The sequence below is a fragment of the Lygodium microphyllum genome, chromosome 11 (assembly GCF_053477565.2).
Source record: "Lygodium microphyllum isolate KBCC chromosome 11, Lygodium_microphyllum_v1.1.10, whole genome shotgun sequence".
Taxonomy (NCBI): domain Eukaryota; kingdom Viridiplantae; phylum Streptophyta; class Polypodiopsida; order Schizaeales; family Lygodiaceae; genus Lygodium; species Lygodium microphyllum.
In genome coordinates, this window is record NC_141145.1 from 83,900,814 (window position 1) to 83,972,902 (window position 72,089).

Consider the following 72,089-nt stretch of genomic DNA (forward strand, 5'->3'; position numbering starts at 1 on the left):
CCTACAGCTTCTTGGGTGGCTTCTCTTGCTATAATCAAGTGCAAGTGCACCCTAACGATAGGCACAAGACTGCCTTTGCCACGGAGTGGGGTTTATTTGCCCACATCGTTATGCCCTTTGGGCTAATAAATGTGCCTATGACCTTTCAACAATTAATGTGCACCATCTTCAAGGATATGCTTAGGCGCGAGCTAGAGGTGTTCATAGACGACTTATGCGTACACTCTAGTTGGGCCAAACACTTGGAAAAGTTTAGAGCTGTCTTTGAACGGTGTCGGTTATACAACCTCTCATTGAACCCCTTAAAGTGCCAGTTCTGGGTGAAGCACGGATGTATCCTAGGGCACGTAGTGTCAAGGAACGGCATTGCCACTGACTTCTCAAAAGTCAAGGTCATTGTCGACCTACCACCACCCCTTAACTACAAGGGTTTTCAGTGTTTCTTAGGCCATACAGGATACTATCGACGCTTTGTACTGAATTACACACTGATTGCTAGACCATTGTACAAGCTGTTGATTGTATTCGAGTGGACTGAGGAATGCCAGTATGCATATGAAGAGTTGAAAAATGCTCTCACCACTGCACCAATCTTACGAGCTCTAGATTGGAGCATAGCGTTTCATGTACACATAGATGCCTCTAAGTTTGCTATTGGAGCTGTTCTATGCCAGCCTGGTGAGCATAACCTAGATTACCCCATGAGTGTTGTCAATGGGCAGCTCACTGAAACAGAGATGAACTATTCCACTACAGAAAGGGAAGGGTTAGTCATGGTGTTTGTTGTAAAAAAATTTAGGCATTATCTATTGGCCACCCCCTTTGTCTTTTTTGTTGACCATCAAGCCTTGTTTTATCTCGTGAAAAAGCCATGCGCTACAAGTCACATAACTAGATGGTTACTTCTCTTGTTGGAATTCGATTTCTTTGTGGTTGTACGTAAGGGAAAGTAGCACTACATGGCTGATCACATGTCCCGCATACCCACAGGAGAAGCTGTTGGACAAGGCATACCTGACGATCTGCCGGACGCTCATCTCTTTGGCCTGTCTAGCGAAAGAAACTTGATCTGACACCATATTAGGCCGATGATGTAGTTCAAGTGCTAGAGAACGGTCTACCTGAGAGACCTATTGAGGAAGCTAGGCTAAGGAGACTTATCTTAAAGATCTAGCCATACCAATTGATCGCCGACCAACTCTATAGGCTAGGACAAGACAATTTGTTACGTAGATGTGTGTGTGAGCACGAGATGCACGATGTATTGAGAGAAGCGCCTGGTCGAATAGCTGGAGGACTTTTTAGTGGGGATACAATAGCCCGTAAGGTGCTACAATCCCAACTATGGTGGCCCACTCTATTCCGGATGCTGCTAAATTTGTAAAACACTGCGATGAGTGCCAAAGGACTAAGGTGCCTATGCACAAGGATAAGATGGAGTTGACCCCCCTAATAGCACGACAGCCCTTCGAAAACTGGGGCATTGACTTCATTGGACATGTCAGTCCTGCGGCACAGTACTCCCAGGCATACTACATCATTGTGGCAACTGACAAAGTGGGTAGAGGCAAGAGCCACTAGGAAGAACTACGCTAGAACCACTGCAAAGTTCTTGTGGGAGCAAGTCCTTTCACCTTTTGGTTATCCAATTGAACTAGTAAGTGATCGGGGCACGCACTTCATTAATGAAGTGATATCCCACCTACTCTTGACCTTCCTAATCATTCATAGAAGGTCCTCGCCCTACTACCCTCAAGCAAATGGCCAAGTAAAATCCATGAATAAAATCCTAGTCAACTTGCTTACGAAGGTGGTATCCACATCACGAAGTGACTAGGATAACAAATTAATGGCAGCCTTGTGGGCTTATCGTACAGCTTATAAGATAGCTGTAGGACAGACGCCCTTTAGGCTAGCCCTTTAGGCTAACTTATGGAACAGAGGCCATTCTACCCTTAGAGTTATTTGTCCCTAGCTTAATGATAGTAGCCTAGGAGCATTGGGAGGGAAGAGAGGCTTGGACCAACCGCTTAGTGGAGTTAGAGCGTCTCACGGAGACTCGACTCTTAGCCACCCATGCTCTGATTTGTGAGAAGGCATGAAGAAAGATGTGGTTTGACAAGCATGTCAAACAATGCAACTTTGATCAGGGGCACCTCGTTCTGCTATACTCTGTGAAGGGTCACAAACAGAAAATGAAATTTCGAGGACTAGGACCTTTCGGAGTACGTACAATTAGTAGAACAAGCAATGTTGAATTAGAGACACTCAAAGGTGAAGGAATAGGCTTTTTCAATGGCAGTCGTATGAAAAAGTACTATTCTCCTTCCCATCTGTTGCATGAGCCACCTATGCTTGAAGCCCCTGTCAATGTCTATGTGGCCACTATTACCGAACTGATAGATCAAGATGAAGAAGCAATGGCACCCGCCTACCTATGAATCACAGTCACTGCAGAACGGACGTATTATTTTGATGCCTTGATTGACGAAGGTGCCGACTATAATATCTTGGCGCATGACCATTGGACACACATTGGTCAACCTAAATTACAGCCCACAAATGCTAAACTCAGCCCATTTGGGGGCAACACTTACTCACTCTTAGGAAAATGCAAAGTGGCTGTCTCTATCGAGTCTGGAAGTATACCAATCTTCTTTTATGTGTTGCCAAACACTAAAGGGGCCGGTAATAAGTCACTACCAGGTCGCACTTTTAAAAAGCAGACGAACTGCAATGTGGACTATAACCTAGATCGCATCCATCTTGCTATAGGCAATGTGCGCATAGTGACTACTTTCAATTAGCAAGGCTTATCTTGATCCTCCTACAATTGCAAGGCCACCGATAGAGACCCCTACGACCATGCCTATGACCAAGCCTAGGGAGAAGGGCTATGATATCTCACCCCACTCTCAAATTGCTAGAACCAAGCCCACCAAGCCCATTCACAAGGCCAAGGAGTCCACACTCATATGGGTGCCAAAACGACAAGGGCCACCTCCTTGTAAACCACAGGAACGTGCTTCTAAACGCAAAAACTATCAGTCACATCCTAAGAGGCAGCTCAGACACTATCGACGTAGGCGCACGACCATGCCGTGATGGATCCCCAAAGATCTCTTGTGAGCACAAGGATACTATGAGGGCAACCCCTGGATATGGGTGCCTAATAGTGGACATTCAAGAGGCTCAACTCTAAGCAATCTCACTCAAGCTAGAGAGGCTTGCACATACGGAGCTGAGGCTGCAAAGCAAGTTGGACTAGCACCGGTTGTGATTAATGAATCCCACACATTTATTGTCCAAAGCTAGATGCCCCAAAATTATCCAAGTCAGAGGATTTGAGCACCCCCATGCTGGCTCAGATAGAATGCAACACACCTCCTATGCCACTAGAGCTCCCTGCAGCATCTCAAAGTGCTTATGAGTGCAAAGTCCCATCTGTGACGCCATTAATGGAGTCACCACTGTCCAGCCCAATTGCACCATCACCACCAGTAGGTCTTAGGCCTTCGTATGAAAGAAGATCTTTCCTTTCGGTGGCCAAGGATTTTGTTAAGACCTCGGGAGATGATGTAGTGACATACATCAAGGGGTTAGATAACACCTTCACCACATTCACTAGGAGCTATGAGAGGCTTGACCTAGGACTTCTCGATGAACCCCTTGCTTCTAATGTTCGTGCATTGCCATGCACTTGGAAAGAATACAAATTTATGACTCTTCATAATCCTCTCTTGGTCATGGATACACCTCCCAAAAGGCATGGCAGGTATGAAAATGCACTAGAGCCACTACAGTGTCTCTTCATAGCTCACTACTGTCACTTCACTTCAGTCTTCAGTAGCTACTTCTTCCATTTGTTTTAGCTCTTTTGAACTTAGATTCATCCTTTCCAAAAGATAGAAAACTTTTCCAAAGTCACACATACATTCCATAGAACACTTATAGAAGATCTACAAAGGATTTATATAACAGAAACAGAGCAGAAACAGAGTAAGAACAGAGGCTCTACATAAGGTCTACATAGGGTTAACAAAAAACATCAGAACCTCATAACTCACACTAAATTCATTCGAAACTATTCAATAAGCTTTCAAAAGAACTCAACCTTCATCAATCATCAATCCATGCTTTATACAGAAGAAAATCTGAACAAAACATAAGCTAAACATAAGGTATCAGAATCAATCACCTCAACAAAATCTATCAGAACATCACAGAGCCTCATATTTCTACTGAGAATCATCATGAGCTTCCAAGACATAATCAATATCATCAAAAACACTCTCAAACACTTTCAAAACAACCAAACATCACTCAAAATCCATAAAAAATCAACCATTCAAACCTCAAAAAACAACAAAAATCCAACAAAAAATCTAGTCATTTCAGCATTCAACATGGAGCCCCAATAGAGACACCAAGGAAAAAGGGTTTCTACTGCAATAAAATCTATCTTTTAACATCAACAAGCTTTTGTTTCTTTGTTTAGAGAACCACAACAAGGAAAAGAGCAAATCTTCACGCAGCATCATAGTAGATATCTTCCATGGATTTGATAGAATCAACTATAATATTCAACATCTTCATAAAATCCATAAATAGAATAAGAAACACAAAAGAATACACCATTTTTGAATGGAAATAATCACATAGCATTCATCTTCATTGTATTCATAGTTTCCTCTCTCAATCTCTCATAGATAAATACATTGTTTTGCATAGAATTGGCTATCTCTGACTCTCTATTTCTCTCTCAATTAATAGTACATCATCTCCTCACTAAAATACTCAATAATGACTCTCCATAATCCTTCCTTGGTCCTGGATACACCTTCCAAAAGGCATGGGGGATATTAAAGGGCACCGGCGCCACTACAATGTCTCTTCATAGCTCACTACTGTCACTTCACTTTAGTCTTTAGCAGCTACTTCTTCCATTTGTTTTAGCTCTTTTGAACTTAGATTCATCCTTTCCAAAAGTTAGAAAACTTTTCCAAAGTCACACATACATTCCATAGAACACTTAGAGAAGATCTACATAGGATTTATAGAACAGAAACAGAGCAAGAATAGAGGCTCTACAGAATGTCTATTGAGGGTTAACAGAAAACATCAGAACCTCATAACTCATACTAAAACCATTCGAAACTATTCAATAAGCATTCAAAATATCTCAACCTTCATCAATCATCAATCCATGCTTCTTATAGAAGGAAATCAGAACAAAACAGAAGCAAAACATAAGGTATCAGAACCATTCACCTCAACAAAACCTATCAAAACATCATAGAGCCTCATATTTCTACTGACAATCATCATGAGCTTCCAAAACATAATCAATATCATCAAAAACACTCTCAAACACTTCCAAAACAACCAAACATATTCAATATCCATAAAAGATCAACCATTCAGACCTCAAAAAACAACAAAAATCAACCAAAAATTTTAGTTATTTCAGCATTCAACATGGAGACCCAATAGAGACACCAAGAAAAAAGGGTTTCTACTGCAAGAAAATCTATCTTGTAACATCAACAAGCTTTTGTTTCATTCTTTAGAGAACTAGAATAAGGAAAAATCAACCATAATATTCAACATCTTCATAAAATCCATAAATAGAAAAAGAAACACAAAATAATACACAATTTTTGAATGAAAATAATCACATAGTATTCATCTTCATTGTATTCGTAGTTTGCTCTCTCAATCTCTCATCTATAAATACATTGTTTTGCATAGAATTTGCTATCTTTGACTCTCTCTTTCTCTCTCAATCAATAGTACATCATCTCCTCACTACAATACTCAATAATGACTCTCCATAATCCTCTCTTGGTCGTGGATACACCTCCCAAAAGGCATAGGAGGTATGAAAGGGTACCTGAGCCACTACAGTGTCTCTTTATAGCTCACTACTATCACTTCACTTCAGTCTTCTCTTCAGTCTTCAGCACCTACTTCTTCCATTTCTTTTAGCTGTTTTGAAATTATATTCATTGTTTCCAAAAGTTAGAATACTTTTCCAAAGTCACACATACATTCCATAGAACACTTACAGAAGATGTACAGAGGATTTATAGAATAGAAACAAAGTAGGTAGAAAGTAGGAATAGAGGCTCTACAGAATGTCTACTGGCCGTTAACAAAAAACATCAGAACCTCATAACTCATACTAAAAACATTCCAAACTATTAAAAACTATTCAATAATCTTTCAAAATATCTCAACCTTCATCAATCATCAATCCATGCTTCATACAGAAGAAAATTAGAACAAAACAGAAGCTCAACATAAGGTATCAGAACCAATCACCTCAACGAAACCTATCAGAACATCAAAGAGCCTCATATTTCTACTTAGAATCATCATGATCTTCCAAAAAATAATCAATATCATCCAAAACACTCTCAAGCACTTCCAAAACAACCAAACATCACTCAAAGTCCATAAAAAATCAACCATTCAAACCTCAAAAAACAATAAAAATCAACCAAAAAATCTAGTCATTTTAGCATTCAACCTTGAGCCTCAATAGAGACACCAAGGAAAAAGTGATTTTACTGCAAGAAAAAATATATTGTAACAACAACAAGGTTTTGTTTCATTCTTTAGAGAACCACAACAAGAAAAAGAACAAATCTTAATGCAGCATCATAGTAGATATCTCCCACGAATTTGATAGAATCAACCATAATTTTCAACATCTTTATAAGATCCGTCAATAGAACAAGGAAGACAAAAGAATACACCATTTTTGAATGGAAATAATCACATAGTATTTATCTTTATTGTCTTCATAGTTTCCTCTCTCAATCTCTCATAGGTAAATACATTGTTTTGCATAGAATTGGCTATCTCTGACTCTCTCTTTCTCTCTCAATCAATAGTACATCAACTCCTCACTATAATACTCAATAATGACTCTCCATAATCCTCTCTTGGTTGTGGATACACCTCCTGAAAGGCATGGGAGGTATGAAAGGGCACCAGAGTCACTACAATGCCTCTTTATAGCTCACAAAAGGCATGGGAAGTATGAAAGGGCACCAGAGTCACTACAATGCCTCTTCATAGCTCACTACTGTCACTTCACTTCAGCCTTCTCTTCCATCTTCAGCAAGCTACTTCTTCCATTTTTTTAAGCTCTTTTGAACTTAGATTCATCCTTTCCAAAAGTTAGAAAAATTTTCCAAAGTTACACGTACATTCCACAGAATACTTACAAAAGATCTACAGAGGATTTAGAGAACACAGACAAAACAAGAACAGAGCAGGAACAGAGTCTCTATAGAAGGTCTACAAAGGGTTAACAGAAAACATTGGAACCTCATAACTCATAATAAAACCATTAGAAACTATAAAAAACTATTCAATAAGCTTTCAAAAGATCTCAACGTTCATCAATTATCAATCCATGCTTCATACAAAAGAAAATCAGAACAAAACAGAAGCTAAACAGAATGCATCAGAACTAATCACCTCAAAAAAACCTATCAAAACATCACAGAGCCTCATATATCTATTGAGAATCGTCATGCGCTTCCAAAACATAATCAATATCATCAAAAATACTCTCAAACAGTTCCAAAACAATCAAACATCACTCAAAATCCATAAAAAATCAACCATCCAGACCTCAAAAAACAACAAGAATCAACCAAAAAATCCTACTGCAAGAAAATCTATCTTGTAATATCAACAAGCTTTTGTTTCATTCTTCAGAGAACCACAACAAGGAAAAGAACAAATCTTCATGCAGCATGATAGTAGATATCTCCCATGGATTTGATAGAATCAACCATAATCTTCAACATCTTTATAAAATCAACAAGAAATACAAAAGAATAAACCATTTTTGAATGGAAATAATCACATAGTATTCATCTTCATTGTCTTTATAGTTTTCTGTCTCAATCTCATATAGATAAATACATTGTTTTGCAGAGAATTGGCTATCTCTGACTCTCTCTTTCTCTCACAATCAATAGTATATCATCTCATAACTACAATACTCAATAATGACTCTTCATAATCCTTCCTTGGTCATGGATACACCTCCCAAAAGGCATGGGAGGTATAAAAGGACACAAGAGCCACTACAATGTCTTTTCATAGCTTACTACTGTTACTTCACTTCTCTCTTCAGCAGCTACTTCTTCCATTTGTTTTAGCTCTTTTAAAATTATATTTATCCTTTCCAAAAGTTAGAAAATTTTTCCAAAGTCAAACATACATTCCACAGAACACTTGCAGAAGATCTACAGAGGATTTACATAATAGAAACAGAGTAGGTACAGAGCAGGAATAGAGACTCCACAGAAGTTGAACCTCATAACTCATACTAAAACTATAGATCTCAACCTCATCAATCATCAATCCATGCTTCATACATAAGCAAATCAGAACAAAATAGAAGCTAAACATAAGGTATATGAAACAATCACCTCAACAAACCTATCAGAACATCACACAACCTCATATTTCTACTGAGAATCATCATGAGCTTCTCAAACATAATGAATATCATCTAAAATACTCTCAAACACTTCCAAAACAACCAAACATCACTCAAAATTCATTAATAATCAACCATTCAAGATTTAAAAAACAACAAAAATCAACCAAAAAATCTAGTCATTTCAGCATTTAACATGGAGCCCCAATAGAGACACCAAGGAAAAAGGGTTTCTACTGCAATAAAATCTATCTTTAACATTAAAAAGCTTTTGTTTCATTCTTTAGACAAGCACAACAAGGAAAAGAACAAATCTTCACGCATCATCATAGTAGTTATCTCCCACGGATTTGATAGAATCAACCATAGTCTTCAACATTTTCATAAAATCCATAAATAGATCAAGAAACACAAAAAGATACAACATGTTTGAATGGAAATAATCACATAGTATTCCTCTTCATTGTCTTCATAGTTTCCTCTCTCAATCTCTCATAAATAAATGCATTGTCTTGCATAGAATTGGCTATCTTTGACTCTCTCTTTCTCTCTCAATCAATTGTACGTCATCTTCTCACTACAATACTACATAATGACTCTCCATAATTCTATCTTTGTCGTGAATACACCTTCCAAAAGGCATGGGAGATATGAAAGGGCACCAGAGCCACTACAATGTCTCTCCATAATGACACTCCATAATCCTATCTTTGTCGTGGATACACCTTCCAAAAGGCATAGGAGGTATGAAAGGACACCAGAGCCACTACAGTGTCTCTCCATAGCTCACTATTGTCACTTCATTTCAGTCTTCTCTTTAGTCTTTAGAAGCCACTTCTTCCATTTGTTTTAGCTCTTTTGAAATTATATTTATCCTTTTCAAAAGTTAGAAAACTTTTCCAAAGTCACATATACATTCCACAGAACACTTACAGAAGATCTTCAGAGGATTTACAGAATAAAAACAAAGCAAGAATAAAGGCTCTACAGAAGGTCTACAAAGAGTTAACAAAAAACATCAGAACCTCATAACTCATGCTAAAACCATTCCAAACTATTCAATAAGCTTTCAAATTTCTCAACCTTCATCAATCATCAATCCATGCTTCATATAGAAGAAAATCAGAACAAAACAGGAGCTAAACATAAGGTATCAGAACGACTCAACTCAACAAAACCTATTTGAATATCACAGAGCTTCATATTTCTACTTAGAATCATCATGAGCTTCCAAAACATAATCAATATCATCCAAAATACTCTCAAATAGTTCCAAAATAACCAAACATCACTCAAAATCCATCAAAAATCAACCATTCAAACCTCAAAAAACAACAAAAATCAACCAAAAAATCTAGTCATTTTAGTATTCAACATGGAGTCCCAATAGAGACACCAAGGAAAAAGGGTTTCTACTACAAGAAAATCTATCTTGTAACATCAACAAGATTTTGTTTCATTCTTTAGAGAAGCACAACAAGGAAAAGAACGAATCTTCATGCAGCATCATAGTAGATATCTCCTACGGATTTGATAGAATCAACCATAATCTTCAACATCTTCATAAAATCCATAAATAGAACAAGAAACACAAAAGAATACACCATTTTTGAATGAAAATAATCATATAGTATTCATATTCATTGTATTCATAGTTTCCTCTCTCAATCTCTCATAAATAAATACATTGTTTTGCATAGAATTGGCTATATCTGACTTTCTCTTTCTCTCTCAATCAATAGTACATCATCTCCTCACTACAATACTCAATAATGACTCTCCATAATCCTCTCTTGGTCATGGATACACCTCCCAAAAGGCATGGGAGGTATTAAAGGGCACCAGAGCCACTACAGCGTCTCTTCATAGCTCACTACTATCACTTCACTTCAGTCTTCAGAACTACTTCTTCCATTTGTTTTAGCTCTTTTGAACTTAGATTCATCCTTTTTAAAAGTTATAAAACTTTTCCAAAGTCACACATAAATTCCACAGAACACTTAGAGAAGATCTTTCAGAGGATTTACAGAACAGAAACAGAGCAGAAACATAGGCTCTACAAAAGGTCTACAGAGGGTTAACAAAAAACATCAGAACCTCATAACTCATACTAAAAGTATTTCAAACTATAAAAAACTATTCAATAAGCTTTCAAAAGATCTCAACCTTCATCAATCATCAATCCACGCTTCATAAAAACAAAATTAGAACAAAACAGAAGCTAAACAGAAGGTATTAGAACCCAATCACCTCCACAAAACCTATCAGAACATCACAAAGCCTCATATTTCTATTGAGAATAATCATGAGCTCAATGTGATCTTTTTTAGTATCCTCAATAATCACCCAACCAGGACCCCAACAAGTAACCTATATATTCGATAATACTAAAACGAAAGGAAAACATCCTTTTGGATATATGTTCATTTTTTAATTAAAAGCGTTGATAGCAACACAAACTCATAAAGGATTTAAGAGGTTTCTTTAAACCAGCATCATCTTCTGCTAGCTTTGAATCCAATATCGTCTTCATCACTCCATCTTCAACTTCAGCTCCATTTAACAAAGATAAACAATATACACATACCACAACTCATACCACTTACACAAACAATATCTGAATGACACCTCGTGGAAATGAAAAAGATAGATAGATGTATTTTAATCAAGCATCAAAGTTACAAAGGATAATGGATCAATGAAGATGATCCCTTTTAAAGGATTGATGATTTGTAAACCTTTCTAAGGATAAAGATTCATCCAAAAAGGTTTTTGGAGGATTTTGCAATAATTGTAAACAACACATTCTCTCCAGTAGGATACCAAATCTTCTTGGCAAGCACAAAGCATGAAAATAAAGCACATCCAGCTGATGGGTATCCACATCTATATTGACATCAAAACATAACTTTGGCACTTGCTTTTGATCACCATGAGAGTGATGGTGCATAAAGGCTAGATACCATGACAAATGAGCAGTCAGTCTCACTTATGGATCCAAAGATTGAGAATGAAGCTGAGAAAGACATAAATAGTTGTGAAAGACTTGATTTGTAGTCCTCCATTCTCTTGGAATCATAGGCCAATTAATTTGGGGTCCCGTCAAAGAATCTCCATCACTTCAGCTTTGTCTTCTCACAATTGTCTGATCAAAACCTTCATATTTTGTAATCAACTGAGGGGGAGTATGAATAAAAGATGAAGGGGACATGAATGGAATAAGGGATAAAGGATGAAGAGAGAGATAAGAAAAATCATAAAAAGAAGAATAATATATGGTAGGAGAATCCGGCAATTTAGCACGATTAGAATGAAAAGGAGTAAGAAAATGTGGTGGGAACGTGGACAGGAAATGAAAAGATGGGGAAGGACAAGAAAAAAGGGGAGCAAATACCCGATCAATGATAAACGGACATTGCGTAAAAATAGGAATATGGGGTGCATTTTCAGGTTGAAATAGAAGGGGTAAAATGACATGTGGGATTTTCTAGAAAAGAGATAGATAAGCGTCATACCTATGAGCCATTTGTTGATAGTATGTCAAGGTTGGAACTGATGGTCCTAAGGCAGAATGTCTAGCATAGGCCTTAAAAAATAAAGGATCAAAAAGAGGTTGCTTGGAAATATAGGATAATAGATTCACCCTCAATTGGTGGACATTTTGCACATGAGACAAAGCCTTTAACTATCTTTGATTTAAAATCACAGAATCGAGCATAGGATGCCAAGAATCCTTTGGACACTTAGCTACTCTAGAAGAATAGTTTTGAAACATTTCATCAATCTTAAGCTCCAACTGGTGTACATAGAGTACTGCTTGCAAAACTACATCTCCAACATACCAAGAGAGGTCTTCATTATCTGGAATTAACAAGTCACCTTTGAGGTACATATAGGACATTAACATTGAATCTAGAACTATTGAATCCTCAAATACCATTGTGACCACTTCAGACAAGAGATCCGCAGACCAGGTTCCACTCCAGCCATCCTCTGGAGGAGATAAATCCATGGTTAAAAGTTTAAAATAAAAGGCCAACTTTTGCTATTGATAATGAACAAAGAAAGAGTGGACAGGAGGAACAAACTCCATAAATTGCTCAAAAGTAGTCCATAAGATATCCATTCTAGACTGCAATCTCTTAACCTTGGCCTGAAATAAAGGACATAAAATGGCATTCCATTGAAGAGTAGCCAAGTCCTGCTGAGACATAGAAGGAATCATAGGAACATTGGGACTTGGGGGAATGGATCATGATTGCACCAATTGGTCCTTCAACTGTTTAATCTGGGAGGCTTGGGATTCCACTATATTGTGAGAAATCTACAAGTTTGACATTTTCATATCCAGAAAATTCTTGAACTCTTGAGCTTCTTTGGACATTTTCTCTTTCTCTTCAAAAACCCTGGTGACCTCTGACTGAGCTTCTGCTAACTAATTTTTCAAAGAAGATATTTATTCTCTTTGGGTCTCAATCATTTTGGTTTGCTGATACATATGCTTAAACAAATCAGAAAGAGTGTCTTTGGTAAAGGTTAGCTCTATGGTTGTCTTATTCATCTGGTCTTTGGATTGCATCAATTCTTCATAGAAAGAAGAATACAATTGTTGAGCACAAGCTGTAACTAAGAGTTCAATAGAGCTTTGGATGTCTTTGCAAAGGAAAGAAATGGCATCCCCTATCACTGGTTTAATGAAGGAACTGATATATCCAAAGAACCCTCTCGATGTGCCTTGAATAAGTTGTTACATGTGAGGTAGGCAGGGAGTTCACTTCTAGAGGTAGCAGAAACTGGCACTGAAGGAATGACTAGTGGAATTGTCTCTGCTATATGCTTCAAGTGATTCCGCTGAATGACTCCAGTGGAGGGGGGAAGTCAGTATCCTCTATGTCAATGGGTTCTGAATCTTCTGAAGCTGGAGGGGGAGGGACTGGATCAAATGGAGGAGGAGGTAAAACACCCTTCTTAAGGCCTGAATATGTCCGAAAAGCATATAAATATGAACAAAAGGTTACATTGGTAACATTCCCTCTCGTCACCTTCACAAAATGTTGGTCTATCTTCGTAAGAAGGTAAGTGCTCCAGTCAATGGCAACCCCTCTCAAAACCATTCTGGAAGCTATGAAGAGCTCCTTGGACAAGTAGTGAGATGATGTCTTGGTAGGCATGAACCTATCCTAAAGGAATTAGTAGACTAGCTTCCAGAGAGGATTAGTAATCATTGAGAAAGACACTCTTGAAGTGTTAATCACCTTCTTGACATCGAGGACTTCTTTAGTCTGCTTTTGTAGCAGCTTGAGGATGTCTTAATTTGAGAATAACTGGCTGGCTGTGACAAAGGGTTCCCCTTTGTAGGAAAGAAACAAAGCCTTTCCTAACCCTCGAGGTATGAGGACTATGGAAGTACCACGAACCAAGCCCAGTTTCTTACTGTATGACTCCAGAAACGCATCACAAAGGGTTGGATCATCTGGAATCAGAGGGAGAGGAGCAGCCACAAAAGATGCAAGACTAGCTTTTGCAATAGGCTCAAAAGTAAGTAGGGAATAATAGTCCCTATTGATCAATGGGATGTACTGAACAAGAGGAGGTGTACGAGGTGCCATTCAGATAGTAAACACACAACACAACTCACAAACAAAAGAGATGCCTATCAAACCAGCAGAAAGATCAAAGATAAGATATCAACCAAGGGTTTGAAATGAGACATGACCAACTATCCCCAAGCAAGGCACATCCTAGAAAAAATTCGACATGACCTCTAGACATATGCGACTAAAAGCTTAATGCTATGCAACAGACATGCACCCGAGACCTCGTATCAGGCAGATAAAATGAATTTAAACCATATCCTTAACGTATAAATCAAGAAAATCAAGAATCACACACATCATAACCAGAACACCATTGACCATCAATGACAAAAAAGACCATTCTGAAGACTACACATGTCCATCTCACGAAGCGTGGTTATTGAAAAAGGTAAAAAGAAAGTGTAGTGAGGGAAATGATTTTAGTGAAGGGTTTGTTTTAATAAATGATTAAAAATAGCTGAATTTTTATTAGGTTGTAAACCTTAATAATAAAATAGGAGTTTGTTTTTAATTTTTTATTTACAATTTATTAAGGTGGAACGGTGCTTTTAACGAATCACGGACTTCGATACCTAGACTGGGTCTCTAAATGCAAATTCATTAATTAAGAAGTTAATGTATCTAAAGTGCTTTTCTTTTTCAGTGTGTGCATTTTTATGATGGTTGGTTCATTTTATTTAAAATTATGGTGCCTCTGAAACGCACATAGCACGTGCCAAGTAAACGACTAGTTGATTTTATTTAATTAAAAAGAAGGTGTATTTAGCACGAGTGTACGTGCCATGGTGGTGATTAAGGTTCATTTTAGAAATTAATATGTGAATTGTGGGGTAGTGAAAAAAAACGAGAAGGGGAAAAGAATTACCTTTGTGTGTGTGTGTGTGTGTGTGTGTGTGTGCGCGCGCGCAACGATACTGAATGCGCACATATCAGTCTCACAATGCAAATGAATCTTAAAAGAGAAAAGTCAACAACTGAAAAACAGCCAAACATGGTAAGCTCTGAAAAATAAAAACCAACACCTCATTTTTTCTTTTAAAAAATAAGCAAGAAACAGGTTTTTTTAAAAAGAATTTTTCAAAAAATAAAACTTTGACCATGTTGTAAAGCATGTTCAATTTTTTTCTTAAATTCAAAATAAAAGTAAAAGATGGATGAAAATTTTTGAATTTTTGAAATTTTCATTTATTTTTAACCATTTTTGTCTAATTTTTAATGGAGTTTAAATTAATTTGAAAGTGTTTGAATTTTTTGCCATTTATTTGTAGAATTTTAGCTTTGAAAAATAATTCAAAAAGTTTTTATTTGATCGAATGAGTTTTTAGCGATTTTTTGGAATTTATATTAATTTTTAACTATATTTTTAAGGGTTTTTTACAAAATTTTAACAAAAAATGGATACCTAACTGTGTGCGAAAAATGAAGGTTGAGATATTTTGAAAGCTTATTGAATAGTTTTTTATAGTTTGGAATGGTTTTAGTATGAGTTATGAGGTTTTGATGTTTTCTGTTAACCCTCTGTAGAGCTTTTGTAGAGCCTTTGTTCCTGCTTTGTTTTTGTTCTGTAAATCCTTTGTAGATCTTCTGTAAGTGTTTTGTGGAATGTATATGTGACTTTGGGAAAGTTTTCTAACTTTTGGAAAGGATGAATCTAAGTTTAAAAGAGCTACAACAAATGGAAGAAGTAGCTGTTGAAGATTGAAGAGAAGACTGAAGTGAAGTGACAGTAGTGAGCTATGAAGAGACACTGTAGTGGCTCTGGTGCCCTTTCATACCTCCCATGCCTTTTGGAAGGTGTATCCACGACCAAGAGAGGATTATAGTTTCTTGTTCTATTGATAAAATCCATCAATAAAATCCATCAATAGAATCAACCATAAAAAATGAAGATGTTGAAGATTATGGTTAAGTGGGAGATATCTACTATGATGTTACATGAAGATTTGTTTTTTTCCTTGTTGTGGTTCTCTAAAGAATGAAACAAAAGCTTGTTGATGTTACAAGATAGATTTTCTTGCAATAGAAACCCTTTTTCCTTGGTGTCTCTCTTGGGGCTCCATGTTCTTAGTGCGCAGCCAGGGAAACTTGCCATTAACAAGCATTAGAAGAGGCTGAAAATGAAGGAAATGGCATTGCCAAGAAGAGGAGAATCCAATGGATGCTTGGAAAGTTCCTTCTTCCACTAAAGATTTGGAGATTCTTATTTTCAAAGCCACTTTCTACAAGAAGTTCATCCCACAATGGTGAAAACATATTACCATCATGATGTAAGTTCTGTGTGGTGGACTATTTCCTCTTCCTGTTGAAGCAATGGAGACGTGCATCTTGGTGGCAAATTGGTTGGGAACAAACTGAAGAGCACAACAGAGAGAATGACCATCCATGGAAGGTTTAGCATTCATTGAGAAGTTTTCAGACATCATCAAGTGGGAGATCATCGAGAAGAAGCTTCAGGAGTCGTGGTTAGTGGAGATTCATGAAAACAAGAAGGAAAAGAGTTGGTACCTGTTTATAGATGATCAACAACAAGATATGTGGGATGCTTGGTGTTCTGACAATCTTGTCCAATTAACAACCCACTGGAAGTTGGTAGACAGAGTGTTCTTTACAATATACACTATTGAAACCATCAGAAGTTGGCATTATTATGATGATGGCACAACAACGATCCTAAGAAGAATGAGTTTTGACACCTTTAGAATCGAATATCTTCCTCTGTGCAGTGGTATGAAAGCATAATTCAGAGACATTGAAAAGAAGGAAGTAGAAGAGATGCTGGCCAAAGTATCCTCTAGAGGCTGAAGCCCCCTCTGATTCTGTTTTGTTGAGCACAGACCAAGTGGTTGGAGCCAACCTCCTGATGAATGACACAATCAAGAGGCAAGCGCTAGAATGAGTCCAAGGATATGTGAAAAGAGAGAAGGCAAGAATCAAGGCTGAGAATGAGCTTGCAACAGAAGCCTCCTTTGACGCCTTAAAAGCACTCTTTACAAAAGTCCCCATGGCGATTCAAGGTCCCCTTCCTAGTCAGATTTGTCCTAGAAATATTGATGATAGGCCAACAAATGTAGACCCATTGCCAACGTTTAAGGGAGAGTACAATGAAGACCCCGATCTTCATGTAACAAAGTTTATGGTAGCATGTGTGGCTAACAATGCCAGAACCCCCGAGCATTGGTTAGCAATCTTCCCCGCCACTTTCAAGGGCGCGGCGTTTCGATGGTATAAGAGATAAGCAGCCGGAACTTTTAGCACATGGGATGACCTAAAGTTGGCCTTCCTCACTAAATTTAGGCGTAAAGGTTTTGAAGAGCAGATGCGAGAGGAGTTCATGAACCTAAGTCAGTCCTCTGGAGAAAGAGTAAAAGTTTATGTCTCACGAATGGAATCCATCTTGAAGAGATAGACCAATCATCATTTGGATGAAGGCATCTAGAAGGGAGTATTCCTCAGAGGCCTACAACCAGAAGTTTGCAAGTTTGTGGAATTGAAAAGACCAGTCAATCTGCAAGTTGCAGTGGAAGGTGCAAGACTGTATGATGAATTTGAAGTAAGGTTGTCAATGATTCTAGGAAGAGGAGTCTTACCTCCTCCCATGCCAGGAATGGTATACCCATCAAATGCAGTTCCAAGGACAGTTCCCTATCCCTACCTCTATCCCTAGATGCAAACAATGCCGCAGTACAATGCACCTAATCCACAGTGGCTGCAGACAACAATGCCTCAAATTATGGTTCAACCGCAACCGCAGTGGTCTCAAACAGTTCCTCCAATAGCGACTCAACAATAGTGGAATCATACGCACTGGAGTCAACAACCCCAAGTCTCAACGGGAGCTCTAAATTAGAACCAGAATAGAGGACCTCCTGGATCAACCCAACCCGTATATGCACTAATTAGAGAAGCTTTCCAAAACCCTACTACAAGTACTCCAAGAGGTGAAAATCTAAAGGACTACCTATCCAATGTAGTCGCAAATATTAAGAAAGAGCTTATGGATGTGATTACAAAAAAGCTATAGATGCTGAAGGTGAATACTGCTAATATATCCACTCCTGCGAGAGGTGGGAGAGATGTGATGTGTTCTAATACATGGTGCAGAAAGTGCCATCAAGAGTGACATTTAGCCATTAAATGTACCTGAAAACCAACCATTCTTGGAGCCTTCTATTCATATTATTTGAAGAAGAACCATACAGAGTATATCTGCTCTCTGAAAGAGATGCACAAATGAAGAAAGAAAGATGAAGACACAAGATTCAACTTGCTAGAATCCAAAATGACAACACAGGACACTGGACCAAAGCCTAGGGAGTTTGGTCCTAATTTCAGTCCAACGAGGTTTCCCTCTCAAATTTAGAGAGGACAATAGTATATTGGCGGTGGTTAGAGATAGCCGAAAGGTCACTGATAGAGAACGGAACTATATAGTGACAATGCTTGAGTGCTTTGCAATGGTGTTTGCATTGGAGAAGTTTCGACACTATTTGCTGTGGACGCATTTCAAATTCTATGTGGACCATGAAGCCCTGTCCTTCCTAATGAACAAAGCATATGTGAAAGGACAAATGATGCGATGGTTGCTCCTATTCGAGGAGTTCGATTTTGAAGTGCTCATTAAGCCTAGTCGTTCCCATGTCCTAGCTGATCATCCCTCACGGATCCCTCAAACTACAGAAGAGGAATAGGATGATCCGAACCTCCCTGATGCTTTCTTATTTTTGGTTAAAATTGTAACTCCCTGGTATGCAGACATAGCCAATCTCCTTGCAACTCAACTATACCTGACTCCAATGTCGTAACATCCCTCAATCCTCACCTCTCAATGATTGTATTAAGAAACACCAGTTGCACTCTACCCCTCCTCTATCGCACACTCTGTGTGAGAATACAGGAGGGCAACCCGTTCCTTATACCCAATGATGTAAGCCTCACAATCACTTGTGCAGAGGTTGTATGCTTTGTGTGCATTTGATGGTGCAACTATGCATCCTACCCTGTGCCAACATACAGTGTAAGAAGAAAGGCCATGGAGCCTTATAGTGCAGTGCACAGGAACAGGTCGTGCAACACTCCATTCACACATTGCACCTCTCAGTTGAATTGAAGGGAAAGGACTGGTCACTCGGCCCACCCCCTCTCGTGCACTCATTTGATAGATACAAAGGGCAGACCATACTCACATCCCCATCCGATTAGGATGAAAGCTCGCATCGCACAAGGGGTTGTCGATGAAGATCGCTTTGTCTATTATTTTCATCATGGTATTGAATATAAGGCGTACCCAAGGAGGCATCCAACACGTCTGGTACTTAGATTGGGTTGTATGAAATATCATTTGTTAAAGAGGATCGGACGGACTGATGAAGTTGCAAGGACAACCCACCAAGGGAGGTGGCTTGAAATGGTATCTAAAGAAGTTTTGCTGGTGAGTTAACTATCCTGAGCTGTGGGGTGTTACTACCTGTTCCATAGCCAGCTTTCCGCCCAAGGGTGGTTACCACCTTTTCTTGGAACAAGGCTTGCTATGACAGGGAATTTCTTCATTTTCTCCCATAGCAGTTTATTTGTTTGTTTGTTGTTGTTGTTTTTTCTTTTCTTCTTTCCTACTCTCGAGAGTGTTTCCACCTTTTCCCGAAGAATAGGTCAGCGTGACATGGACCTAAGTCCTTTGCTACCATCACCAATATAACTTTTTGTTTGTGTTTTTTCTTTTTTTTTTCGTGAATAAAGAGAATGGTAGAAATACCATATGTTAGGACCATCTACATCACCATTGCTGAATCAGACGAGAGGAAAATAGAGTAAGGATGGGAGGTGTCTGGGAGGAGCTAGCAGAATGGGACTACCGCATGAGGAAGATCATAAGGGCTATCAGAATCATGAAGAGAAGGAAAGTGTGATGCCCAAAAGAAAAAGGGTGGGTTGACTATGATTGTCAAGATCCCCAAGAAGGGAAGTACTTCTTCGGGTGATAGCCATTGATGAGAAAGGGATCCTTACAAGTGTCGATGGCTTGCACTTGGACAGAACCATTACGATTGACAGTAAGTACCTTATAGGGACCCATCTAGCATTGTTGAAGCTTGCCTAGAAACTTGCCCAATTGGGAATCATAGACCAGGACAAGATCACCTTCTCTAAACTCCTTGTGCTTGATGAAACTGTCATGATAGACCTTGTGTCGTGCTTGAGTGGTTTCCATGAACTGTAGGGTCATCAACCGAATCTCATCCAAACATTTCAAATGCAATAGGTGGCGTTGGAGAGGCTCATCATCTCCGAGGCATTCTTTGAGTGCCACTCGCAAAGAGGGCAAATCCATCTCAATAGGGAAGATGGCTTCTGTGCCATATACCAATTGGAAAGGGGTTTGTCGTGTAGCAGCCTTGTAAGAGGTTTTGTATGCCCAGAGGGCCTCTCTAAGTCAATCATCCCAATCATGATGATGTGCAGCAATCGTCCTTGTCAGGATCGAGTAGAGGATGCCATTAGTAACTTCAACTTGGCCATTAGCTCTGGGTAATAGGGGGTGGACTTGCAATGGAGGATCTTATATAGTTATGTTAATTCTTCCATGATTTTGTGAGGAAATGAGTACCTTTGTCACTTACCAGCTCCAAGGGACTGCCAAAACGGGTGATGATATTCTCATACAAAAACAATACCACGCTATTTCCATCATCCTGCTTCAAAGCTTTAGCTTCACACCACTTGGTGACATAATCCGTACATACCATGATGTATATGTTCTGCTTCCGTCTGGTGGGCAGATCAATGGGACGCACGAAATCAATCCCCCACTTCTCGAATGGCTTTAGGGGAAGAATGGGTTGCAAGGGCATGGCACTAGATTTGGTAGGCTTTCCCATTCGCTGACAAGCATTACATCACTTGTAGTAGTCATAGGTATCCTTGTGGAGGGTCGGCCACCAGTATCCTACCAATAGAGCCTTTCTGGTTGTCTTTTCTCCTACAAAGTGTCCACCACATGGCTCGTCATGGCATGCTTTCAATACTATGCCGATTTTGTCTCCTGTAACACATCTTCGCAAAGGTATAGGGGGACTAATTCCAACAAACGCTTCTTCTTCTCACGGCTTGAGATGCAAAGGGGATACTCTTGAGTTGCCAAGAGGTTGGCTATGGCTGCATACCAAGGAGTTACAGTTTCAACCAAAAATAAGGAAGCATCAAGGCGGTCCAGATTATCTTGTTCCTCTTCTGTAGTTTGAGGGATCCATGACAGATGATCGGCTAGGATATGGAAACGGACATTCTTAGTAACCACTTCAAAATCAAACTCCTAGAACAGGAGCAACCATCACATCATTTGTCCTTTCACATATTCTTTCTTCATCAAGAAGAACAAGGCTTCATGGTCCACATAGAATTTGAAATGCGTCCACAGTAGATAATGCCGAAACTTCTCCAATGCAAACAACATTGCTAAGCACTCAAGCTCTATCACTATATAGTTCCGTTCTCTATCAGTGACCTTTTTAGCTTGCATAATATATTGGTTGATCCAACTTGGAAGAACCCTTCTAGCGCAAGACAATGCCTAGTCCTTCTGGCACAAGACAATGCCTAGCCCTTCGATTGATGCATCTGTGTGCACATGGAACTCCTTTGTCTAGTCAGGAGGCTGTAGGATGGGTGCTCTGATGAGGAACTATTTTAGGGTATTGAAGCTTCTTTGCAATCATCAATCCGAAGGAAATCCACATCTTTCCTTAGGAGCTTGTGCAAAGGGGCTGCCTTGGTTGCAAAATGTGCAATAAATATTGTGTAGTAGCCCACATGGCTAAGAAATCCTCTCAATTGCTTGAGGTTTGTTGGTGTTGTCAAGCTGGTAATCTTCACTGGGTCTGTGGCTATCCCTTATGCAAAGACAATGTGGCCTAGAAGAACTCTTGATGAGACACCAAAGACACATTTGTCGGGGTTAAGAGAAATCCCATACTCTTGTCATCTGTCAAAACATTTCTCTAGGTGTCCCCAATGCTCAAGGATTAGGCTACAGACACAAATCGAGATACACTTCAATGAAATCATGTAGATGGTTCTTGAAGCCAGCCATCATTACCTGTTGGAAGGTAGCAAGAGCATTACAGAGCCCAAACATCATCACTCTGTAAGCATAGGTTCCCCATTCTGTTGTGAAGGTTGTTTGGATTGGTCCTCTTCCACAATTTGGACTTGGTTCTATCTGTTGAATCCATCCAAGAGGGAATAGAGCTCATGGCCTGCCATTGTGTCTAATAATTGGTCTCTGAAAGGGACATGGAAATGATCCTTCTTCATCTTGGAGTTCAGCTTTAGAAAGTCCACACATATTCAAAGTTTTTCCTTCTTCTTGGGTACAACCACAATGCTGTTAGCCATGGGATACAAGAATTCTACTTCAAGGAGCTTCAATAATTCAGCCTTCACCAAATCTGAATAATTGGGATTCATACGCCTCTGTCTCTGCCTCACAGGTTTGGCATCAGGCTCTAGATCGATGTGGTTTTGGCATATTGTGGGACCAATCCCCTTTGCATCTTTATACGACCAAGTAAACACGTCTAAGTTCTCCTTTAGTAGGTCTCGCAAGACCACTAGTTCTTCTTCTGGAGGATTTAGACCTGCTTTCTGGTGGTGACGTTCAGTACCGTCAAAATGACAATTTCCTTTCAACAAATAAGCATGAAATCCCATAACTCACACGCGGTTTAGAATTGAACAAGGGAAATTTTCTTTGGAGGGAGTATGCTAGTGGCACAATTGATGGTGCGTTCATGCGTTTCACCTGGTGTCCGCATATACAGTGCGAGAAGGAAGGCCAGGGAGCCTTATCGTGTAGTGTATAGAACAAGGTGACGTGGCCTATGATGGTGGTAGAGACCCATCCCATGGGTGCATTGGGAAACGAGAACTTACCTGACTCCAATTGCCATAACGTCCCTCAATCCGCACCTCTCAATGATTGTTTTGAGGACACACCAGTCACACTCAACCCCCCTCACTGACACTTTCTTGGAGAATAAAAGAGGGCAGCCCATTCCTTACACCCATTGAGGTAAGCCTCACAGTCACTTGTGCAGGGGTTGTATGCCTTGTGCACATTTGATGGTGTAGCTGTGCATCCCGCCCTGTGCCGGCATACAGTGCAAGAAGGAAGGCCATGGAGCCTTATAGTGCAGTGCACAAGAACACATCGTGCTTTATGCATTGAGAGGCCCAACTTGTGCATGCAACACTCCTTCATACATCGCACCTCTCAGTTGAATTGAAGGGAAAGGACTGGTCACTCCACCCACCCCCTATCGCGCACTCATTTGATAGATACAAAGAGGGCAGACCATACTCACATCCCCATCCGGTTAGGATGAAATCTCACATTGCTCAAGGGGTTGTTGATGAAGATCGCTTTGTGTGTTATTGTCATCAGGGTATTGAAGATAAGGTGTACCCAAGGAGGCAACCAACACGTCTAGTACTTCGATTGGGTTGTATGAAATATCATATGTTAAAGAGGATCAGACGGACTGATGAAGTTGCACAGATAGCGCACCAAGGGAGGTGGCTTGAAATGGTATCTAAAGAAATTGTTCTAGTGAGTTAGCTACCTTGAACTATGGGGTGTTACCACGTTTTCCACAAGCCAACTTCCTGCCCAAGGGTGGTTACCACCTTTTCTTAGAACAATGCCTACTATGATAGGGAATTACTTAATTTTCTCCCATAGAAATTTTTTTGTTTGTTTGTTTTTTCTTTTATTTTCTTTTCTTATTTCCTACTCTTGAGGGTGTTTCCACCTTTTCTCGAAGAGTAGGTTGACATGATAGAGACCTAAGTCCTTTCCTCCCAAAACCAATATATCCTTTTGTTTGTGTTTTTTTTTTCCTTTTCGTGATAAAGAGAATGGTAGAAATACCACATGTCAGGACCATCCACATCACCATTGGTAAATCAGACGAGAGGAGAACAAAGTAAGGATGGGAGGTGTCTGGGAGGAGCTAGCAGAATGGGACTACCGCATGAGGAAAATCATAAGGGCTATCAGAATCATGAAGAGAAGGACAGTGCGATGCCCAAAAGGAAAAGGGTGGGTCGACTGTGATTGTCAAGATCCCCAGGGAGGGAAGCATTTCGTCAGGTGATAGCCATTGATGAGAAAGGGATCCTTAGAAGCATCGACGACTTGCACTTGGACAGAACCATTACGATTGACAGTAAGTACCTTATAGGGACCCATCCAGCATTGTTGAAGCTTGCGAAGAAACTTGCCAAATCGGGAATCATAGACCAGGACAAGATCACCTTCTCTGAACTTCTTGTGCTTGATGAAACTGTCATGATAGACCTTGTGTCATGCTTGAGTGGTTTCCATGAACTGCAGGGCCATTCACCGAATCTCATCCAAACATTTCAAATGCAATAGGTGGCGTTGGAGAGGCTCATCATCTTTGAGTGCCACTCGCAAAGAGGGCAAATCCATCTCAATAGGGAAGACGGCTTTTGTGACATTCCTTGTGAGTGTTAGGTGGCGCTTTCTAGACTCTCTTCCCAATGGGCTGCTAAGACGTGTCCCACAAGTGGACAAGTGGACACATTATAGCACAAGCCCTACATTCATCACTTAAAAGTATTTGGTTGCATTGCCTACATACGTGTGCCTGATGAAAAGAGGAAGAAGTTAGACCCAAAGGCTATCAAAAGTGTTTTTCTTGGCTATGCACAGGAGAGAAAGGCTTACAAATTCTATGATCCATCCACTTGGGAAACTCTGATCAGCAGCTATGCACAGGAGAGAAAGGCTTACAAATTCTATGATCCATCCACTTGGGAAACTCTGATCAGCAGGGATGTAGTTTTTGATGATCTGGCCTCATGGTATGGTAATCCAAATGAAATGGTCTTTGGTGGACTAGCCAGCCTTATGCTAAAAATTATCCTTCAACTAGTACATCTATGAGTGGCCCAACAAGTGGTTCATCTACTATTAGTCCTTGGACAGGACGACTCCATATTCATACTACTACATCCACTAATACAGATATGTCAACGAGCACGAGATTGGATAAAGGCAAAGAAAAGATGTTTGATGATGTGACTGGACCACTTACATCTAGATATGAGTCACCTAGCAGTGACAGTCTTGACAGTGAATTGGGCATAACATCAGTTACGATCCCTGGTGCAAGGCAAAGCATGTATGTGCCGCCTCACAAGAGGCAAGCCCAAAGTGCTATGTGAGGCTATAGAGAACCTACAAAGTTCAGTGACGCAGTTATAGATGAGAATTTGTGTGCTACCATGGATGAGGAATATGCAGCATCGGCTGAAAATGAGACATGAGAATTGGTATGTTTGCTTGAAGGCAAAGTACCCATTGGTTACAAATGTGTTTATAAAGTGAAATGCAAGTCAGATGGTTCATTGGAAAGGTATAAATCCTGGATGGTTGCAAAGGGATATGCACATCAGTACGGCCTAGATTATGAGGAGACTTTCAACCCAGTTGCCAAGATGGCAACGGTGAGAACAGTCATTGCATTAGCAGCTTCTAAGGGATGGAAATTATGGCAGATGGATGTCAAAAATGCATTCTTGAATGGTTACTTGCTTGAAGAGGTGTATATGGAGCAGCCTAAGGGTTATATACACCCTGACAATCTGACATATGTGTGTAAGTTGAAAAAGGCCTTGTATACTGAAACATGCACCAAAAGCATGGGGTGCTTACATAAGTACTTATTTGCACCAACTTGGTTTTTAGATAGGTCATGCAGATCATAGCCTCTTTACAAAGAAGACAAAGCTTGGTTATGTTTTTTTGGTGGTTTATGTTGACGATTTGACCATCATTGAAGATGATGATCATGGGATTGCTGAAATGAAAGCAATGTTACATGTTGAATTCAAAGTCAAGGATCTTGGTGAAGTGAAGTACTTTCTCGGGATTGAGGTTGTGTCTACACCTCAAGGTATATGGCTATTGCAAAAACAGTATGCTCATGATATGTTGCTGAAATATGGCATGATTGAGTGTAAAGGCATGGAAACACCATTGGTCCATCAGAATGTCAAACTTGCAGTTGATGTTGGACTGAGATCCAGAATGTCACTATGTACAGACAGATGGTGGGTACCCTAATTTACCTTACTATTACCCATCCTGACTTCAGTTATGCAGTGGGGTTGATTAGCATGTTTATGCAGAGACCTCATAAGCCACACTTAGATGCAGTTAGGAGGATTATGCGGTATGTGAAGGGTACTGTTGATTATGGACTATTTTATGAGCATGGAAAACCATTCGACTTGACAGGTTATACGGATGCTGATTGGGATGGTTGTCTCTATGACAAGAGGTCAACTAGTGGTTATGCTTTCACTTTGGGCAACAGTATGATCAATTGGAGTAGTAAGAAGCGGCTGACCATTGATTTATCTAGTATAGAGGTAGAATACAGGGGTGCAACCTTAACAGCATGCGAAGTAGTTTGGCTTGTGAAACTACTACATGACTTGGGTATACATTTAGACAAGAAAGTCACATTTCATTGTGACAATCTCAGTAGTGTGAGGCTAGCTAGCAACCTTGTTTATCATGTTAGATCCAAACACATAGAAGTTCATTACCATTTTATCAGGGAGATGGTACTTGCTGGAAAGATTGATCTACTCCATGTGAAGACAGAAGACTAGGTAGCAGATATCTTTACGAAATCACTTGGTAAAGAGAAGTTTTTGCATTTTAGGGAGTTACTTGGAGTACAATAGTTAGCTTGAGCTTGAGGGGGAGTGTTGAGAATCAAGCTCGTGATTAGTATCACATACATGACTGACCTTATCTAGACAGCTCTCATCTTAGTTGTCACTCTACATGTGTGTTGTAATAACTGAGTCAGTCAGACACAACTATAGTTAGTGGTACGGTCAATTAGTGACTTAGTGTGTTTATCAATTATGTACAATTAGACTTTAGTAAGCATTATGGAATAATGAGAAGAAGAGAACAATGAGAGTTCATTACTCTCTATTACAACTCCATGTCTTTGTCTCTCTCTCCCTCTGAATCTTGAACACTTCCATTGCTTGGCATACCCCCATCCCTTGGTAGAGGGCCCCCCATCGCTTGGTGATGACTCTCATAAGAACTTTTTCAAAGGATCCCCCCCATCAATTGGGGGTGGACCTCCCATTGCTTGGTACTTTTATAGCATTTTTGGTGTTGTTTGATACTTTTCATTCTTGAATATAAAATGTTGTTTGGTACTCTCCATTGCTTGGCATGCCCCAATCCCTTGCCATGGGGCTCCCATCGGTTGTTGGTGGTGGCCCTCATGTAAATTCTATCAGAGGAGGGCTCCCATCGCTTGGTAGTTTTGATACTATTTGGTCCTTTTTATTTTTCAATATCAAATCTTATTTGATACTCCATGGTACTATTTAGTACTTTTGCACACCTTTATTGCACACATTATAATGCATTTTACATCCAAGTCTTTGTGTATTTTTTATACCTCGTGAAACATTTTGGTATTTTTTTGGTGTATTTTGGTACATTGTGATTTACCTTTTGGTGCTTTTTAATAACATTGGTACTATTTGGTACTCTACTGACAAAATTTTCATGTTTGTCTTGTAGAAGGAATGCGATTCGCTCATGGTCGCTCATGGTCAAGAGTCAAGACGCTCACACCTAGAGTGATTTTCTTAAAATGCTGATATTGCAGATTTGGAGGAAGACAAAAGGTTTGCATTGTTTCCCAAACCCCAAGTTGTGAATGGAGGCAATACAATCTGTGTTTTGGGGACTTGCGCTTGTGGGGAGTCTTTAGACTCCAACTATGTGGTGGGTTATTTCATGCTAACCTATAAGCACTAGTACCACCTACTATGTTTCACTGCCATTGTCATAACAAACGACACTTGTGTGAAAGTTGGATGCAATCATCGAATCCGGAAAGTGGTCAAGAGTTAGGCACACGAAGGATATACTCAAGAGAGTAAGTAACTATTTGCTTCTTTCTCATATTGTCTGCCTTTTTCTTTTCCTCTTTTTCTATGGGTCATCTTGTTGAACTTTGAAGATTGTGAGGCTAATATGGTGTACACAAACAAAACATGCTACAAAGAAAGACCTAAAGGGCTTGGACACGACTTTGGTGATATCAAGAAAGAGGTGATTGGGGACCCTAAAGCAAGCAATGATTAGAGTGACGCTAAAATGCATGCAAAAATACCCATTGAGCCTACTCTCTCTGTGAAAAGGAGAAGGGGAAGTTGGAAGGAGAGGAGGAGCCCAATATGGTTCTTGCCTCTACAGAGGTGAAGGGGGAGCTAGAAGGAGAGGAGGATCTTGCTACAGTTCCTATCTTTGGAGAGCAAATGGGAGAAATGGAGGGAGAAGGCAAGTTCATTATGGTTTCTAAAAATGAGCAAAGACTAGGTGAAGATATTATGTAACTTAGCCACTTTTGAGTTTGGCTATTTCTTTAGTCTCCTGCACATATCTAATTTGTAAGCTTATTTTGTAGCCCTAAGAGCCTAGTGGCTCAAAGAGGAGTTTGCCATGGAAAGTAAACTTCTAGGTGATGTTCTTGCAACCAATGGCAGATTGATAACCATTGATTTTAATGTGATGCTCTTGAAGGAATCAAAATGAGCTTTTGAGTAGGACTAGTTGTTGGATAGGTCCAAACTAGTCCAGGTCAGTGAGGATTATTACTATATGGTGAGGCCTAGAGCCCAACAATTCTTGCTATCATTGCGGACCAAAGCAAATATCATGGTTTTGGTCCCCAATGATATTTGATTAAGTCTTATGTTGGATGCAAAATCCAAATATTTGCTATGGTCCCCAATGATATTTGTAGACTTCCTATTGATTAAGTCTTATGTTCCTATTTTCGTATGAGTAGATATATTCTCTCAGGAAGATTAAGTGTGACAAAAGAGTTTTTGCTAGATCCCTCATGTTGATGTGAGCAACATTGGGAGAAGCCTCTGTTATCAAGAGCTTGCAGAAAGTGTGGGAAAAACACTCTTGATTTGATGCCAACAATACCATACTAAACTATTTAGATGTCCATTCCTACCTACTAGAGGTTGAGCCCCATAGCATTCCATTATATTTGATGGGTACTATTGAGCCCTGGCTTCAAGAATGGATCAAATATGCCTTCCCACTAGCCTATAATAGGAAACGTCCCGTGTATGGCATCGAAGATAACTTGTCTCTAGCAATGACAAATTACTTCATTCAGAAAAAGAGCTATTCATATCAGCCCCTAAAAGGCCAAATATATGAGTTGCTCTAGTTGGTTTTAAGATCATTAGTGTGAGATCTCTTCCTTGGTTGAAATCAGCCAAGGTGCTAATTGCAAATCCCAACTAGGTCTTTAGTTCCTATACACATATGATTATTCTCTCTCTTCATAGTGCAAAAAATACTCCTCAAAGGATAACTATAGCATGAGCTTTTCAGAAACATGTCTTCTTAGCTTTTCAAAAATTCGAGTTGAAACTTCTTCGCAATTCGTAATAGAGTTCCATGTTATTAAAAGTGATTGCATCTCAGGGTCATATTTAGTTGTGGAAATGTTTATAATGAAAAACTCTAGACAATGTGCTTGAGGCCATGATGGAAAGATGCAACATATCTCCATCATTAAAAGGGATGGACTATATATTCTTGTTGAATTTCCATGGGGCTATTGACAACTTGTCTTAGTATAGGCTTTTATATCTATTCAAGTTTCCATGCACTTTAGTGAGCATATCATGAATCTCATTTTCACAGACATGCCATCTTAATAGACCACCCTACCCTAATTGATAAAGTTGTCTCGCAGTCATCTAGTAAGGTTAAACCTTCAATATAAGATACGTTAGTCTATCTTTTTTGATCGGGTAATCGAGGATCCCATTTTCTAAGATCTGCACCATATCGTCATCCCAGTAAGATGTAAGGTCTGCTTTGTAAAGTTCATTTTCACTGGATATTGTGAAAAGGTGAGCATTAGACAAATCATCCATGATGCCTTTCCTAGAAGGTTCTCCGGTCGTTACGTAGGACATTTGATCTACCATATAATGTTGCTTTCCCTTTTGCATCACCAATGAAAAATCAAATCCAAACAAGAGTAGCAACCATTTGGCAATGCATCTTGTTGCGCAAGGTTTGTTAACTAGATAAAGCAATGCCTAATGATCAATACAGAAGATGAACAGTGTGGCCAAAAGATAACATCTTGACTTTTTAACTGCAAACATCATTGCCAACCCTTCTTACTCTATTGTGGAGTAGTTCATCTTTGCATTAGTGAGTTGCTTGCTACAAAGCTCACTAGGAAATCCATGTTATGTTCACTAGGTTGGCACAACATTGCCTCCATCGCAAATTTTGAAGCCTCAATGTGCACATGGAAAGTGATGGACCACTCTAGGGCTGTTAAGATAGGAGTTGATGTTAGAGCCTCTTTCAGCTATTCATAGGCTTGTTGGCACTCCTCTTTCCATTTGAACATAATCGGCAACTTGTATAGGGATCTAGCAATCAATGCATTGTTCAACACAAATTTTCAATAGTATCTAGTATGAACTATGAAGCACCGAACTCCCTTGTAGTTTATCGGAGGTGGAAGATCAATAATCACCTTCACTTTTGAGATGTCCATAGCAATTCCATTCCTCCACACCATGTGCCCTAGCATACAGTCATGTCTTACCCAGAATTGGCACTTCAAGGGGCTCAATGAGAGAACGTATTGTCTACACTGTTCTTCAAAGACTATAATGATTTAGGTAGGTTCTGTGGTTTCCTTTTCTTTTTAGCATCCAAATCCTTAGTTTGCTTTCTCGCTTCCTCCTTTAGCCATCTACACCTTAGGTGGATTGGGAGTTCTCCCTTGGTGCATCGGGTCCTAGGGGGTTTTAGAATCTTAGGATCACTCTATCAGAGCTTATTTCAGAATCATAGTTGAATTCATAGACTTCACTGAAAGTAGGAGTCTCACCAAGTGGTCAAAGCTCAAATGTTGATCCTATTTCATATATGGTTGCAATCGAGTTAACCCTACTTGCTCATAATCACCACATCTAGATGCTCTAGCCAATTCCAATCACAATCCACTTTCATAACCCCCTTTTCTATCTTGAAAGCATTAGTGCCTTTGGGCTTGGAGTCCTTCATTATTTGCTTGATTGTCTACCCATCAGTGTCATAGTCTATGGTTTCCACTTTTCCTCACACTATCCTCATTCTTAGAGTCACAATCCATGTATTCATCATCATAATTCTCTCATTTAGAAGACTCATCTTCTACTAGTTCATCGTCCTGCAAGTTCCCATTTTCTCTTAGTAGAGCCCAATTGTATAATAGGTTCAGATCGTACACTCTAGTCCATTTCCACCTCGTCTCTTCCATGAGATCTTTGAGAGGTTTTAGGTTGGTTGCATGGTTGTAGGCTAGTTTTCTCATTAGATACTAAAGGAGTACCCTTTGTAGCTCTAATTTATTTATTGGAATAGTTTTGTGTTTGAGCTTTGTGTCATCATGCATAAAGGTACTATAGGCAAGGCATCCCTGTTGTGTGAGAATAGCAAATGATGCTTGCCCATAAGTGGCTTTGTATGAGAGATATGACAAATATGTATGCTCTAGAAGCTCTAGGAAGAGATGTCCAAAATCCCATAAGCACAGAGAAGAAGATTGGAACTATCCAAAAGCTGCATATACACGTACTTGACACTCATTTCAAAGATATAGTACTATCATTCTCTGTCACTCAAGATTGTGTTTATGAGTCCAAGTTAATCTATCTTGAAACCTAATTCATTTGAGTTACAATTATTAATATCAATCAAGTTTTATATTTATAGCCTCTATCTACCATAGCTAGCATAGCTCTAGATCCATGTTTCTCAACATTGTATTAGAGCCATGGCTGAGCTAGGTAGCTAGTGGTGGGATTTCTTCATCTTTGCAAGCTCTACAATTTGTCCCTTTTTCATTTTCTCCTTGTATAAGTCCACTTCCATTCCAAAGCTCATTTCCAATTTGAACAAAGCATTTGAAGATCAATAGAACAACAGCTTTGTTTCAGGATCAAGTCCTTAAAAGCATTGCCAATTGGGCTTCCGAAGAAAGGGATATCCAAGATCTCATGGAAAACGCTAGTGAGCATTCACAAGTCGAATTTTTGGAGCTATTGTGCACATATGCAACCACAATCAACATCACTAATTTGACTTGTGCAACATTGAACCCCATTGCAATTATGGGGTTGTGGCTCACTTTAATCTTTTTATCCTCTCGTGTAGGTCATAATGGGGTATGTCATCATCCTGCAAATTATGAAACCTGCGAAAGGCCCAATGGTGATTCGTAGTTTCAGAGTGTTCTATTGCATTGAACAAATCCTCAAGGCTAGTGGGCCAGTTTCTCATCATAGTGGCTATGGATATGGTTTGGGAGAATGGATTTGCAAGTAGCGCAAGTAACAACATCGTCACAAAGCCAAACCAGAATGCCATTGAAGGTAGCTTGTCAAACGAGCAAAGTTGTACAGTCCACCAGCAGGTGCAAGGCCATAAGAGAAAATTAGAGAAAGAAGCAAAAAAGGACGACAAGCCCCTGGCCAAATGAGAACTGTCTATTGAAGGCTACATCAAATTCCTTGTCAATAGTAAGGTTGTATATGATACAATGGAAAGTGTCGTGAATAAAGCTCCACATCAAATCTATGTAGAATTCAGAGACATTGGTTTGGAAAGGTCTGCTTGAAAGATCTGGAATGGTTTAAAAGTCAAGGCTATGATATTCCTAGACTGTCTTATTCAACTTATTTGGATGAACTTATTGAAACAATTGATGGACAAGGACAAACCCCTATAGAAAAAGAACTAGGTGACCCCAAAATGATGCCCAAATTCCTAGGGAGCTACCTATGGATTTTGTTGTTGGTAGGACAAAAAATGCAAGCTGCCAATGGACATTGGATATTGAACTTTGAGAGACTAGAGTGGCTCTTCTTAAGGAGGATGATGTGAGGTGTGACTTTGAGAGACTAGAGTGGCTCTTCTTAAGGAGGATGATGTGAGGCGTGACATTGAACTTTGAGAGACTAGAGTGGCGCAAGTTCTCAAGGATGATGTGGGGCGTGACATCATACCCTACAAACACCAATCCATCCATAATACATATGTCATTCTAATTTCTCATGTCGCGTTCATTTTTTTTCTCACGCTGTTTCTTTTTGTCTGAAAACCGGATGTTCTAAAGTCCACCAATCTCTCTCTCTCTCTCTCCCCCCCCCCCGGATCTCTCTGTCTCCGTGTTGTTGTATTTATATACAACAGTCGTCAGCTGTAATTTCCACATACAAAAAGAACTCAAGTGCAGAGGAGGATCTTCCACTTGGGTCTCTCTGTAAAAGCCTGCATCCGCTGCTTGCATTTGTGCCTCAGCTCTCTCTCTCTCGCTCGCTCTGTGTCTGAGCAGCCATTGTTATTGTCATCATGGCTCTTAATCTTCGCCCTTTGGGCTCCCAAGGCTTTAAGGTATGCTCTAATTCCTGTGTGTGTGTTCTGTTTGTGTACTGGGACTTTATCATGCGGGATACTGAACAGTGATCTCAGCCAAAAGAGAGGCCTGTATGTGCGCGTGACTGTTTTCCGCTTTGTTCCAATGCAGGTCCCTCGCGTAGGATTTGGATGTATGGGCCTGTCTGCCTTCTATGGCAAGCCCGTGGACGAGGACGTCGGCATCGACCTTATCAAACATGTGATCGACAGTGGCGTTACGTTCCTTGACACCTCGGATATCTATGGCCCCTTCACAAATGAGCTTCTGGTTGGAAAGGTCCGTATGTTTTATTTTGTTAGCAAACATCACTCACTCGTCGTGTTCTGAAGAGCTCATCTGATCAGCTTTTCATTTTCCCATGATATCCAAAGTGCATCATCCAGTTTTTGCAATTGATTGCGTGTACACCCAAATTTCATGGAAGAGCCCACCTATAATCTGATTGAATTGTTTATTCCCATGTATATATCCGAGATGCATCCTGTAGCCTCCACAAGTAATCAAATTGTTCACCCCACGTCTCATTGAAGAGTTCATGATCTGATGATAGATTGGTTGATTATCCTTTATGTCCGTAAATGCATCATCCTAAGGATCAAATATTGACTCATATTTCATCGAAGAGCTTATTACATTCAATTTGTTGTGACTCCCTCTTATCTCTAGGATGCATCACGCAGCTCTCACGCATGGTCATATTCTGTAATGGTACTCAAAGGCTGCTATAACGCAGGCTCTGAAACACTTCCCACGTGCAAAGATTCAGCTAGCTACAAAGTTTGGAAATGTTGCAACAGAGAGTGGTGCCAGGATAGTGAAGGGTTCAGCGCACTATGTAAGAGAGGCATGTGAGGCCAGCCTTAAAAGGCTTGATGTTGACTACATTGATCTTTATTACCAGCATCGTGTCGACACAACAGTTCCAATTGAAGAGACGGTAAACTCAGTTTATCCAGTTTCTGTGTTTCCTGCAATAACTCTATGCATGTCAAGGTAGTACTGCATTACAGCTTTACAAATTGTTTGTTTTTATCCTTTCCTTTATGTTTGTTGGAAAGGCCAATAAGGTCCACGTTTAATTTTGCTCATAAGATCAAAGATGGATTCTTCTAATAGTGAAGAAATCGTTCTTTATTTATAAGATGGAGTGTGCATTGTTAGTGGTAGATTATCTCTTGATGCTGGTCTATGACTTTTGCATGGCTTTGGAGATTCATGAATGCACTGAAACTCTGGTCCTCTTTATCATCATTAAACATAGGTTGGAGCATTAAAAAAGCTGGTAGAAGAAGGCAAAGTGAAATATATTGGATTGTCTGAGGCCAGTGCAGAGACTATTAGGCGAGCACATGCAGTTCATCCAATCACTGCGGTCCAGCTTGAATGGTCCCTATGGTCAAGAGATGTGGAAGAAGAGATTGTTCCAACGTGCAGGTACTCTTTGAACTGTCAAAAGAGGATCTGCATTTGTAACCTCTAAAACATGGTTTGGGACTTGGGAGTTCTAAATGTTACCAGGTGACTGCAGTTTCATGTGTATTGTAAGAGTAATGAGATCTCATGTTACTGCATCTGAATGACAGATATGTTTCAAAACTGTGCTTGTGGATGGTCGGTGTATTGCAGCTTGCATGGGAATAAGCACTACTTTTCTAGGATTATTTGTAAAGTTTGAGTGTGTAACTTGTGCACTGCCTTCTGACAGAGAATTGGGGATTGGAATAGTTGCATACAGTCCACTTGGTCGTGGATTTTTCAGTGGTAAGGCAATTCTTGAAAAGCTGGAGAGCACTGATACTCGCATGGTAAGTACTCATCTGAAGAGATCTCACACTATCAGTCAAGTTCGCTATGATATGCTTTTCAAGTTGGTGTTTGTAATCATGGTAAACATTTTGTTTATTCTTCTATAGTTGCAAGATACTTGTTTGCGTCAGTAGCTGATCGAAATGCAACTTCTTGAATGAAACTTTACCTGCCATCATTTCAACGTCTGGTCTGGGTTTGAGCAGACACAAAAAAGTGAACTGTCTGTCAAGTTGTTCTATTATGGAGGGATGGTAGTGGGGTGAGTATGGTGATTGCAAGATATTTCCTGATTGCATAACTATGTTGATTACATATAGTCACGGACCAGTGAAGACGGAAAGAAGCTGTCAACTGATATGTTACATTGAGAACCCTTTTCAAGATTTAAAACAACATAAGTTGGAGTGTGTTGGAAGTTGTTGGGTATAATCATAAAGGACAGGGAATGGTTACTTGCTTTATTTGCAGGAACTGTATAGACCAGATGATACTTGTCTCAGATGCCCAGATGGTGGCATAATTGTGGAGTCTAGCTGGTTTTGCTAGTAAAGCCAGTACTTATGTTCAGATTAAGGCACTCTTGTTCCATAAAGCTATGAACGGAGCTTGACATGTGTATGATGCAGTTACTGGCTATGAACACGTAACCCCCCTTTCTCCCACCTAGAAGGTATATAAGAAGTAGTGGGGAGTTACTTCTGAACAGTGATATGATGTTGAATGTAATCCCAGTTTGAGGTATTCCAACTTCCAGTTTAGAATGGGTGCCTTGTCATATAGCCAGTTTAGGAAAGTGAATCGAGGGAGAGTTGCCCACCTTGCTTGTCTCTTAGAGTGACAATTCAAAAGGGAACGAGTAAGTTCGCCAATGTAGACCAGTTCAAATTCAACATCCCGAAACTTGGTTGAATTGACCATCAAAACTGTACTGTCCAGGCCTGAGTGAGTGGTAATCCCCTTCGTCTGTTCAGACCAATTGAATTCTGGAAAATAATACTTTAAAGCTCGTCATAATTGGAAGAAAGAATGTCTCCTTCTTTGTCTACCTTTTGCTTTTCTCATGACATATCACATTTGTCTCTCATATTACATTTGCCAGCCATCCTAAAATTAGTTCCTTGTGTGGGACATGTATGTGAAGTGGGTGGACTGTATCAACAAAAAAGCGACAGGATAACAATTTTCTTGAACATCTATTTTGAATCAGATGAGGCTACCTCGGTTCCAAGGCGAGAATCTGGAGAAGAACAAGATATTCTATGAGCGTGTGTTGAACTTAGCAAAGAAGCATGGCTGCACGCCTGGGCAGTTGGCGTTGGCTTGGGTTTTACATCAGGGGGATGATGTGGTGCCTATTCCAGGTGATGGTGCCTATTACATTCTTAGTGGCATGGAAGCATCTTGTATGCATTCTTAGTGACATGGTGTTACAGTGCATTGTGAAACACAGTGCTTTCTAACGGTGTTTTGCGGCAGGTACAACCAAGAAAGCAAACTTTGACGAGAATATGGGCGCCCTCAAAGTTCATCTGACAAAGGAGGATTTGGATGAAGTAACGGCAGCAGTGCCGCCACATGAAGTTGCTGGGGACAGATATGGTGCGGAGTTTGGCAAAAGAACATTCCAATATGCAGACACTCCCCCACTGAAAGTGTGATGCGAGCTTTTAAGCAATCTGGCTAGGTCTACTTCCTGTCATCTAGCTGTAGCATTTCCCGATATAGCGCTTAACCAAATACATGTGACTTGGTACTAAAAGCAGGCACTCATCTGAGGCTAATTAGAGTATGGAACATGTGAACCTTGTGTACTATTATTAGCTCCATCATAATATCAGCAGCTAGGATAGTTTGCTAAAGATCAAGAATGTCCAATGCTGTGGACTAAGCAAGAAAAAGAGTATTAAGTATAAAGCATAATTGTTTTTGGAACCCATGTTGGCCAATCAAGCAAACTAGTACATACAAATGTTCAAACCCATACATTGGTGGCCTTTATGTTGTGTGTGTGTGTGTGTGTGTGACAGAATGCATAGTCATGCAAAACATATGCAGCATATAGGCTAGTAGCGGGAGGAATTCAAAAAGTGAAGTGAGGCAAGCATTTAAGCAATAAGAACTTACAACTTTGAGACATAAAACAAAGTGATGCAAAAATAGAAACCTCAATGTTGGGAAAATAAAAGAGCAAAGTGATGAAAACCAATAAGCAAGAAAACTTGGAGAGAGAGAGAGAGAGAGAGAGAGTATAGTCTCTAAAAGACCAACGTGGCTTAATATGAGATTGCCCTAGTTCATACAATAAAGTGTCTCTCATCTAAAAAGATTAAAAGACATGCCTAAGAGACTAGATGTTAGGTGATATTCTTTGTAAGAATATGTTTGTGGTATAGATTGAAATGACTAAAAAAGGGAAGGAAAATATGGAAACACTATTTTTCTTGGTAAGGTATCTCCCTAAGGTGGAAATGTAAGTGGTTGAGGTGCCTCGACATCTGTTTCTTGCTTTGATCTATCTATGATAAGGTTGTTTAGATCTTTTCTTGATGGGAGTGGATGTCTTACTCTATCTCATGAGGCATCCCTTGAAAACGAAGCTTTTCTATGATGTAGCTTTACTTGTCGTCTTTCAGCAATGGTGGTGGCCAACCTTGTGCTCGATTATGAAATAATGAAAAAGTCCGTGACAACTCTTTGTTTGGGTGGACTTGGCTATGGGAGGCTCCTATCCCATTCAATAGCAGTTTTCCTTCTGTGGAGCTCTAAGAGAAAGTATAGTAAACATTCCCAATTCAATTGCATCACTTGTCACATAGGACCAAAAACCTCTCGAAAGAAACAATGATATTTGCCTCAAATGTTAAAGTACCATACATGGACATATATAATGCTCCTCTGTCTTTGGCTCTCTATCACAAAATTGGCACACATGGGGTACTCTGTTTCGATACCCTTCCATTGCTTGCCCTAATCCTTAGATGAGGTATTGAGGTAGGATCTTAGCAAGAGTTGTACACATTCCATGTGGTAGCTAAGTATCCAAATAGCTCGATGGGTGATGAAGTTGTCCTTAGAGAGCCAAAGAATATGATTATGGTAGTGTGCCATCCTCTTGCCATGTGGGAAAAGGCATCTAGTCCAAGTCTTCTTTGTGTCTAGTCTCAAAATGTCTGCTTTAATCACGTGGTTTAGCTTTGATCAGCTAATCACATTGGTATCTATCATTAGGGAGCTCCTATAATCTATGTAAAAAAGTCAAATGTCTAGAGTATGGCCTTAATCACCATAATTGTTGGTCCTATCTTAGCTTTGATAATTTTGTCTGCAATTGAGCTCTTCGCTTGCATCATATGTGATATCATCATGACCAGTGGTTACTCCATATGATCCCATTCATCATAAAATTGTCTTTGGTCCATCATAATATGTGAGTGCCATCTCCTTGTATGATAGAGGCTTGGGTCCCAAATGGCAACCTTGTAGAGAAGCGTAGGTGTAACTAGTGCATCAAAGAGCCATAATTTGATACATGGTTCACAGAATTGTATGCGTGTAAATAGTCTCTTCAATGCAGTTAATGCTCGAGGGGTCCATCTTTAAGAAATCATCTATATAATGTGCATTCAAAGGATATTAAGAAATACATTTTTTACATGCTATAAGGCCTTAAAATGATCCCTTTTACTTTGCTAAACTTAAAGATTTTTTAAAATTATAATTTAAAAACTCATTTTGTAAATATAATCTTATAACTTTTACTAAATATAATACCCTTTCTTTTGAACTCACATGGTATCTTACATGCTCTATAAGGTGGATTCCCTGGGACTTAATGATGCATATGCTTGTGCTTGTCAAGCCTTTAGTGTCTCTTTTGGGGAAATTGTGGGCCTTTGAAAGTGAGTCCCAAGTATACATACTATCTGACAAACTTCATTGGCTCTCCATTAAAAGTAAATTGATACTTGAAGTTTGTCACCTAATTGACCGAGGTATTGGATATCATATCCTTCATTTTCTCAAGATTCACTCGAAGATCTCTATATTTGCAAAAAGGTGATGGTGCATCCAAATGCCTTGTAGGCCCTTAAGTAAGCTAGATATATAAGCACAATGTCATATTCATAAGTCAATGTAGGCACTAATACCCCAACTAAGCTAGTTCCTACCCCTCTCTATCAACATAGTCTGAGACTTCATCTATATAGAGCCCAAACAAAGTGGGTGGTAGTGGATATCCGTGTTTCACTCAAATAGTGTAGTTAACTGGATCTAAGATATCCCTTGGGGCTTATATGCTACCTATCATTGTCCTATATAGAGCATAGATACTCCATTGAATCTCCTCAGGGAAACCAATGTGTCCCTTTGGCAACAACAATGCTACAATTCCATGTTACTATTGCTAGCACAACTTTACCTTTTTCCCATAATCTTGCTAATAGGAAATTGTGTAAGTATGCTTTTCTCGATCCTCCAAGATCATCTAGAAGAACACAACATTCTACAAATTTTTCATAATAGCAAGCACATACAAAAATGTCCTCCTTGACACCCAGTGAAAATGGAGTCCATTAAAAAGGCTATGGTTTGCAATTGCATCATGTCTACATCCATCTCCTCATGAATCAAATAATTATCAATAGCTAAAACCAATGACCTCTCCATCTTATGCATTCCCTTGAACTGATCAAGACTTCATCCATGCTACGACAACATGTCTTCCAAATACATCAATCATCCATCCAATATTGAAGGCCATTTCTTGGATACAAAGAAAATCACCATGACCACAAGCTAAGCCATGGAGAATGTCATTTGTCATATCGACTTTAAATTTGTTCCATGATTGACCGAATTCATTCCCTTCATTGATCAAGCCTCAATGTGCAAGATAACCTATCTCAAGTCCCAAGGACTATCCTATCACTTTTTCTTTGACATGGATTGATTTATTCCTTCTATCAATCCTTACTGAGTCTATTCAATGTTACCATCTTATTCAATGCATAGAGGCTAAAAATCCTCTTCCAATGCATTGCGTATCAAAAGAAATTTAAGGGGAAAAAAAAAGCATGCAAAAACATGACATTGCATCTAGGGGTCCTCAAGCTAGAAATGCCTAGTGACATCAGCTCCCTTTTGGGATCAATTTCTATTCCACTATGTAAACTCAAGGCACATCAAGGGCAAGAGAAACCTAGGGAGTCTCAGCTCACCTACATTGGTTAGGCCTATTTCTTTGTGTCACTAGCACAATTTTATGAAGTGGGTTTGGAATGCAAAAAGAAAATTATGGACAAGGCAAAAAAAGGAAGATATCTACAGCCATATTTATTCCATTCTACTTTACACATGCAAGCTTTATTACTTGGCTCTCCTACTCCTAGAAATCCTCACAATGTGCAAAGGATGCAAAAGTTTTGAAGAATTTTGCACTATGTATTCAATTTTATACTCTTCTTTCAAATAAGCTTGCATGGCCAAAGGTTTGTTAAAGAGCGATCATAAATGGTTTGTCTACATAGAGGAAGCTTTGATGATACAAATAGTAGACAAAAACTTGCTGATACTTTGTTTTCTTTTGTGTTGTTATTTGTTTATGTGCATAGAAATATGCTATAGTTCTTGTTACTCCAAGGTGGCGAAAGTCAATTATAGATTTGAGAATTATACTCAAGTGCACCATAGGCACCAAGGAGTCATCATAGATTCCCTAGAAAATGTAAATATTGTGCAATATCCACTATTACAATTCCTTGCCCTAGCCTAATAGCCACATGAAGCTCATCTTCCATAAGGACTTTATCAAGCAAGGTATATTATAGCATTAGTCCACCTAAGTCCATATCCCAAATGGTAGCAAGTATATGAAAGGAACTAGAGGCTATACATGTCGAGTCTCTTTAAGACTACCATATGGCTCATATCTCCTTCACGATAGTCATTAATTGGCCCTCCAAGTTTAGCTATTGAGACTTGATTATAAAACCAATGTTTCTCAAACTATCTTCATCCTTCTACTTGTTATTTTAGTTGTTCTATGTCGAATGGGTTTTGCTAGCAAAGCACATCGTTGAATGTGAGAGTTAACCGGCATTATTTGGCTTTCTCATTTGAGATATGTCGCATTAGATAATCTAGAAGCATGTTGTAGTACATGTCCAGATGTTCGTGCTCTTTCCATGTTTAGGGGATATGCTACGTATTCCTCATGTTCTTTTGGTGTTGTGCCCATATTTCCTTGGATGTGGATGTATGTGAATAGCTTTAGCCTAGCATCCAATTTGATGAGGCTCTCTATGGCATTCCTATTTTCTAAGTGGGCTTGTTCAATTGCCATTTTATTTAGAATTTTGATCATTGCTTTGGACTTTAGCATGATTGGAGGTTTAGGGCAAGATGGCCAAGATTGGTCAAGTGTGAGATTGCTTGCGCTTTCAAGGTTTTCCTATTCATCGTGAGGCTTTGTGGCTATCACATTGTGTTTCTCATTGGATGTGACAAGCATAGTCATGACTAATGGTTGTGATTACCATGTTATGTACACTTTTGATTGATCATCATGAGCTATCACGGGACTAAGTTTTGTAAATAATTGTTGATGGCAACTATTGCTTAGAATTCTTAGAAGTATCCAAAGTCTTATCACTCTTAGGAAAAGTGGGTGTAGATTTGTTTGTAGTTTAACTCGATCACATCTTTATCAACTTCTTGTTGTCCTTGGGCTCAATTTTCATGGCTTTCATAGCTACTTGCAATTGCTACTATTGTTTCCATTACTTTTCTTCTTTCTTTTGGGCATTGATGGTGTGGAATTTGAAGATTAAATGCTCTCAACTAGGTTATTAGGTGAGGTGATTGGTTGTCCTCAATGCTCTCTTTTTTGTTCATCTCCTTGTGGTACTTCGCTAAGTCATATTGAGCGACATCATTAGGCTATGATAATGCAATTGCCCCTTGTTTTGGGGAGTCTAGTTTTTCAACCATTTCTCCTCCATTAAGCTTGTTGCATTCCGATGCGGCTACTCCTACTTATACTTAGGTGTCAACTCTAGGAATTGATCCTGGTGAATTGTGGTTTGCTTGTCTTTGGGGGCATTGGGCAAAGTAATTTTTGTCCATTGGCCCTTTTTAATCCGCTTTTTGTGTTTAGGATTATTCCTCCTTCACTAAGAAGTCATTTGTGTGTGATGTGACAAAGGTGCTCCTACACTTGGTTTAGGCATCCATAACCAATGATTTCTTGCATAGTATCCTTAAGGTAGCATGAGGGATTTTGAAACCCATCACTATGTGTTAGCTCTATATATTGATGTCTTCATCTATAGGGCTTGAGCCTTTTTCATAGTTTTCTAATAGTTTGGTAGGTCTCTGGTGCACAGATCGGTCGTTGTATGCTCACGTAGTGAATCTCAGAAGGTCCCCAAGAACAATGAACTCTACCTTTTTGCACAAATTACAATGTAAAAAGCATGAATGACAAGAGCAAGAGACCAATTGGGTTCAATCTCCCCCCATGCCTTGTGTGAGCGCTTCACAAAGCATGTATTTTATGTATATTCCATCTTCATGCTCAATAATAGCCCAATTTACAAAAATATGACAAGCTTTTAGCTTTTGAGTTTGCTTTTACAAAAATAGAAATAAAGCTAATGGACGGTGCCCATAGAGTCTCACACGCCCAACACAATGTCCAAATAGAAATAACATATCCGTGCGCATAGACGCATACAAAATAATGATAAATAATCGATGCCTCAATAGACATGACAAAATATAGGCGTGGCGCCTATCAAAATATAATCCATAGGTCAAATACTCGCTAGACTCCAATGCTTTCCTCTGCCACTGCTGCTATCTCTACACATCAACTGAAGCATTCACAATTGTTAGTAAAATAATACAATTAAACCGACAAAAGTGAATACCTAGTAGTCTTCAGCTACATAAATAAATCAACTGGTTAGAAATAAATCCTAACCTTAATTTATTACGAGTGCGCACTCTAAACTCATAAACGTTTATTAATTTAATATGTATTTTGCGGAATCACCCGCTATGGAATCACCCATGTACACACTAAATTAATGAAATGCCCGAAAAGGACAGGCGTCCCCATCAACTTCTCGCACAAAGAATCCACTTTGTGTATGAGCCCCGGTCATCAAAGTTTACGGAATCCACCGTAAAACCTCACGGAATCCACCGTGGAATATGCCTCCTGGCATCATACCCCCGGGGTGGGATAGCAATTGACCTCAATTGCTATTAGCTCAATGTGGAGCTAACAGAGTGGGGAAAGCATTTAAGTCTCTAGCGTGCATCCATTGTGCTTCCTCTACAGGATGGTTCTTAAATTTAACTAGATATCTAGAATACCTTCGGCCAGTTCTAGTGGTCATAAAGTCAGTGTCTATGATAGCTTCTGGTTCAAGTATTTCAGTCTCTTCCTCTAATAAAGGTGGGTTTTCATAAAGAGGGTGGACAGGTAATTGGCCTCTAAATGGTCTCAATAAACTAATGTGAAATGTGTTGTGAATTTTCCAATGAGATGGTAATTCTAACTTGAATGCATTGTCATTAATTTTATGAATGATTCTAAATGGTCCATAGAGTCTAGGAGCTAGTTTGACAATTGGATGTCTATCTACACTTTGCAGTCTACGTTTTTCTATTCTCAGCCAAACATAATCATCAACTTTGAAATTCATGGCTTGTCTTTTCTTGTTGGCTTGTTTAGTATATGATTGCTGGGCTTTAGCAATCATATCTTTAACCTCATCAAAAATACTGTTATGCATACTAGCAATATCATCAGCACTCTGAATTCTATTAGACAAAGATGTAACAGGTGTAGATAATCTATATCCATAAATGACTTCAAACGGTGCTTTCTTTGTAGATGTGTGTGGTGTATTGTTATATGCAAACTGTAATAAATGCAAATGAGTGTCCCATGTCTGAGGTTTAGAGATAGTATATGCACGTAAAAGATCTAGAATAGTGCTGTTTGTGGCTTCTGTTTGTCCATTAGTTTCTGGATGAAATGCATAGGAGAAATCAATCTTTGTGCCTAGATTAGCAAACAGGGTAATCCAAAAATTGTTACAAAATCTAGAATCACGATCTGAAATGATAACTTTTGGCAATCCATGGTTAGTAAAAACAGTTTTCAAAAACAATTGTGCTGCTTGTGATGATGTTAAAGTTTTCTTACATGGAATGAAATATGCTTGTTTACTAAATCTATCTACAACTGTCCAAATCATATCATGGTTAGATTTAGTATTTGGTAAACCAGTAATGAAATCCATAGAAATTTGTTCCCAAGGTTTAGATGGAATAGACAAAGGCATAAGTAATCCATACCGTTTACCATGATGTCTCTTAATTCTTTGACAAATCAAACATTCAGAAACAAAGTTAGATACATCTGCATCCATATGCGGCCAATAAAAATCTTCAGTTAACATACGTAATGTAGATATGATACCTCTATGACCTTGATATGGGGGACAATGAATTTCATTCAAAACAAAAGATCGAAATGGAATAGTAACACACAATCTCTTTTCATAAAACATAAATCCATCATTATATGACAATGAATCAACATGAATGAAATTATTTTGAACTAATTTATTCCAATTAGCATGAAAAGTAATATCGTGATGATATGTATCTTTCATAGCAATCAAAGAATCAAAAGATATGACATAAATATTATGAATGGCAGGTCTTCTACTCAATGCATCAGCCACTACATTTCCTTTTCCAGGTTGGTATTGAATGATAGGATGAAAACTTTGAATAAAGGAAGCCCATTTGATATGTCGGTCAGAGATTTGGGGTTGGCTAAGTAAATGTCTAATACTTTGATGATCGGTCTTTATCATAAATTCTGAACCCATTAAGTAGTGTTTCCACTGTCTTAATGCTTGTACAACTGCTAATAGTTCTTTGTCATATGTGGAATATTTCAGCTCAGAGGGTTTCAGCTTCTTACAACTAGAATATGCTATAGGATGATTGTCTTGTATAAGTACGGCTCCTATTCCTGATCCACTAGCATCGATCACTACTAGAAAGAATGGTCTATTAAAGTCAGGCAACTGTAGAACAGGGGCATTGGTTAATGCATGTTTCAGTAAGTCAAAGGATTTCTGTTGATTTTCGGTCCAATGATAAACAATTCCTTTCTTCAAAAGTTTGGTTAATGGTAAAGCAAGTAATGAAAAATTACGTACAAACTTCCTATAGAAACTAGCAAGACCAAGGAATGAGCGTAACTCATGCACGTTTTTAGGAACATGCCAATTCAATATTGCATCAATTTTCTTAGGATCAACTTTAATTCCATTAGATGATACAATATGACCTAAATACTTAATTTCTGTCTTAAAGAATTCACTCTTTTCAAGGTTTGCATGCAGTTGATTTTCTTTCAATAACTAAAAAACCAATGATAAATGCTCATAATGTTCTTTCTCATTTTGACTAAACACCAAAATATCATCAAAGTAAACAATTACACAATACTGATATTTCAAAAAGATACGGTTCATCATTCTACTAAAGGTAGCAGGTGCATTAGTCAATCCAAATGGCATGACTAAAAAATTGTAATGACCAAACTGTGTTCTAAATGCAGTCTTGAATATGTCAGATTTATCTAGCCTCACCTGATGATAACCAGACTTAAGGTCAATTTTACTAAATATAGAAGATCCTTGCAGTTTGTCCATAAGGTCATCAACTCTAGGAATAGGATACCTATTCTTTACAGTGATCTTATTTAAAGCTCGGTAGTCAATACACATACGATAAGAATTATTCTTTTTCTTGACTAATAATACAGGTGCACCAAATGGAGAACTGCTAGGTTGAATTAAACCTCTATTTAGTAATTCCTCAACTTGACTCTGGATTTCTTTTTGCTCTATCTGGTTATGCCTATATGGTGCTTTGCAAGGTGGTTGTGTGCCAGGGATCAAATCTATCTTATGGTCTTCTGGACGTGAAGGAGGTAAACCTGGTGGTAGGTCTTTTGCAAAACAGTCCTTAAAATATGCAAGAAATTCCTTATGCCTAGGGTGCATATGATTTTCCTTTACTTGCAATTCATTCACCCAAATGAGATAAGATTTACTACTCTTGCGTAATGCACGTTTAGCTTGAGTATGCGAAAGCAGTGGAAAAACATTAGATGCATGCATACCATATAATGTAATAGATTTTCCTTGAAAGTTAATATTCATTGTGTGTGTGGAATAATCTATATCTGGGTTATGCTGGTGTCGCCAAGGCATACCTAGAATTATGTCACTCGACTGTAATGGAACAACTAAGAAATTTCTCTTTCAGTGTATTGGCCAATTTGAATCTCTAAATCTTGCACTTCCTGTGTACTATCGTCATCATGCAAAATAGTCTTTTCCTTTCCATGCATCAAACATTTCATAGTCAATAAAGAATGTGGAGTAGGCATACCTGGTAAAGTATCGGAAGTAGTAATGGTGTCGTCCTCATCTTCAGTGAAATTAGGCATATCCTCATGTTCGTCTTCGTCCATGGCTCCAAGATAGTTGAATGAGCTGGTGGCTTCTTTGAATGACAATTTGCTGCGAGATGTCCAGGCTGGTGGCATTTATAGCATACTATTGGCTTGGCTTTGGTTACATTGTTTGCAATGGCGGGAAGTCTAGGTACATTTGCATTTGGCTGTGGAATAGGCTTAGGATTTGGATTGACATTGGATGGTAATGCAGGTGGTTTAGCCCAATTCTTGCAGAAAGATGATGAAGAGAAACGACTTGGATTAAATCTTCTAAAATTGGAATTGAATTGTTTAGATCCATAATTACCATTGGCTTGGAATTGCTGTGGTCGTCTGTCTCTACCGCGTAGCTTATCTTCAGTGTCGTGAGCTAATGAAATGGTGTCTTCAAGGGTAGCAGGCTTGAATATATTCACTTCAGCGTAGTAATGTCCAAGAAGTCCAGACATATACTTCCGCTTATGTGTCCTCTCTGGTACGTCTTCAAGTATACGTAGCTGGAGGAGTGCATTCCAAAAATGCTCTGTATACTGAGGTAGAGGCTCACGATCCCGTTGTTGAAGTAGATTCCATTGCTTGATAGCCTTCTCATGAAATTGCGGTGGAAGGAAATTTTGCATGAACTTCTTCTTGAAATCTTCCCAAGTAGCAGGACATTCTATGCTCTTGCGTACTACAGTCCACCAAAGTGATGCTCTGTCTACCAAATGATTAGTAACACACTTGATTTTATCTTTTTCTGCATAGGTTTCCTCATGGAAATAGTCATCAAACTGACTAATGAATGCTAGAACAGTCTTTCCTTCTCGTATGCCATTGAAAGTGCGAAATTTGAAACTTCGTTTACTTATCTTTGATTCCTTGCGAATGGTTTGAGCTTCAAAAGTGGCGTCGATGGTACGTCGAATCAAATCTTCAGCTTGAGGTTCTTCTTTGTCGGTAGACGCTCTTTGTAATTTTTCCAATTGTGCTTGCAATGCTTGCCTAGCCCTTCGTTCTTCTTCCAATTGCATCATGATTAAGTGTAGCTTTTGCTCCATCGTAGGCTCAGGTAGGTCGTCTTCAACCATAAGATCATCCATATGTGGTTCCATCATCCTGTAAAACTCAAAAGACCTTTCTCACTCAAAATCAAGTTAGCGGGATGAGCATAGCTCAAATTCGGGGTTACAAGGCTTATGTGTTTTTTTTGGGTATTTCTTTCTCAATCTTCAGAAAATCTGCGATTTTTCCTTCTTCATATGCTGAAAATGCTTCAGCAAACCTGCGTATGGGTAGAATACCTTCCAACGAACAACTTTGCAGTTCGGAGTTTTTGCACAGGAACAACCCTTCTAGGAGTTTTGAGCACAAGTCAATTCTGACTCCAGTTGACTAGTCTGACTTGCAGAGTTGCAGACCTATGTGATTTGCAGAGTTGCAGACTTGCAGAACTTAGCCGATTTATGGAACTTGCAGTACTTCAACTTGATAGACTTGCCAAATCTGACTGACTGTGTGTGACCTGTGTGGCTTATGACTTAGCTTAGTTATGGGACTTATGGCTTACTAAGCCCAATGTGATTTTGAGGTATCGCGGCATGTTGACGTCGCATTTGAACACGGCGAGAAGATACTGACGCCGCCCGAGATGAAATTTATGATATTAAGCTTATTAAAGCTTAATACTAAGCTTTATAACTTTTGATTTTTAAGCTTTTAGGCTTATAGTCATGAAACTTAGCTTTGGTTTTTGACGACTTGATGAAGGAGATGAAAGAGTGGTCCTCCGCCTGTATTGCCTGGTCCTTCGCGATTTGATGACAGAAACAGGGGTTCTTGATTGCCAGAAGTCTGCCTGTATTGACGGTTCGCGACGAGATTGACCGTAGAGCCCGATCGTTCTAGGAGCTCCGCCTTCGCACGAGATGGGTAGCGATTGGAAGCTCTTGATCTCAGCTCCGCTCTGATACCACTGGTGCGCAGATCGGTTGCTGTATGCTCACGTAGTGAATCCCGGAAGGTCCCCAAGAACAATGAACTCTACATTTTTTCACAAATTACAATGTAAAAAGCATGAACGACAAGAGCAAGAGACCAATTGGGTTCAATCTCCCCCCATGCCTTGTGTGAGCGCTTCACAAAGCATGTATTTTATGTATATTCCATCTTCATGCTCAATAATAGCCCAATTTACAAAAATATGACAAGCTTTTAGCTTTTGAGTTTGCTTTTACAAAAATAAAAATAAAGCTAATGGACGGTGCCCATAGAGTCTCACACGCCCAACACAATGTCCAAATAGAAATAACATATCCGTGCGTATAGACGCATACAAAATAATGATAAATAATTGATGCCTCAATAGACATGACAAAATATAGGCGTGGCGCCTATCAAAATATAATCCATAGGTCGAATACTCGCTAGACTCCAATGCTTTCCTCCACCACTGCTGCTATCTCTACACATCAACTGAAGCATTCACAATCGTTAGTAAAATAATACAATTAAACCGAGAAAAGTGAATACCTAGCAGTCTTCAGCTACATAAATAAATCAAATGGTTAGAAATAAATCCTAACCTTAATTTATTACGAGTGCGCACTCTAAACTCATAAATGTTTATTAATTTAATATGTATTTTGCGGAATCACCCGCTATGGAATCACCCATGTACACACTAAATTAATGAAACGCCCGAAAAGGACAGGCGTCCCCATCAACTTCTCGCACAAAGAATCCACTTTGTGTATGAGCCCCGGTCATCAAAGTTTACGGAATCCACCGTAACACCTCACGGAATCCACCGTGGAATATGCCTCCTGGCATCAGTCTAGCCCATATCCTTAACACCATATCACTAGATTTTTCATTTGAAGATTGGTTGGACTAAACTAGTTATCTTCCTTCATTGTGTGCTTGTTACAATTCCTTGATTTTCTCACCAATATTTTTTTTCTTGTCAAGGATTTGTTCCTTGCCTTTCCCTTCAAGACTATTTAGGTTCCCTTTCATGATTGTTATGATCATTTGCACATTTGGGAGGGTTAAGTGTATTCTTTGTGCTACATAGTTAATTTCATATTTCCTTGCCTTTATAAAGGTCCTTCTCAGGATTTCATTCCCACCATCCTTATAATTTGGAGGAATGTAGAATATGATAGGCAAGATTTTTGTCTCAATGGCTATGATAGTTTTGTATTTTGATAGTTTTATAATGGTAGAAAGCCACATTATTCAAATAAGGAGTACAAGGAAAATATCAATATTACAAATGTTAGAGGGGATAATCCCTCACAACTAAAAATTTATAAGAATGGATAAGCAAGATGGAAATGTAATTTACTCTTTGCCCATTGATGGATGAGGCCAAAATATGTTATGTGGCCCTACATCTAGAGGGTTATGCACATATGTGGTGGAGATATACAGTAAGATTGGCCGTAGATTCCCAAAATGGGATAGATTTAAGAAAGAAATGGTGGAAATTTTTTGGTCATGTATGGAAAAGGAAAAATTTGGGTGCAAATAGTATGGTCCCCAAAAAAGAGGCTTATCCACATTATATTTCTCCAATATGCTTTTAAACATGTCCATGTATGTTAACGGCATCTCTGACTTAGCCAAGCCAAATAACATTTTTGGCCTTAACTCAATGCTCTCATGCAAAGGGGGAACTATGCACCTAGCCACTTTACACAAAACTAACTAGTAGGTTGAGAGATACAATTGTAAATACAAAAGGGACATATATAATCTTTAGCCCAATGTAGGGGGTGTTAGTCAAGTTAAACAATTCATTGAAATAGGAAATTACTTTAGCTACCATAATGATGGATATAAGTATGATAGAAGTCCAACTTCTTTATTAGCAAAGTACTTACTTATCCTATAGTATACGCATCAAGACAGGGCACTACTTTCAAATCCAATATTGAAGTTAAAAGGGCCAATGACATAGGTAATGATATGGAAAAACTTTCACATAGTGCTACTCAAAGAAAATACCTCTCTACTAACAAGCTATGAGATATGCATTCGAAGGGTTTATGTTTCAAGTGTGGTGAAAAGTGGGCATCATGCTATAGAGACAATTGCAAAGACAAAAGCACCAAAATGAACATGATTATTATGGAGAGTTGAGTAAGGAAACCAATGAAGAAGGTCATTGGCATCAAGATGTTTTAGTTTCAACTAATGAAGGCATGTATCAACCTATGGAAGAACATAATGAGAGGTATTATGGTTCTATGGATAAGTCTCCTTTTGACCTAGGTGGTCAGATATATATGCATGATGAAGACATTGATGCATATTATGACCCTAATGGTGGATTCCCATTTGATTTGGAAGGTGGCTGAAGTTTTTCCACAATAACACTCACCATATGTGTATTGGCATGTCTCCAATCAAATATTTTTATTGTTAGATTCAAGAAAAATTATCCCATTTTCATGAAGATAGAATGTTATGTGCAAGGAGAAAAAGGCCCATAAATTTTGAAAAGAAAATTATTGTTGTAAAAGTCACTCAATGTTTATCAAGAGTCGAGCAGCCTCCCATACAAATTGTATTGATCAAGTGGCACTCTGAGGTTACAATTTGTCTTATCCAATTTTAAGAGACAAATATCTAGGTGCATGAAATAGAAAGCATGTCTACTATTAAGGTCATAAAATGGGCTAGATTTCCAAGTGGGATGCTAAAACCCTAACCCTAGAAATTATGTATAAAAGAGATCAAAAGTAATGGAACAAGCTATTCATGCATGTGAAAACTTTTCCATCTTTCCTTGTTGCTACTCTATTTCTTTAAGAATAAGAATGCATGAGAGAGAATGTGAGAGAGAGTGTGTGTGAAGTAAGGGACATGGTTATGAGAAGCTCCTTGCATCCTTTCCCATGCTTCTCCATCCCATCTAGTAGAGAGCAAGAGTGTGTGAGTTGAGAGTGTATGAGAGTGAGGGAGATGGATCGCAAATCCTTCTTCTTCTCTTCATCTCCTTGAGCTAATCTTTCATATCTTCTCTCATTCATGGCAAAAATAATAGCAAGATCAAGGTGAGGGAGTGTACTTATGGTTCTAGGATATGACTCACCAATGCAATGACTATAACATGGCAAATATAGATAAGCATGTTCTCTCATCATTTTTAGTTGAACTTTCAACATGTAAATAGGCTAGGTGAGAGAAAGTTGTACACTTTGTAGGTTCAGATCCTTCAATCCATAAGGATGTGTTTGATGGTCCCAATGTCAAGCTCATAGAGCATGACATTTTGGTTTTGTTGTTGATACAAGGATACATTTTCCAAGTCACTCGTATGCAACTTCACACTATGGAATAGAAGTGTGTGCCAAATCCAAAACTCTTGTGAGTAGTTAGGTAGTAAATTTTGGTTACTTGACAGAATAATGCCATTTGTGAATCACGTCAAGTAAGTAAGTTTGTAGATGGAACGAACTAATTATTTTATTAGTACGTGAGGAAAGAAGAATGGAACGAGTCAGGTGGAAATCAAGGAGAGCTAAAGATGAGATCAGTTGTATTAGAGAATGATTTTCTACAACTATTATAAGCTTATGTAGCCCTATGATTCATCAGAGAGAGAGAGAGAGAGAGAGAGAGAGAGAGAGAGAGAGAGAGAGAGAGAGAGAGAGAGAGAGAGAGAGAGAGAGAGAGAGAGAGAGAGAGAGAGAGAGAGAGAGAGAGAGAGAGAGAGAGAGAGAGAGAGAGATGACTCATGATCAATTGGAACAGGGGAGACTGCATTAAGGTTTGTTTTTGGGCAAAAAAAAGAAAGTAGGAAAACAAACCACAAAAAATCATTTCATCATCTTTGTTATAAATCATTCCATCATCTTTGTTATCATAATCATCACCATCAGCTGCAACATTTGCTTCTTTGACTTTGTTGCTATCTACCTTGCTCTATAGTTGCCTACTATACCCATGTCATCATCACATCATCATCATCTAGTGTAGCCCATCTTCACATTATTGCAGCCCATCTCCACCAACATCATGTTTCTATATAGGCCATCATCATATCATCATCACCTTTTTCATCATTGTCTTTAGCATCTCTGTTCATCACCCACTATTCACCTACTAGCTTGTCATCCATTGCCATCATTGCTTGCAATTGACTATCATGGATATTATCATGTCTAGCTCTAGTGATACTTGATCCTACAATAATATTATTTGCAACATGGCTAGCATCACAATCATTACCATCTTCATTAGCATCATCATCATCTTCAAGGGAAATCACCTTTAGTATAATTGGGATCCATTGTTGAAAATGTTGTGGTCCTGCACATATATTATTATGGTCCAAAAGCATAAGAACTTGTATTAAATAATAGGCATGAAAAAAAACATGAGAAATAGCTATGATGTGGTGAAAAAGGGAGCTTTATTAGGTGGAATATTTGATGCCAAGAGGCATATTCCACGGTGGATTCCGTGAGGTTTTACAGTTGATTCTGTAAAATTATATTTGTTTACCGGGGTTCATACACAAGGTGGATTCCTTGTGCAAAAAGTTGATGAATACGCTTGTCTTTTTCGGGCGCCACGTTAATTTAATGTGCAAGTGGGTGATTTCATAGCGGGTGATTCTGCAAAATACATATTTAAATTAATGGACATTTATGATTTTAGAGTGCACACTCGTATTAAATTAAGGTGAGGACAGAGTTTCAACCTATTTATTTATTTTGTAGCTGAAGATTGCTAGGTATTAACTTTTTTCGGTTTAATTTTATTATTTTCTAACAATTGTGAATGTTTCAATTGATGTGTAGAGCAAGCGACGGTGGCGTTGGGAAGCACTGGGCGATAGTGTGTATTCAAGTTATTTAGAAGAAATTATTATTTTTTATGGACGCCTGTCTTAGACATGGCGCTAATATTGATTTAGGTGTGCTTATTTATTGAAGCACTTAACATATATTTATTATTTTTTATGTGTATGGGCACACGGTTTAAATATTAATTATTGGACATTGTATTTGGGCACTGCACGACTCTTGGGCTGCCCAACCGCTTTATTCTTTATTTGGACAAAAAGTAAACACAAAAGATAAAGCATGCTAATTGTAAAATTGGGCTATTTTTGAGCTTGGAGATGAATAAATTATTAAATACACACTTTGTGGAATGCTCACACAAGGCATGGGGGGAGATTGTACCCAATTAGTCTTTTTGCCTCATGTCGTGCAAGTTTATTATTTTGAAATTTGAGCTTAAAGTAGAGTTCTTTGTTCTTGGGGACCTTCTGGCACTTGCTATGTATGCATACAGCATCCGATTTGCACACCAATATTAGGTAGAGGGTTTTGTGGGGAGTGGCATCTACCTTACTTGTGATATAAGCAAAGCTTGGCTCTCACTTGATGTATTTGGCCTATATGAGAGCAATCTCACAATGAATAAACAAGACTTTTGATCTTCATCATTGTGCCACTCTCTATTTCTCACAATATCTAGCTTCTTTTCTCTCTATTATTGTCAATCACATGCTTGCACAATGAGCACACAAATATTCAATCCGCATTAAGTGCAACTTCCTCTTGACTTCCATGATCGAATCTCCAACATGGTATCAGAGTAGGTTAGCATTCTTAACAAGTAATAGCATACATTATCATTAGTATTAACTTGGAATTAGGTCTTCACCTTTCCTCTTTGTTTAGATTTGAAGTCCAAGAATCTCTTAGAGACAAATGAAAAAGCCTTGCAAGAAATTAAGCATAATTTTATGCTCTATTTTTTTAAATTTTCTCTCTTTTCTTTATCCAAGCCTTTGTGCCATCACCTGATTTGGAGAGCTTCCCCTTCACTTGAGGCAACTAAAACCAATTAGGCTCAATGAAGATTCTACCATTGTTTGCTCAACACCTTCTAGGTAGCCCTTGAAAGGGAGAGGTTTCACTCTCTGTCATAACCGAATGTTAGTGATTGAATGTGGTATCAACACTTGGGCAAGTTTAGATCACATATAGTCTCAATGTCTTCGACTCTTACATTGACACAATAATGTTTCCACATGTAAACATTTTGGTTAAGTTTGTGTCAAAGAAATATAAATTGAACCATTAGAAACCCTCATTGAGTGAAGGAGTAGCATTAATTTTTCAGGAAAATTTCTTGATCTTTTTGTAAATCTTAAGTTTGGTGAAATACCAAAAGAGTTTTTTGAATTTATAAAACAAATGGTGTTTTTTAAAGCATACCAAGAGCTCGCCATGCATAGTTAATAACCAAAACCACATGGCAAAGAATGAAAAAGACTATTTATTTTCTTTTAGAGTGTCCATACTAAAAAGGAGAAATACATATACACAAAATCATAGCTGTAGTAAAATTACTGTGACAAGAGAAATGCCTAGAATATAGTGAAAGGCCTCAAATTATGTCCAAAGATAATAGTATTATTCTAAAACTAGAGCATCTCTATGTAAGGAACTAGTCCACATGCAATGTTTGAGAGGCATTGTTGGTGCAGCAAGTCATCAATCTCCGTGCAAAGGCAATGGTGACCATCCTTGGCACTGGCCTGGCACAAGGCCACCCCATCTTGCAAACACATCCAAGACATAATTGCATCACTCTGTGAAGGTGGCCAATAACCACCTAATGAAGACAAAACTTGTCAAAATACATTCAATAAACTATTTCCTAACATTCCAAGTATATAAGACATCACCTATAAAACAATAATGATCTCTTCCCATCACCCCTAGCAAGAATCCCATGAATCTTTATAGGATAGACAAAGCCATCTAGCACATAGCTCTGAAGAGCTAGAAAGTGAATTGCATCAATGGCCTTACCAACCTCTTGGTTGTATGATGGCAGTACTCGCTTACCTGCTTGATGCCACAAGAAAATGGTCAGGTCCCCAACACCTGTTTTAGCATTACAAAAATGAACATGTGTATATGCAGCAACATAAAGAAACTCACAAAACCGAAGAATAAAATTAGAGAAGATTCTATGTTCTTACTATCTCTCGAGTAATAGGTTACCTATATGATTTTGTAATGCAAAAAGGAATCCATGTGTGATAAAGGACAAGGTTACCCTTGCGGCAGTTGCAATGAACTCTCTAATGTGCTCTGCTAGGCACATAGTAATCATCGATAATCCCTCGTCTACAAATCACTCATATCGTTTGGATCGCCACCCTCGGAGTGGAAAATGAGCCCAAATATTCTTCTCATGAGCACCTAATTTCAAGAAAGAATGGATTGGTAGAAAGAGGTTGACTCTGCGGATTTTGGGAGACGCTGACAAAAAGAGAATCCTAGAACAAAATGAGACGTGGCTAACCAACTTCGAGGATCCAACGAAGTTCCATCAAACCAAAATGGATTTCTTCTTACAAAATGCCTGTTGGTTTAATGATCTTTTTTGCATTTCACCCTTCCCTCCTTCACTTTTTTGAGAAATGCCCCGGTTGAGCCCATTTCTCAAAAGAAGTTTTTACCAGTGAAAATTTCTTTAATGATTTGTTTTTTGTCTCTATGGAAGGTCCATGGTGTCAATCACCAAGTTCTTTGTAAAGACATTCCACTTTGGTATACATATACTCTATACATATCAAACCTTGACGACTTGTGAACTTAAAAAGTGGCATTCAACAGATAATATATGCCTAGCATATGACACATGACATAACTTACCCACCAACTCTACACCCAATGCATCCACTAGTAGACTCGTGGTGGTAAAGTCTACAAATATCAATCATGCAACCTTGTGACATGGTGCCCCATCCATGTTAAATCAATACTCACCAACACTATGTGTAATGGGCCATCTTTCCTAATTAGGATGCGCAGTTGCCAACTCAACCATGAAGGATGAGGTTCGACCATTACATTTTTTTGATGACTCGGCCGGATGTGTTTGCATGGGCTCAAGATTCTCACTAGGTGGATCCATCGACTTCTAGCCTTTGCAAATAACCATAAAAATATCGTTCAACTAACTTAACAAATCTATAATCAAAGACAACATCAATACAAAGGTGGGATATTAGGCAAGGGGTAAGATACAAAGGTTCATATATTTATTACCTAGCATGTCCTACAAATTTTCAGAAGAAATTGCACAACTTGTATCCTACTTGGTTTGTGTAGTAGGTGTAGCATGTGTATTAAGTATTTCAAGCCTTGATGGGTCAAAAACATTGTTAGACTGTGTACTTGTAGTGGAAGCCTTGCTATGCTCAGCCATGAATCCTACAAGAACAACACCATGATTACTTTAACCATCACATCCTCAACTAATTAACCATTTAGCAAATATACTACACATGTTGAGATATCGAGCTCCACTCGTGAATGCCAGGGTGACCGTTGTGCATTTATGTCACCGACGTGTCAGTTGCAGATGCGGTTGGTACACCGCCCATGAATAATAGCTAGACGACAGCTATCCTTATCTACTCTAGTTCGTGGCTCAGTTAGTATGCCACCTTAGTTAGTTGAGTTTGGTTTGAGACCCATATATAGGGTTCTTCTATTTCTTTGTATTTGAGTTCATTTTGGCTTACACAACTAAGAAGAGAAAAACTGTTTTCAGCCTCCACCCTTGTGTGTATTCCCCCATTGTGCAAGCAAGAAAGCTACAAGTGAGACTCCTTCCTTCTCTCCCACAATCTTGAAATGGTATCAGAGCCTTGTTCGTGGTAAGGAGCTCAAGAAAGCAAGCCAAGCTCGCGGTGTTCTGGTAAGAGGAGCAGTGTTGCTTTCATTTTCTGTTTTGGGAGTAGATCTCTGCAGGTAGCACAGCCGGAAATTGCAGGAGTGCATTGTCTCAGGTTGAGACACCCTTCGCGGTGAAGCAAGAGGGCAGTATATGCTGCGGGATAGAGCTTTAGCTCTTGGCGACCCTGTTTTTTTGATTTGAGGCCATTTCGGGGCCTGTTTTGAAGGCGGAAGTTTTCTGCACGCACTCAGGAAAAGGCCCTGTTTTATGCTGTGCGACCACTGTTCTACAGGTCGGTGAAAAGTTACCATAGAGATTGCATCGTATGCTTGTGTGCAGAGACATTGGGAGTTACAGAATCATCCCTGTTGCCTGTTGATGCAAAATCGTCACTAGGAAGTGACTCTGTGGTCAAATATCACTTTCGCTAGTTTTGCAGATTTGCCCTTGTGAGGGTGAAGCTGTGTTTTTTTGCAGTGACAGAATTTTTTGCAGTATTCTGTAATGGCATCTGATTCTCTCTCACAGATTGTCACTGAAAAGCTTGACAAGAACAACTTGTAGGCATGGAAGTTTAGAATGACGAATTTCTTTATGGGAAAAGGATATTGGGAATTTGTTGCAGGAAATGAAGAAGAACCAGTTCTTCCTGATGTTCCCAATCAACAGCAAATGCAGGCATTCAAAGCATGGCATGAGAGAGCCAGGAAAGTTATGTACTGGCTGTCTATCAGCATTTCAGACTCTATGATTGTGCATATTCAGGATGCAAGTACGCCAAAGGAGGCATGGGATACTCTGTCAAAGATGTATAGCACAAATACGCAAGCCAGGAAAATGCAGCTTAAGCAAGAGTTGCACAATGTGCAAAGAGAAAATATGAGCATCAATGACTACCACATGAAGGTGAAGAAGATTTCAGATGCACTTGCTTCCATTGGGTCGCCAGTGGAAGATGATGATTTAGTTTCTGTGACCTTGAATGGTCTAGGAAAGGATTATGCATAGTTTCAGACATCCATTTCAGTTCGTGAAAGATTTCCTGATTTTGAGGAGTTGATTGCTCTTCTAATTTCTGAGGAGCAGAGAAATGGTGGTGCATCTTCATCAGGAGGAAATTCAAAAGAAACTGTCTTCTACTCAAATGCTGGAAGAGGTAGAGGCAGAGGTAGAGGAGGCCGATTTGGAGGCCGTGGTAGAAATCAGAATATGCAACAAACTCAAGAAAACTAGTCCTATGGAGGAGGACGTGGTAACTCTAGAGGCAGGGGGAGCCAAAGAGGTCGTGGTGGATGGCAAAGAGGCCAAAATGCAAACAGTAATGTTGAATGCTACTATTGTGGTAAAATGGGACATATGGCTAAAGACTGCTACAAAAAGCAGAATGACATCATGAATGGAAAACTGCAACAAGGAAATTATGCATCTTCTAGTAGACAGGGTGATGACAGAAATGAGCATTTGTTTATGGTGCAGCACATGAACAATTCTGTGACAAGTGCAAAAGAAAGCAACGATGTATGGTATGTTGACTCAGGTGCGTCAAACCACATGACAGGTCATGCAGAATGGATGGAGGATGCAAGGAAAATGGAAAAACCAGGATTTGTGGAGACTGGTGATGATACTGCACATCCGATTGTGCAGATTGGAAAAATTTCTTTGTCTATGCAGGATGGGAAAAAGAAATACCTGTCCGATGTATTTCATGTCCCGAATATCACCAAGAATCTGGTTTCTGTTGGTCAAATGGTTGAGCAGGGCTTGCAGGTCAGATTTAATCCTCATGGATGCTTTGTTGAGGATATGAAAAATAAAGGTCGCTTGATAGCAAAAGGAAAGAAGAAGGGCAGAATGTTTACGTTGGATGCAGACATGTCTGAATTGAGTGCAGCAATGTTTGCACATGGGACCGGTGTAGTTGCAGATATTGATATCTGGCATAAACGCATTGGTCATGTTAATGTACAGCGACTTAAATCAATGCAGGCCCAAAATATTGTTGCTGGATTGCCTAAATTCAAGGTCGCAGAAATGCATAAGGTATGTGAAGCCTGTCAGTTTGGAAAACAGGCAAGGAAACCATTTCCTAGACATGTTCAAGAGAGTAAGAAGCCATTGGAATTAATCCACTTTGATGTGTGGACTACTAAAGCTGCATCTCTTGGAGGCTGTCATTATTTTGTCAGTTTTATTGATGACTATAGCAGAAAAGTTTGGGTGTATTTTATGAAAAAGAAAAGTGAAGTTTTTGGGCATTTCAAAACTCTTAAAGCTATGGTTGAAAAAGAAATAGGCCTGCAAGTAAAATGCCTAAGGTCAGATGGAGGGGGAGAGTACCTCTCAAATGAGTTTGCAAGGTTCCTGCAGGAGCATGGCATAAAGCAGCAATATTCATGCAGTCATACCCCACATCAAAATGGAATTGCAGAAAGAAAAAACAGACATATTGGAGAGGTGTCTCGTGCCATGCTCAATGAAAAAGACCTGCCAGATTTTTATTGGGCTGAAGCAGTTGCTACAGCAGTCTACACAATGAACAGGATTCCCACTGCAGCAATACATGGAATGACTCCAGAGGAGAGGTATACTGGTAGAAAACCAGATATTTCTCATTTGAAAATTTTTGGTTGCATTGCCTATGTACATGTGCCAGATGAGTTGAGATCCAAGTTGGATCCAAAAGCTGAGAAGTGCATCTTTATTGGTTACTCTCTACAGCAAAAAGGGTATAGATGCTATAACCCTTCTACTCGTAAGTTTACAGTGAGCAGAGATGTTGTTTTTGATGAGATGAGTAGCTGGTATAAACCAGTAAATGTGATTGATGATGTAGATGCACAAAATGGTAATGCTGCACAGAATTCACAGCAGCAGTCACAAAATATTAGTGGACCTGGAGCGTCCTCTAGCAGTGGTTCACATTCTTCGCCATGGACAGGCAGATTGAGATCAGGAGAATCTTCTCAAAGCAATGCAGATAGTGGTATGCAGGTATCACGAAAAGGAAAAGAGAAGGTAGATCAGCCCATGTTTGATGTGAATGCAGGTCACTCTTATGTGGATGGTGAATCCAGTGGCTCAGAACAGAGCATTGATGATGAGTTGGGTATTCCTTCTATTGTTACACCTGGAGTAAGGAAGACCAGGGATGTTTTGAGAGCACCTGGGAGTGAACCTACTTTGCCAGGTCTACCAGAGCTAGGTATCCTGTGGATAGGCTGAAATATGATGGATTTACAGCCATTCATTATGCATATATGGTTAAAGTGATACAGGAACCAGAACCCACTTCTTTTGAGGAAGCCATGGGAAAAGAAAAATGGGAGAAAGCCATGGATGAAGAAATGGATGCCTTGGAAGCAAATGCTACATGGGAATTGGTACGTTTGCCTAAAGGTAAAAATCCAATTGGATGTAAGTGGGTTTATAAGGTGAAGCACAATGCAGATGGTTCTGTGAATAGATACAAGGCAAGATTAGTAGTCAAGGGGTATGCACAAACATATGGCATTGACTATGAAGAAACATTCAGTCCGGTTGCAAGGATGGCAACCGTAAGAGCAGTCATTGCTATGGCTGCATCAAAGGGATGGTCTTTACATCAGATGGATGTAAAGAATGCCTTCTTGCATGGTGATTTGCAAGAAGAGGTCTATATGGAGCAGCCACCAGGTTATGTGCATGCTGTTCATCCTGAGTTTGTTTGCAGGTTGAAGAAAGCTTTGTATGGCTTGAAGCAAGCACCTAGAGCATGGTCTGACAAGATAGGACAGTATCTTGTCACTATTGGCTTTCAGATTTCCAAGGCAAATTTCTCACTTTATGTGAGAAAAACAGAGAAAGGTATTATGCTACTTGTCATTTATGTTGATGATTTGATTATGACAGGTGACAGTGATGAAGATATCCTTCATGTGAAAATGCTATTGAAGCAGAAGTTTGAGATGAAGGATTTGGGAGAGCTACGCTATTTCTTGGGCATTGAGGTGATTAGATCACCAAGTGGGATACAGCTCTTGCAGAGGCAGTATGGATTGGACATGCTGTCCAAATATGGGATGACAGGCTGTAAGCCTATTTCAGTTCCTTTGGAGTAGAATGTGAAGCTGAGCGGAGATGCAGGTGAGCTTCTGGAAGACCCTACTATGTACAGACGCATAGTAGGAAGCTTGATTTATATGACTATTACCAGGCCAGATTTGAGCTATGCTGTTGGATTGGTAAGTCAGTTTATGCAGGCTCCAAGGAAATCGCATTTGGATGCGGCTAGACGCATACTCAGGTATGTGAAGTCCACATTGCAGTATGGACTATTTTATGAGACTGGGGTTCAGATACAGTTGCATGGATACACTGATGCTGACTGGGCTGGTAATATTTCTGATAGACGATCTACCAGTGGATATGTGTTCTCTTTTGGGAGTGCTGCAGTCACTTGGAGCAGCAAGAAACAGCCTACAGTTGCCTTGTCGAGCACAGAGGCTGAGTACAGGGGTGCAGTAATGGCTGCATGTGAGGTAGCTTGGTTGCATAAGCTACTTTATGATATGCATCAGTCTACAGATGGGCCAGTTGTCATTTATTGTGACAACATGAGTAGAATACACTTGGCAAATAACCCAGTCTATCATGCTAGAACAAAGCACATTGAGGTGCATTATCACTATGTGCGAGAGAGGGTTTTACTAGGTCTTATTGATCTAGTTTATGTCAGCACAGAGGATCAGGTAGCTGACATATTTACGAAGGCATTGGGCGCAGAGAAGCTGCGCAAGTTCAGAGACTTGCTTGGTGTGCAGGAATTGGGATTGAGCTCGAGGGGGAGTGTTGAGATATCGAGCTCCACTCATGATATGCCAGGGTGACCGTTGTGCATTTATGTCACCGACGTGTCAGTTGCAGATGCGGTTGGTACACCGCCCATGAATAATAGCTAGACGACAGCTATCCTTATCTACTCTAGTTTGTGGCTCAGTTAGTATGCCACCTTAGTTAGTTGAGTTTGGTTTGAGACCCATATATAGGGTTCTTCTATTTCTTTGTATTTGAGTTCATTTTGGCTTACACAACTAAGAAGAGAAAAACTGTTTTCAGCCTCCACCCTTGTGTGTATTCCCCCATTGTGCAAGCAAGAAAGCTACAAGTGAGACTCCTTCCTTCTCTCCCACAATCTTGACAACACATTTGTAAAATAAAGAAGTTAATGTCCTTGCTTGCAAATCCATCTCTTGCTTTGGAATGACCCCAAGGGGATAATCAAGTCACCAAAGATAGACATTTGCCTCCCATTTTGTGGTTCCACACTCTTGGATAGTTAGAGAGTGCATGGTGTTCTCATCTTTCACATCAATCCACTCTTTGGTTACTACAGACACTACATCAAGCATTTGTTTAGTAATGCAATGCAAGAACCACCTATAACCACAATGTAGCAACCACAATGCAAGTTAGCATATTGTCCACAAAAAAAAACCGATCGTCTTAGTGGCTTAGGTATTCTATTTCAAATCAAGTAAGAACCACCCACTACCATGGATTTGCAAACATGTATAATGAGCAAGAGAACAAATCTAAAACAAACCATGCTTCCATGGGTTGTAATAGCTGCCAACCAATGATAGAAATATAGGTATACTTGAGTGAAAAACCAACATAATACCCATAAAGTAGTCTCTCAGTTGAGAATTCTAACTTAGGTACCTTATCTTGTTCTTCATCGGATGACTTCACTACCTTCAAGAGATGCACATATGCCTACATGACAAATATTGAAATCTATAAAGTAGAAAATGCAGCCTTTGTTTTCATTAGATTGAAGCAAGTGCAACATTTAGACACACCAAATAATCTTACGCCTTAGGGAAGTTTAGAGCTTGACAGGTAGTATAACTTGACGTACAAGTAATCTTCACCATGCTTGGTTCATCCCATTGACTCCCATATAATACCTTGAAGCTATCTTCTCATGTGGCACAACTGGCAATGGAGAGATACTTGTAGCCATGGTCTTTCAACTCTTCTTCCTCAAGTCTTATGGCAACTTCAATCTTTTTTTGTGTTTCATGTTCTAACAATCCTTGACCCTTGATTTTTACAGTTTCTTTGGAAATGAATGCATTAAACTCTTCCTAAATTCAATTAGCACATGTTTATGAAAACATAAACATGACAAAAATAATGAAGATATTGAAAACACTAAAATGTACAAAATAAGATACATACTCATTTTATTTGGAGCATTTCTTCAAAAAAATTAGTCCATCTCTTCAAGAGGATCTTATTGTGAATTAAGGGTATCAATGAATTTGTAATCAGACATAAATGATTTAAAAAACACAAACATGAAAAACATAAAAAACATTATAAATTAAAGAGAGGCTCCTTTTTTATTTGGAGAAAATTTAAAAAAAAGACTATCTCTTCAAGCGGCTTCCACGTGGAATTTAAAGTCAACACTATTACTATGCAATCATGTGGGTTGTGGTGAATACCTTCCAAACAAGCTAAGATATTAGAATACACGATGTGTTGTACTATAGTGGAGTATAGTGGTAGAATCTCATCTCAATGGACATCTCCACCTCAACCCACTTTCGTTGTTTAAGTGTGAGGCTAGCCAAAATGCTCTCTTTGTTGGCAATTTCAAAATTTTAAAACATGTAAACTTCATGCCCAATGTTTGGGGTGATGTAGGCTCTTGTAATTCTACATAGGAGGGAAAGATTTATTCAAGAAACCAAATAATAGAGATCTTGCACAAAAAACTAAGGGATAAGAAGAGCACTAACACATTAGTTGAATCCAAGGCTAGAAGGGCCAAATTTTAGGGGTGGTTTGCAATGGCATACAAAGCTAGGGTGGTACTTCAATCATTCTTATTTGTGAGAGGAAGGAATTCCTCTTTGACCTCATCCCAGCCTTCGTGGGTTTCAATGTTGAACAAAGATAGATCTTAGGTATGGAATGAGATAAAAAAGAAATTTGGTCCATGTAATATATTGGTAACCAAATTTATCCCTTAGGAAATATTTCTCCATAAGTCCTGGTTTGAGTCACATTGCCATCCTCCTTGATTGGTTGTAGGTGAAACATATGCTTTAGCAGTGAAAGGTGAGAAGGATCGAAGCTTGCATGCGAGCTATGGCGGGAGAGCAAGAGGAAGAAAGAGAGAGACCAGAAATGGGAACTCCAACAGTCACAATGTGTGACCGGGCCTTCCTTTATTTACTAGTCACTAAAATGAATGTAAAGAATAAAGTGACGTGACGGGTGCCCGCCACCTGCAGTGTGCAATGGCGGGTACTGTTAGTGTAGTAATACACGGGGCGGCATGGCGGAGGCGCCTTTACCCCAACAACCTCCCACTTAAAGGCGAATTTGCCCCAGTAAGAGAGAAAAGAAAAGAAAAAGACAGTATAACTATACATAGGTACAAGGGATGAGGAAAGGAAACATCTCATCCAATGCCCATCAATCTCCTGAGGAAGGCAAAGCGCTCAGTAGTGAGGCTTTTTGTGAGCAGATCTGCAGGATTCTCGTCAATGGAGATCTTGACAAGGTCAACAGACTTGCCCTCCACGACACCACATATGAAGTGATACCTCATCTCAATGTGTTTCGTCTTCGCATGGAAGACCAGATTCTTAGCCAACTGAATGGCACTCATAGAATCCGAATGCAGCGTAGGTATAGCATCAATCCCAAGGTCAACAACTAGACTGCCTAGCCATATAGCCTCCTTGCAAGCCTCAGTTGGCTGCAACATACTCGGCCTCAGTGGTAGACAAAGTCGTACACTTTTGAACCTTGGACATCCAAGAGACAGCACCTCCAGCACAGGTGAATACATAGCCAGAAGTGGACTTCCTATTATCTGCATGTCCTGCATAATCGGAGTCAGTGTACCCCACGACCCCTGTATCTTGGCTGCCATAGCAAATACACATATCTCTTGTGCCCTTCAGGTGCCTCATGATACCCTTCACAGCATCCCAATATTTCCTACCAGGTGTAGCCATATAGTGTGCCACAACACCAACTGCAAAGGCAATATTTGGACGAGTGGCTATCATGGCATACATCAAACTGCCCATGGCTGAAGCATAAGGGATCTGGGCAATCTCGGCCCTCTGCTCATCTATCTGCGGACAATCGGCCTATGATACCTTCACATAAGAAGGCAATGGATAGCTAATAGGCTTTACGTCCTGCATGCGGAAGCGCTCAAGGACTTTATGAATATACTCCCTCTGTGATCCCTAATGCTTGTCGTGTCTAATGCGCATACCAAGTATGTGAGAGGCCTATCCCAAATCCTTCATCTCAAAGCTCTTCTTCAGCTGAGATTTAAGAGCATCTAGCTCATCATGAGCTTTCCCTGCTATCAACATATCATCCACATAGAGTACCAAAATAAGCAATGAACCATCACGGGCTTTCTTCATGTAAAGACACGGATCCATAGCATTCCTGTTGTAGCCCTGTGACTGCATAAAGGCATCAAACTTATGATACCATTCCCTAGGTGCCTGCTTCAAGCCATAAAGACTTTTCTTCAACTTGCACACTAGGTGCTACCTGCGAGGTTCTGCAAAGCCCTTAGGCTGCTCCATATAGATCTCATCATGCAAGTCCCCATGTAAGAAAGCCGTCTTGACATCCATCTGATATAGATCTAAGTCAAGCTAAGCAACCAAGGCCAAGACCAAGCGTAGGGTGGTCATCTTAACCACAGGAGAAAAGACCTCATCAAAGTCTACACCATGCTCTTGCTTAAAACCCTTTGCTACCAATCTAGCCTTGTATGCCGGCTTAGGGTGTCCAAGGATACTTTTCAGCTTGTACACCCACTTGCATGGCAAAGCCTTCTTGCCCTTAGGCAAGGCAATCAAATCCCAAGTCTCATTCTTATGCAAGGAGTCGATCTCAGACTGCATAGCCCTCCCCCAGGAGTGACTATCACCCTTGCGCATAGCCTCATCATAAGTGAAAGGCTCTCCCGCATCTATAACCAAAACATAATGCATAGAGGGCTGAAATCTATCAGGTGGACGTCTGTCTCTAGTAGACCGTCTCACTGCAGGCTCTGCTGCCTGCCCAACTGCTTGTCCAACACCCTGACCATGAGCATCTGCTATAGCTGTAGGCTATCCAATTGGCTGTGCAGGAGCTCTAGGCTCCTCCTGAAAGATCACTCTGCGGATCTCAACCACCTTCTCAGGCTGCTTGTGCATCTTGTCTTCATGGAAGACTACATCATGGCTGCGTACTATTTTCCGCGCCTGCGTATCTTGTCTTCATGGAAGACTACATCATGGCTGCGTACTATTTTTCGCGCCTGCGGATCCCATAGGTGATAGCCCATCTCTCATGAATCACCATAACCAAGAAAGATGCATTTAATGCTCTTTGGATCCAACTTACTCCTCTTGTCCTTGGGCACATGGCAGAATGCCTCACACCCAAGGACACGGAGATGCGCATAAGAGGGTGGCTTACCAGCCCAAACTTCCTCTGCAACCTGAAAATCCAATCCACTAGAAGTTGATCGGTTTATGAAATGCACTACCATACTAACTGCCTCAGCCCAAAAGCTATGTGGTAGGTTTGCATGGCTAAGCATAGAGCGGACACACTCCTGAATAGTCCTATTCATGCACTCAGCCAAACCATTCTGGGGTGGGGTGTAAGGGGCGGTCAACTGACGCTTAATACCCCTGTCATCATAAAACTACTCAAAATCACGTGAGACATATTCTCCCCCATTGTCAGTCCTAAGGCATTTCAGCCTATACCCAATCTGGTTCTCAACAAGAGCAAGCCAATGATGAAAGACTGCCAATATATCAAACTTTTGCTTTATGGGATAAGCCCACACTTTTTAAGAAAAATCATCAATGAAGGTAACAAAGTACTTCGCGCCACCCATAGACATACACGGCATGGGCCCACAAACATCTGAATGCACCAAAGCCAAGGGCTCACTCATGAATGGCCTACCCGATTTCTTATGCGTAGACCTATTCTGCTTACCATAAAGACAATGACCACACGAGTCAAAACATGCATAGTCCAAAGGCGGAAGATACTGCAAACCAGATAACATTTTCATTCCCTTCAAAGACATATGCCCCAAACGGGCATGCCAAAGTGATACATGTGGGATAGAACCCACTGCCAAAATATGGTCTACAGAAGACCCAGATATAACAAGAGGATAGAGGTTGCCAGCCTTGGCGCCTCTAGCAAGCCCAAGTCTGCCTCTGGTAATCTTCCAGGCAAAATCCCCAAAACAGACATGAAACCTGCATCATCCAACTATCGTGCAGACATAAGGCTGTGCGTAAGTGCAAGTACATGACGTACATCCTTGAGCAAAAAGGAACTACCAGTGGAAAACTACATCTCCACAGCCCACAATATCAAGAGACCTGTCATCTCCAAGTCTGACTAATCCAGATATAGTACGGTAAGAGTGAAACCACTCAAGGTAAGGCGTCACATGGAAGGATGCACCTGAATCCAATAACCAGCACTGTGCATACATACTAGGTGTCTCAGTCGAGTGTGAGGCATCAGAAGAACTAGCTGCAAGTATGAACTCATCACCACCATCGGAATCCTCGATCTACGTGACATTAATTTCCTCAATCTTGACGCTGGACTTCGCATGTACTATGCTGCGATCAGAGGACTCCTACACTTTCTCTTTTCCCTTATCCTTGTGCTTCTCATTGTACAACTCATGACACTGGGGTCTGATATGGCCCTTTTTCCCACCATGATGACAAGTGACATTAGCGTTGCACCCACGCGACTTACTATGTGACTTTCCACGAGATTTAGACCGACCCTTCTGCGAGTCAGAGCCATGGCCATGACCACGATCATTCTTGTCATTCCTGCCTCTAACTGTCAAAGCATGTGAAACACGAGAGGCATCCAAGTTTTTGCGATTAACCTCTTCCTGCAGAAGAGCACTCTCAACATCATTCAATTTCAGAGTAGCACCAGAGGCACATAGGGTAGTGCGGAATACATCCCATGACTCATTTAGAGTCCCAAGCAAGAAAAGAGGAGTTACTTCCTCTCCAAAGGTGATATCCTGCAAAGTCAGGTTCTTCAGTATAGCATTTAACTGGCTCAAGTGAGCAGACATAGTCGCATTATCCTTCATGCGCAGATCCATAAGCTGCTTCAACCAGTACATCTGACTCGCAGGACTTTTCTTATCATAAAGATTCTTGATCTTATTCCATAGATCCCATGCACTTTGTGCTTCCTCAAATACATTATAATGTACCTGTTCAGTGAGAGACAATACAATCGTGGACTTGCATAGCTCATCAAGTTCAAGCCAGTCGTCATTGTTCATAGTTTCAGGCTGCTCCCCGCTCAACCGAAGTGGCTTAATCTGAGATTTCTGCACCAAGACCTACCAAATTTGACTCTTCCAATAAGAGTAGTTGGTACCATCCAACTTTGTGATGTTAAATATGGCATTATCAGTCGAAGAGGACGCCATAATGCAGGCTGGAAATGCACAGACAGTCTAAAACTGCTTGCTGTTTTACTGCAGAAAATGTCCAAAATCCACTGAAATGAGCTCCAAATGGTGAGAAAAGTATGCCAAAAGATGCTGCCCACTTAGTACTAGGTGCGGTACACCAAATCAGGATATTTCAGCATAAAAAATACTGCTCAATCCACCAATAAATGCTTGCTATAATAAATTTCAGAACTGCAATAATGAGAGCAAACTGTCCCAAAATTGGATCTAATGTTAACTAAACAATGCTAGGTCCAAAGCCGGCCTGCATTCACATCAAACATGGGCTAATCAACCTTCTCTTTTCCTTTTCGTGATACCTGCATACCACTATCTGCATTGCTTTGAGAAGATTCTCCTGATCTCAATCTGCCTGTCCATGGCAAAGAATGTGAACCACTGCTAGAGGACCCTCTAGGTCCACTAATATTTTGTGACTGCTGCTGTGAATTCTGTGCAGCATTACCATTTTGTGCATCTACATCATCAATCACATTTACTGCACAATCATCCTCTGCTGTAGTCAAGGAACTATGGCCGGGTGTTGTCGCAGTGCATAGGGTTGAAGGTCACCACAGGGTGGCAAGAAAATTGGACAAGATAGATGGAGATGTGTCTTCAAGAGGTAAGTAGATTATAGTGAATGTTTAAAGGTTCAAGAGGTACTTCACGGTCAATCGCAGGGGTTTGAGAGAGAAGAATGTATGGAGGTTCAAGAGCTTAAACTCCGAAGATGGCAGAGATAAGAGAAGGGTTGAAGGTTACAAGTCAAGTTCTTGAAGATGTTGATAGCAGCAAAATTCTTAGAGAATAACTCATCCAATGGGAAGATTATTTTGAAGAAGATGCCACTTGAATTGATGAGGATAACCCATGTAAACAATACCCCAGTTTCTTTCAAAATGAGGACATCTCGATTCCTCTAAGGGGAAGAGGATGTAATGTCTCCATCTTAAATCTTGGTTTTTAAAGTATGTATCCTTGTATGTGCATCAAACACCCCCCAGTCACATGTTAAATACTCCCTCGGATCCTTTATTTTCTCCATAAAGAGGACAAAGCAAAGCCAAATGACAGTGAAAAATACATGAGCATAACACCGAGAGATGTCAAATAGCATCTGCCAGTAAGAGGCACACCCTAGACAATCTAGGCAAAATGTACCTGCAACTGCCAAAACCTGACACAAATAGGGGTCTGCTCAAAAGAAAGTGGATCAAAAACTGAGACTCAGCTCATAAGCATCCTGTGAACCAAGACATATACTCAATGCAACATCCAATTGTCAGAGTATAATCCCAAAGTCTCAATACATCTGTAAACTGCTCAATGACATAGACTGCTCCAATACATGTAACTGCTCCAATAGCATGTAATCCCTGCTCAAGGTCAAGTAAGCATGCAAGATGCTCCCACTGGCACAAAAGGCGTACAAACGAGCTCAAGGGCTCAAGCAACCCAAGACAAAGTACCAGTGACAAGTGACCAAGTCAATGCATCATATGCATCCCAAGAGCATGACATAGATGAAGCAACTGATGGAACCAACCAACGACCAATACATAATCTCAAAATAAGATCTCTATCAACTCAATGACATCCGATAGCAACCAAGTAAATGATCAAACTGAGTCAAAAATGCTCAAATACATCCAAGGCAAAGCTCCCAATGTCGGTAAAGCATAGATGAACCAAGCGGCATATATCACGAACCAAAGCATGTAATGTATGAAGCCTAACTGTCAAGCATAGACATGAGGCATAAGCGGTCCAAGAGCATGCCAAGTCGCTCCAAATGCCAATGAATACCAACCAAGATGGAGCTTATGCGTAGCTCAAATACATTCCATAGACTCAAACATGAGCTCAAAGTTGCCTCCAAATGTTAGATACATGATGGCAAATCCCAAAGCATACATCCAGTACCAATAGGTAAGTGACAAAGCATCCAAAGTACCTTCAGCCCACTGTTATTACAGCCAAGTTTGACTATCAAAATTTAGAAATTTCAGCCAATATTTCAAGCCAAAATCATGGCATAATCATGTGCATACATTCCCAAGGCACTAGGTATCATGTAGGCCGCATACGGGCATCAAACAAGGTAACCGAAGTAGAGTATAAGCATCAAATGCCAATGCCAAGTGTGGCTGCCCTGTTTCTAGCACTGTATAATAGTAAATGACAGTCCCAAATCAGAGAATGTCAGCCCCAAAGATTCAATGCCAAGCACAAGGCCTAAAGAGGCTTTCAAAGTAGCTCAAATGCCTTCTAGAAACCATTGTTTAAGTGCTCATTGAGGAGCCAAGGCATATAGGCTGAAAACGTGATGAGTAGGCAGGCAGAAATCTGGCACAAATTCAGTGTAGCGTAGGCTATCCTGGGAAGTGGCTGCTCCATGTGGTAATGTTGGTGTGGATGGGAGGCTCAAAGAGGCCCCAAAGAGGGCATACACAAAGCCATGAATGCCCAAAGCAAAGGGCAAGGGAGATATGGAGCTTTGAAGCTTCAAATGATGGCTGTCCCTCTTCTTCCACCTATTTAAAACTGAGAACTGAAGTAAAAACCCTTCAAAATCTGATGCAATACCTCAAGGGCAAGGCCCTGAAGAAGCCCAACAATGCCGGGAGGGAGCTCGGGAAGCCGTGGAGTGTCGGAAGCTCGAGAGATCGGCTATGGCTGCCAGGATGGAGACCCAATGCGTGAAGGGAGTCCATGCGAAGGTAGAGAAGCATCGAGTCGAGCTCGAGCAAGAGGAAGCCAAGCTCTAATACTAGTTGAAAGGTGAGAAGGATCGAAGCTTGCACGCGAG

General features: G+C 39.7%; 1 protein-coding gene across 1 annotated transcript; it reads left to right on the forward strand.

Annotated features, from left to right (window-relative positions):
- Window positions 1-33,370: 33,370 nt before the first annotated feature.
- Window positions 33,371-37,425, forward strand: LOC148029031 (putative aldo-keto reductase 1). The gene is made up of 7 exons (XM_087687799.1): window positions 33,371-33,625; window positions 33,759-33,926; window positions 34,384-34,587; window positions 34,912-35,084; window positions 35,356-35,455; window positions 36,667-36,820; window positions 36,936-37,425. The coding sequence occupies exons 1-7, from the start codon at window positions 33,584-33,586 to the stop codon at window positions 37,115-37,117; spliced, it is 1,023 nt and encodes a 340-aa protein (XP_087543925.1). The 5' UTR covers window positions 33,371-33,583; the 3' UTR covers window positions 37,118-37,425.
- The last annotated feature ends 34,664 nt before the right edge of the window (window positions 37,426-72,089 follow it).

Coding starts and splice junctions, on each gene's coding strand:
- LOC148029031 (XM_087687799.1), top strand. CDS start 33,584: ATGGCTCTTAATCTTCGCCCTTTGGGCTCCCAAGGCTTTAAG. Junction 35,085..35,355: donor GAGATTGTTCCAACGTGCAG/GTACTCTTTGAA, acceptor GCCTTCTGACAG/AGAATTGGGGATTGGAATAG. Junction 36,821..36,935: donor TGATGTGGTGCCTATTCCAG/GTGATGGTGCCT, acceptor GTTTTGCGGCAG/GTACAACCAAGAAAGCAAAC.